The sequence below is a fragment of the Phascolarctos cinereus genome, unplaced genomic scaffold, assembly GCF_003287225.1.
Source record: "Phascolarctos cinereus isolate Bilbo 61053 unplaced genomic scaffold, phaCin_HiC Scaffold_2;HRSCAF=192, whole genome shotgun sequence".
NCBI lineage: Eukaryota > Metazoa > Chordata > Mammalia > Diprotodontia > Phascolarctidae > Phascolarctos > Phascolarctos cinereus.
This window is the reverse complement of record NW_027555625.1, coordinates 391,013,694-391,074,641: the sequence shown is the minus strand read 5'-3', so window position 1 is coordinate 391,074,641 and position 60,948 is coordinate 391,013,694. Positions and strand designations below refer to the sequence as shown.

General features: G+C 40.7%; 2 protein-coding genes and 1 long non-coding RNA gene across 6 annotated transcripts; 1 reads left to right on the top strand and 2 right to left on the bottom strand.

The window, feature by feature from the left end:
- Positions 1-2,844: 2,844 nt before the first annotated feature.
- Positions 2,845-18,741, bottom strand: LSM11 (LSM11, U7 small nuclear RNA associated). Its single transcript, XM_020992411.2, is given in 5 exon segments — positions 2,845-8,359; positions 8,879-8,962; positions 9,973-10,112; positions 18,243-18,453; positions 18,456-18,741. Coding segments are annotated over 5 exon segments (1,092 nt in total). The 5' UTR covers positions 18,720-18,741; the 3' UTR covers positions 2,845-7,966.
- Positions 18,742-23,777: 5,036 nt separating this feature from the next.
- Positions 23,778-54,205, bottom strand: THG1L (tRNA-histidine guanylyltransferase 1 like). 4 transcript variants are annotated; one of them, XM_020992400.2, is made up of 6 exons: positions 54,083-54,205; positions 28,727-28,903; positions 26,991-27,160; positions 26,425-26,513; positions 25,206-25,313; positions 23,778-24,378 (listed from the first exon to the last, which is right to left on the bottom strand). In XM_020992400.2, exons 2-6 carry the CDS (start codon positions 28,846-28,848, stop codon positions 24,217-24,219), a joined length of 651 nt encoding a protein of 216 aa, XP_020848059.1. In that variant the 5' UTR covers positions 28,849-28,903; positions 54,083-54,205; the 3' UTR covers positions 23,778-24,216. The 4 variants fall into 4 exon arrangements, with proteins under 4 accessions (XP_020848059.1, XP_020848058.1, XP_020848061.1 ...); XM_020992399.2 differs by lacking the exon at positions 54,083-54,205 and adding an exon at positions 30,220-30,542; XM_020992402.2 differs by lacking the exon at positions 54,083-54,205 and adding an exon at positions 29,837-30,029.
- On the top strand, positions 30,479-31,174 carry LOC144455981 (uncharacterized). Its single transcript, XR_013484880.1, has 2 exons — positions 30,479-30,567; positions 30,751-31,174. It is a non-coding gene; the product is annotated as an uncharacterized LOC144455981 (long non-coding RNA).
- Positions 54,206-60,948: the final 6,743 nt, after the last annotated feature.

Genomic DNA, 60,948 nt, shown 5'->3' with positions numbered 1-60,948 from the left:
CAGAGGTCTCTGTGATTGCTTTAAAATCTGTTCTTATGACTCTATAGAAGGAGTGAGGCTAGCTAGTACCCTAAGAGAGGGACCCAGTGAAGGAAGGGTAAAACAATTCCTAGAAGAATTGTTCTCTGAGAAATCAATAGTTTCTTCCAAACACTTTCCTCCAGCAGCAAGTATATGCATACTGATTATGCATCAACTGATTAAGCCTGGCCTTGCCTTTGGCACTTAGCTGGCTTCCCTCTGCTTCAAATTAAGTAAGTTCAATATTGATAAGAAATGTTTATGCTGCCACTTGGGTTGATCATATCTTGTTTTTCCTTTATTGCCTCAGTCCAAGCTGGTAAATGTTCAGCAGTAAATAGCCGCAGTGGTTAGTCTAACCCAGACTCTATCACCTCTGGGACATCCCTTTAGTCATTACCCTTTAGCCAACTGCCACCTTGTGGTGATGGAGCAGATTTTAAAATGCTTTATTTGAAACAAACCATAGCTGGGTATATAAACAAAAGATACTTTCCTTCTATGGCTGTACCAGCTCAGTGAGAGAAGAAAAAGGGGCCAGTGTATTATGTTCCAGTTTTCTATATCATCATCCTTCCCTCTTTCTTTAAAGTAACACTGATGCCTCTTGTTTTTCCCACCACGGACATTTTCTAATATCCCTCTCAAGGTAAAGAGAACGTTCCCTTGTCACAAAGAAAAAGTTAAGTAATACCAACCAACATAATCACTGTCTCAGACAAAATACGCAACATTAAACACCCATGGTTCCCCATCTCTCTACCTAGAGAAGGGAGATAATATCTGATCATCTATACTGTGGGAGAAATATTGGTCACTGCCTTTTAGGCTGAATCCAGTGCTCATTTAATGTTTATCACATGCACCTTATTAGTTTGTTCTGCCACTCCCCATTAAACGGATACCCATTTTCATTCATCCATTTTGTTTTTACTACAATGCTCTTAAATTTGTCATATGTGGGACCTTGTGTTACAATTTTGACCCCCTTAGGGTACATAGCCTTTAACGGGATAGTTGGGTTAAAGGGTGTTGTTTTTCTAGCATTGTTCCAAACTGTTTTCCAGAATTATTAGACTAATCTACAGCCTCTCCAATACTGTATCCGTTTTTGGTGAGGGCAATTGGGCTTAAGTGACTTGTCCAGGATCACACAGCTGGAGAGTGTTATGTCGGACGCCGGATTTGAACTCAGGTCCTCCTGACTACACAGCCAGTGTTCTATCCCTGCGCTACCTAGTTGCCCCAACTGTATCCATCTTTTAAGAATTTCTTTTTGGCCATCTCATGTATAAAACGTCAAGCTTTCTCTTTTCTGTCGTTAGGAAAGACAAACGTCCATTTTCTACAGGACACCATGAAGTGAAGGCTTCATTTCCCCATCACTCCTACTGGGTGGTTATAAACTTCAACACTGACTAGCTGTGTGATCTTAGGCAAGTCAACTTTCCCGGGTCTGTTTTCTCATGTATAAAATGAGGAAGTTGGGCTGCACAATCTCTGTGTTGTTGTTCAGTCGTTTTCAGCTGTGTCCAACTCTTCGTGACCCCATTTGGGGTTTTCCTTGGTGAAGATGTTGAAGCGTTTTGCCATTTCCTTCTCCAGCTCATTTTACAGATGAGGAACTGAGGCAAGCAGGGTTAAACGACTTGCCCAAGGTCACCGAGCTAGTAAGTACCTGAGGCCAAGTCTTCTTGACTCCAGGCCTGGTACTCTATCTACTGTGCCACCTAGCTGCCTAGATAATCTCTCAGGTCTATCAATTCATATTAGAGCTAGATGAGACTTAAGAGTTTACCTTGTGCAATTCCCCTACTTAGAGATGAGGAAACTGAGGTCTAGAAAGGCTGAGGGACTCGCCTTCACCAAAAGAAGACTCCAGATCACAGTTAGCCCACTCTGGTAAAGCTAGGAACTAAATCCATGTCTCCTGTCTCCTAGTTCTAGTGTTCTGTCTGCACCCTTGCATGCCCACTCTAGAATTTTGACCCTGATCCTGCAGTTATGTCCCTGAAAAGCAGAGAATTGTTTTCCTAGTTTGTTTCTTGGTGAGGAGAGAAAAAAAACACCCCCAGTTTTAGGTACATCTGTCATTTGACTAGTAGCTTGGTTGTTGTTGAGTTATGTTTGAATCTTCATAACCTCACTTTAGGGAGCTTTCTTGGCAAAGATACTGGAGTCCTTTGCCATTTCCTTCAATTCATTTTACAGATGAGAAAACGGAGACAAACAAGGTTAAGTGACTTGCCCAGGGTCACACAGCTAGTGTCTGAAGGCAGATCTGAATTCAGGTCTTCCTGATTCCAGGTCTGGTACTCTATCCACTGTGTCACCCAGCTGCCCTTACTAGTGTCTTTACACTTTCTAACAGTGCTCTGAATGTGCACAGGAGACCGGAAATCGCCATAGCAAATCCTCTGGCTATTCTGGCTCATGGGTGATCAGATGGGCAACTCAATGACAAACTTTCAGGTTTCTTAAAACGTCTGGGAGCAGGGATGCAGGGGTTTCAGCAGAACAAAAAGGAAATAGGTTGATGATGCCAGTAAGCTACTACTTGTTGAACTTAGAGGGCGGCTGCCATAGCTTAAAGCTGACAAATGCTGGTTCAAATGTATTTGGTCAAAAGTAGGGGGTGGGAAAGCTGTACCAAGAGGAAGATCAAGATAATGTGTTTGGCAAAGAACAGGTAACAAGCAGCAACAGTGACACTACCGTAAACTACATGGTTTTCCTAACCTCAGGCAGGTGTTCGTGACCAGTATGGGATTTCTCCCCATGACAAAGATTTGCCAAAAATCAGCAGAAACCAAACAGCCAGTGTGTGATTAAAATCATATTTATTGCAGTTTCCAGACTTCATGTACAGTACTTGTAACTACATCACAACATTGCAGATTCACATTAAGGTTCTTAGCAGCAATTTGTCCCTAAAGAGTAACTGTCTGGGTGAACCTGACAGTTAGAAGCAATTTACAAAATAGATTCCAACTCATGGTTTTTCCCACTTTAGCTGGTATCTGAATAGTGCAAATAGAAATGCCTATGTTCACCCCAGTTTAGCTTTTTCTAGAAAAAGAGTAATAAGTCAGGGTGTAGATAAATATCCACAGAACCCCTGGGGGATAAGATACCAATGAGAAGGGTTCTTGAGATAGGTCTAAGAGGTAAATAACCTACTTTTCCCAACATCATCTGTTTGCTTTACTGTCATGACAACTAGATAATGGGTCCTAGCCCAGGGGGTGCCTCTGGGACTAGAACACTTGAGAATCAGGCAGCCAGTCCTACCTCAAATAATGCCCTTTTAAAAAGTTAAATATTTTCCCCAGATATAACAAGATGATAACACTAGCCATAGTTGCATGTTGTTCCAAAGCTATGAAAATCAAAAGCAAGTGCAAAAGTAATGGGACTGACTTTCATATCTTTCCTGAGAGACAATTCCCATCTTTTCAGAAGGGATTAAAAAAAAAAAAGCCAACCATAAGCTGATCAAATTATTCTTCAACCTAAGTGACAGACTGCAAGTCTCTGGTATACTTATTTTTCTCCCCTAGATCTCCTGAAACATCTTAAGCTGTTTTTTGACATGAATCTTTTCTATTAGCTGAAAAAAAGAGTCCTTCCAAACATGTTCAAAAAGACTCGAGCATAAAGAGCGAAGGAGTCTTAATCCTCCTTCTCCTTCTGTGCCCCTGGAACTCTGACCAGAACCCTCCAGTCTTACTGTCCAGTAATCAAATCAATTTGCCAGAAAAAAAAAAAGTTAGCCAGCTTTTCCAACATGAGCTAGATAGGTCAGGCTTTCCTTGCTTGGAACCACTGAAGAAATCCTTCTGGAAATCACTCTACCACAGTCACTTCTTGAACAAACACTTACTGAGTGCTGACTACGTACATGGTTGTGAGACACAGAGACTTAAGGCCAAATAAATGATTAAAGCCTTACTGTTTAAAAGGATTCCATTGAACTTTGTACCTGACCTACTATGAAATGACAAATTCCAAAGATTATGTATTTAGAGGTCATTATTACTCCTGTATCAACAGCTGTATCATGATAGAATTTGCCTTAAAAAAGGGGGGAGGGGTTGGGGGTAGCACCAGTGAATGGCTGAATGTCTTTGGATGCCTTCTTTCCTAAGTGGCAAACATTTAGGTGAATCTGACTTGTGGAAAAAATTTACAAAATACAGCCCAATGTATGATTTTCCATTGACAACTAGTATTAACAGTAGCTCAAAGAAATATCAATATTCACAATACACTTCGCCTTTTCTAGAAAGATAGGAATAGGCCAAAATCAACTAGCCCATGTAGATTCTGCACAGTTCTGTCTAGATAGGGGAGAATAGAGGAGCTCACTTGGGTTTGCCTGACTTTTCATGGCAACAATTTCTGCACAAGAAGGTCTCAATTAGTGCAAACAATGAATCCCCTGATGGGGCTGAATGTATTTGAATTTGCAATATTTGAAGTTATAACTATTTAAAATAATAGTTCCAGCCCAATAGAAATAGAGAATGCAAATTTGAATGTGATGACCCTTTTAGCTGGGCTCATTTGCATTAAATGAGACCCGGTTACGCTTCTAGCTTACAGTTTTGTGAATTTATTGTTCTGATTTGATGCACACAATCCGTGCAGAAAAGTGTTCAAAGTCTTAAGTTATACACACTGCAAACCCTGGCCAGCCAGACCGCACTTTTGTCCAAAAGGCAGAAAGGGTCAAAAAGGTCCAGATAATTCAGCAGCAATCTGTCCCTACTACTGGAAAAATAATATAAAGTGCATATCTTTTTAATGGTGGGTGAGTTTGTAGTAACAACTCTGTATGCACAGGATGGCTCCTGAAATTAATTTGGTAAACACATGAAGCTACCTATTTCCTTTCCTACCGACTCTAATAATCAATAACAGACTTCAGCTAATCCAAAGAAGTTTCAGCTCTTAAAACGTTTAAATGACGTATTACACATAATGGTCATTTTGCCAACATAACATGATACTGTCTATCTCAACCAGGTAGACTCCATACAGGCTATATTGTTTTAGGGTCTTTTTATTAGTTGAACCAGGCTGGATGCTTCTAAGAATCTTATTTTTCCCTTCCTTACCTTTTCCCTCACTCTGATGGTTATGACTTTAGCTACATTTATTGCAACCAATGTGAGTTTTCAAAGATTATATCTTTGAGCAACAGATGAATGCGTAAGGAGTGATTTTTCCCTTTCGAAATATTTCTTTAGGAATAAAGAAATAGTATTGTTTTTCTTTTCCAAGCGGCATAGATGAGCTATTTTAAAAAGACTGTTCTATTAAGTTTTCAACACAATACCATCTTGTAATTTATTTTTACTGTCTAGACAGTAATCATTGCAGAATTAACACTGAAGCCGCAGCCAAAAGACAGTCCTGATGTATAAGATCAAGTATGGTGAATCATACACAACTCATAAAAAGCATTTGGATGAACAAGGTTCTGAAACCGGATGGAAAAATGGTGAGCTCCTGTACGCTTTAGATGCAACCATGAAATTATCTGCCATTTTTTAAAAATTAGGCTAGGTCTAATGGAAACCAGTCGGCATAACTAGTGAAAATTAAACATGTTTTTCCTAAGTCCCTTTGTTATTTTCCTAGGATATGTTTTTCTGGGAAAGTGAGCATTCACTATAGTTTTTAGCCTGGAGGAAGAGGCGGAAAGAGCTAAAATGGCGATACTGTTAGTTGGGGCTGATGCCCATGGTGCCACATATACCCTCCCCAATAAAATTTCTGAAGACTTTCCTCTGTAGGAAAAATGTTTTAAGTATCACAAAACTGAATCCATTAATTTTTGTAAGTTTCAAAGGGGAATTTTCTAACTCTAGCATCTAAAATAGGTTCTAGAAGTAGTTTTTTAAAAATTATTTTAAAATTAAAGTAAAAAGCTCCCCATGATTTTCCTTTTGAAGTTGAGGCACTTTTAGGGACTTGTTCTTTTGTTGGCACTATAACCCCCTAGAATAGTCCAGGGCAGATTCTTTGTAAATACCAAAGGAAAAGACAAAGAACAGGGAGGGATAAGGAGCTAGTGATTCCCAAATTGGTAACGTCTTCACATTGGTGGTATTTTTCCTAAGGAATACAATCCTTAGAAGTTGAGAATGGAACACAGACCTTCCTAGAAAATGGTTCCTAAGAACCTGATCGTCTTTTGGTTTTAAAATTATGGGAAGATCACATATATCCCTAATGACAAATAATGACTAACTTATATAGCACCTGCCTTGACCACAAGATGATGAAACCTTAAAAATCTACTAGGGAAGAGTTAGTAAAACCATGCCTGGCACTTAAATAACACACTTTGTCTTCAAAATGCTTTTCAGGTTCTTCCCGATACCCCTGTGAGGTAGTTGTCTTATCTCCCCATTTGACTGATGGGGAAAACTGAGGCAGCAAGGGGTTACACTGACTTACCTATGGTCACAAGATGAAAAAGCAGCAGGACCCAAGTCAGCTTTCTATACCTGTGCTCCCCCTCTTTCTCTAAGGGTTTCTGCCACAAGTTACGCAGCACTTTTTCTTCCATATACTTGAGCAACTAACCACACAGTGAGCTTATTCTCATTCTGCACAAAAATTAACTCTTGCTGTAGGAAAAAAGAAAAAAAAAAAAAAGAAAACAGTCAACCCCAAAATAGTCAGGCATTGCCTAACAGTCTGTTTCAGGATGTAGCCTTTTCTGCACTGGCTGAGTTAAAGAGCAAAGAATCATCACAAGAGAAGCACAACAGGTTTGCTGGAAGCCACATTTCCACGGTGTTCTTGCTGCGCGTACCGTATTTTGGGCTGCCATGTCCCTCTGACATGAACGCTGCCTGTCATCATGGCTTGCGAAAGCCTCTCTGGCGTGAATCGAGGGGGGAAAACCTCCCCATTTCACATTAGAACCAAACTAAAAAGCACCCTTTGTCCCCCACTCCAGCAGAGGGAGCCGCAGCAGGTAAGGTGTGTATGTTACTTAAGCTAAATAAGCATAGCAATTTCCATGGCACCACAAATGCCACACAGCTCACAACAACTCACACTGCACTAGACGCCGTGCCGCACCAGCTCGTGCACCAACAGCATGCCACACGAGTCAGAGACAGGAAAAGGACAAGAAGACAGGACACAATTCTCATCTGGTCTGCCATATGCAGCAACGAACTCCATCAGGACAGTAAACCAATTAATCAAGCTACTGAATTCACAATGACAACAGGGACAACTGCGGGGTGTTTCCTGCTGGCTGTTTATAACACACCACTTGTATATATCCCACCCTAATATACGTTGGTGGGTTCCGTGGATGTTAAGAATGCTCAATAAAACTCATAAATTCTAGTCCCTGATCAGGAGAAAGTCCAGAAAGGTGAACAGTGTAACGTAAAATGCAGCAGTCAGTGCAGGGATGGCAACCCAATTCATACCACTATCTCTTAAAAAGAAATGCCATGAGCATTCCCCACAGATACCACACCATTGTAAGAATGGATTCCCTTTTCATGCTGTGGTATCTGTGGGGAATTATAGACACATCATGACCCTAGTGGAGTAAAAAAAGGCCATGATTTTTCTAGTTTATCTCAAGTATTGATAGTAACACATGAAACCACATCTAATTTATATCTATATATAAATGAATAGATCTATATTTTATAATGATGCCTTCTGCCTCTGAACAGCCACCCACTCTAAAAAGGGTCTGTCTTCTTCACGTGGTAGCATGCTGTCCCCATTTTTGTGGACAAACAGATATACCACAGGGTCCTAGACTCAGTTCCTTTCCCTCTCCATCCAAGATCAGAGGGAATCATTCCAAATCAGCTTTTCACTGAGATGCTAAGAAGCACAGTGCAAATACAATTCATGCGGTTTATTTCTAAAAATAAAATACTCCAAGCTCAGATGATCACTGGGCAAGGTGGACAAGTAGAACATTCTCTCCTCGGATAAATATCTGGTTAATGTGCCGTGTGAATACCTGTTGGTAATCCACTTTGGGCTTCTGCCTTTTCTTACGAGACCGGCCCCTTGAATTAGAACCCCCTGCACTAGAGCCCTCTGTCCGTGTAGTCCTGCCTGACAGGTCAGACCTGGAAACTTCCTTTCCAGCTGCCAGAAGCGAAGAAGGTGCTGAACGGGAACGTTTCTGTGATCCCCGATCCTCATCATCTCTCCCCCACACCGTGGCCATCTTCCAAGTAGATGTCTGTGAATATCGAGACAACGTGGAGTCCTCAACCATCGACCTGGAGTCAGTTTCCTTTTTGGAGGAATCCTGAAGTTTGAGCCGATCAAACAGCTACAAGGAAACAAGTCAAACGTTATCTGCTCTCTTGACATTCTATATCCCCCTTTAAAAACATGCATTCCTATCACTTTAAGGGCTGTGGCTTTACCTTTCTGAATCAGTCAACACCAATTTCTCCTATTCTAACCAGCAGTTAAGTCAATAAAGAGACAATAAAGATAAAAGTCACCTGCCATATTATGTGACATTATGTTATAATGACAAACAGGTTTATTTTTATATTGAACTAAAAGACCTTTCATCTTCAGGTGATGCAACTTGTTACACAGGTCACATATAGATCAGACTTAAATGGGGTGTATGGTAGAGAATAATCAAGATTCTACCACCATCATATCTTGTTTCCAGCAACTAAGGCTTTCATTAATTGGAAATATGGAGAATAGTGACACCAGTCCCTACACACCTTATCTCTGTCCTCCACCTTCCTCCCCCCACCCCATCCCAATACCTTATTTCCTAATATTGAAAGCATACTGGGTTGCTGGTAAGTAGGAGAAAACTTCTTACCCTGGTAAGAGTTAAAGGAGGCTCACGTTCAAATGCTTTGCCCAGAACTGGTTTTCTGTAAGTCTCGTCCACATCAGTAAGTGCCTTTGAAGAAAACAAAAAGAGAAAAATTGAAAGTGTTGTCAAAAATCATAGCAGATTCAATGCTTTCAAAAATAGCACTGTCATCACTGGGCAGCCACAACCATTAGCTATCTTGGTTCACAAGAAGAAGAAAATTAGTAGCACTGGTAACAAAAAACTAAAAGCAATCTTCATACTATTTCCAAATCACCTATGGTCAAAACTCAAAAAAAGCCTCAAAAGCTTACCTCTACTTGTGATCCTTATTCATTTCCCCCCCTGAAAATCCTCTGGCAACACCAAAATGTGACTCCTGGATTTCTCTCATTTCCATTTTGGGGGCCATTTCAAATACTCTCTAGGTTCCTTCCTCTTCTCTGCAATCTACATTAGTAACTAATAGGAAATGACTCATGTTACACACAAGCCATTAATGACTCCCTAGTCAATCAGATTTCATGACATCACTACTATCATGTATTCGTTATCACCTACCACCTTCCCTTTGATGGTATTTAAGAATAAGACATCACTTGTCAAATGTGTTTAGGAAAACGTATGTGGGGTGTGTTAAAGTGCACTGAATAACTTGGAAAAGTTGTAGGAGGAAGATAGCCACAACTGCTGGAGAAGAAACTCCAGAACGATGACACCTATATTTTACCTTGTGTTATAATTATTTGTGTACATGTCTTCTCTCCATTACTAGATTGTAAGTCCTGGAGGGCAGGTTCTTTGTCTTATATATCTTTGTGCCCCCCCTACAGTGTCCAGCACAGGGCTTTGCATATAATAGACGCTCAAAGAATCCCTGTTGAATGAATGGATGAGAGGACTGGATTTGGGGGTAAAGGAAGCAAGTGGAGCACACATCTTATGCCTGTTCCAGCAGAGCTCAAGGACACCAGCTTGTCTCCAACACAATTATCAGTACAGTCGTTATTCTAAAAAGGTTATATTGATTCCCTAATCAAATAAAGGGGTTAATTCCTATGAGATTTTTTCCCAGTCCCATAAAAAGAACTAATTACCATATTCCAGAACTTGTCAAATGCAACCAGGAAGCCAGAGCAGACGCCTCGAAGCCCCTTGAAAGTGCGAATGTGAACATTGACCTTCACCCCCTCTCGGATGCAGCGATGAAGTTCACCCAGTGGGCTGCCCTCATGCACTGGAATAAAAAGAGAACAACAGTCAGGGTAGCACAAGAATGTCTATGCCAAAAGTCATCGAGACAGAGCTCCTCACTAGAATGATCTACTGAATAAAATCCAATATATTTTCCATTTTCAATCTACCTTTGTAGCATAAAAACTTAGTTTTATGTATATCATGGTCTAGTAAAACTGGACCACTCCCTTTTCCATGAATATGCTCCATATATCACACTCTATTCTTCACAATGCAGCTCTGCCCAACCCTTCCCAACCCTCCCCTCCTCCTTCAACCACACAGGAGGAGGAACAACAGGCTTGGGGAGACACTCATCTAGGCAAGCTGGTGGAAGTAACTAAAGCCCTACTACACTCTTGGCCCTTGCCCAGCAACAACCCCCTGTCAAGATTGTGAGCATCATTATTCATCTGCCACCCACTAGTACCACTACAGCTAATAATCTGCCACTTTTTCCTCTCCCTATCCCTAGATTACTCAACTACCCACCACACAGGAACAAACTGTTCTCAATCTCCACCTCCCATTCTTATTCCCCATCCTCCTTAACCTCACTCTGCTCATCTCCTACCTCAACCCTGTCCACCGATTCCACTGTGCCCTCTGGAATTCCTATTCCATAGTGAACAAACTTCCTTTCATTCTGGACCTCTTCCTACTATTCTCCTATCTATTGACCTCATTAAGAAAGAGCTTCTCGGACAGCTAGGTGGTGCAGTGGATAGAGCACTGGCCCTGAAGTCAGGAGGACCTGAGTTCAAATCTGGCCTCAGACCAAATACTTGACACTTACTAGCTGTGTGACCCTGGGCAAGTCACTTAATCCTAACTACCTTTAAAAAAAAAAAGAGCTTCTCCCAGATGACTGCACCTGTGATTATTCTCTCCATCAGTACTCTAAACTGTGACACCCTGAAGGGAAATCAGAATACTCAATGCTCCCCCACTGTCTAGACTCTCCTGTTACTGATGTCACTCTACAACTTCTCCGCTTTTTAAATCACTCAGTTAAAAGTTTTCCACCTCACCCAGAAAATTCATAGTAGCTGGCCTCCAGGCCATTCTATCTCTTTTTAAAAGTAGGTCAGTATTTGGGCTCACCTTCTTCCATATCACTGCAAGTCCTAACCTTAAAGTTGGAGATTTCAAATACCCACACTGATCCTCCTCCAAATTACCCGACTTTCCAATTTTTTGGTCTCTTTCAAGACATATTCCTTAATTTTACCTAAGTAACACACAGGGATGGTTAGACCCTGGCTTTCACCATTACCTACACCTGTTCCACTTCTTTATTCAAAAACTCTGACATTCTTTGTCTCTTTCTCCTAGCATCCCATCTCTTCCTATGTCTCATCTCTCTTATGTCTACTCTTCACTTTGATTGGAACTTGCAATTCCCCTACCTTTCAATACATTTTTAGGCTATTACCTCTACTCTGGCTTCATGTTCTTCTTTTTCCAATCTTAGCTCCCTAAGTTCAGCAAACCAACTCCACACTGTGCTCCACTTCTACTAAGCCTACTTTGCCAAATCTCACACTTACACTCCTCCTTTTTTCCTCCTCTATTCCTATTCACATAATGCTGAAGGGAGCAAGAGGGAGTCACACAACAAGGCCAGCTGGATGCATGATACATTCCTTGTTATCCAACTTCAACTTTCCTTCGTCCCCGCAACAAAGCACCTTTTGTTCTTTCTTCTCCCCTTCTGTTCATCTCAAAACCTTTTGATACCATCTCCCACTCTTCCTCCTTTTTCTTAGTCTCTGACAAAGAGGTGGACCTTCTCTGTGCCAGGGCCAACCCTTCTATGTTCCCTTGATCACATCTCTTCCCATTTTGTTCCAGCAGATGGCGACCTTAACTACCAACCTCTTAATTTTCAACCTGCCTTATACACTGGTTCCTTCCCTACCATCTTCAAATATGTCCAAGTCTCTCTTCTAATGAAGTTAAAAAACAAAACAAAAAAACAAAAACCTTCACTAGAAACTACCATTTTCTCAAGCTATTGTTCCATATCTCCTTTCCATTTCTCAGCTAAAGTCCTACTAAAAAGAAAATGTCCATACTCACGGCCTCCACTTTCTCCCTTCTCCTCACTCCCTAACCCTTTGTAATCTGGGTACTGACCTCATCACTCTGCTAAAACTGTTCTTTCCAAAGTTGCCAGCAATGTCTTAATCAACAAATCTGATGGTTTTTTTCTCAGGCTTCTCAACCTACCTGCTGCATTTTATATTGTTGACCACTCTCTCTTAACAGAAGTTTTCTCCTCTCTCAGCCTTTGTGACACTACTTTCTTGGTTTTCACCTGACATGTCTAACTGTTCCTTCTCAGTCTCCTCTGTAGTTTCATTATTGATGTTCGGCCTTTAAATCTGGGTGTAGCCCAAGAGTCCTGGACTCTTTTCACTCTCTCTACACTCTTTTGGTGACCTCATCAGTTCCCACAGGTTTATCAGCACCTCTATGGAGATGACTATATCTTCATATCCAACCCTAGTTCTCTCCCCTAAGCATCAGTCCTGAATTGTCAATTAATTTACTGGGCATTTCAAACTGGATGTCCCACAAAAAAATCTCAAAACTCAACATGTCTAAAACAGAATTTACCATCTTTTCCCCAAAATGCACTTTTTTTCAAACATCCCTATTTCTGTTGAAGGCATCACCATTCTTCAGTTTTCCAAGTCCATGACCTTGGTATTACCTTCAGCTTCTCACTCCCCCTCAGCTAATTTTGGCATATCAATATGTTGACAAATCTTGCATTTCTTCCTCCACAATATCTCTTGAATTTAGCACCTTTCCTCTACTCACACAGCCACCTTAATTCAAGTCTTCATCAACTCTTGCCTAAGTATGCAATAGCATCCTAAATGGTTTTCTTGCCTGAAGTCTCACCTCATTCCAGTTCATCTTAGGCACTATTGCCAAACTGATTTTCCTTAAACACAGATCTAACCAAGTCACTCCATGCTCAATAAACTCCACTGGCTCACTTCTGCCTATAGGATAAAACGTCAACTCCTTTGGTTAAGTTTTTAAAGACTTTAACAACCTGGCTACAATCTCTCCTTGGCTGCGATCCAGCTAAACAGACCTTTATGTTCTTCAAACATGACATTCCATTTCTCATCTTCACGCTTTTGCACTGAAAATGCCAGGAATGTAGTTCTTCCTCACTTCCAAATAAAAGAATCCTTCTCTTTCTTCAAGACAAAGTTCTAGCACCACTTGCATGAAGCCTTTCTTCATCCTCTCCTCAACTGCCAGTGCCTTTCCTCCCCAGTTACCTCATATTTCTCTAATATTTCCTCCCTATCTCATCAGCTGGAATCCTACCCACCCTTGAAGAATGCTCTCTGAGCAATCCCAATCTAAAAGGGTCTTTCTCTCATCAAAAGCCTAATGGCACTAGGACTGTACTTGCTTATGCACTTACCATGCTCTCTTTTGCATATGGTTGTGTAGATAGCTTATTCCCCTAATCTACAGTAAACTCCTTAAGGGTAGAGTGTTGGTCTCTTCTATCTCTCAGAGTCCAGCAGAGCGCCCCACACACAAGAGGCATTTAATAAGTGGATGACGAATGAATTTTAAGCTCTGCCCAATCCCAGAAAAGAACAGTTTATGTTGTGACGTCTCATTGTTGCATTCCCCACACAAAGCAAAATGGCAAGTCCCCAAAATAACATAGCTGAACCACGTATGTATGAATGTATGTATGTACACACATATATAGATATGTAGATGTACATACATCATAATATACGTGATCTGCATCATCCACTAGGAAGAAGATTTTATTCCTACATTGGCTCATTCTATTAGTTATCACATCAAATCTAAACAGTCCGGTCTTCAAAGCCTTCTAACAAAAGATTCAGTCCCATTCACCTGAATATTTCCCATTCCCTTTGGCAAACTTTCTACTCAAGTCAATTTAATCTGTTTCCCACATAATCTGTTATATATAACTGTTCTTCTTAACTCTGTGCTGTAAGATACTGCTTTTAAGTAGGTTCTTCTTGAACTCCATTTCTATCTTGATTTATAAAAAGAACTCAACATGCACATGTTTAGAGGAATGAAAAACTTAATAATTTGCTCTAAATACCCATAATACTAAGACATCTACAAACAATGTCTGTATACAAGAGACAGGTCTACTGTACGTCTGGACTCCCTTCAATGAAAAACATTTCACTACACATTGTCTTCGTATCAGGAGAAATATTGGTTGTAACCAAGCTATGATGGTATAAAAGGCACATGCCATGCATCTGGATTCTATAAGACTGCAAATAGGTGTCATGTAAAAGTAACATTATGATTCAGGAGGAATTTGGGGACTATGAACTTCAGCTTTTACTGTTCAACTCAATGAGGGAGCCTTTTCTAAGTGCTTAGGGACAGTGTTGAATTTTATAAAAACTGTTATTATTTAATTTTAAGTACTCACAGTCTGCTAGCTGTACCAAAGATATACAAGGCAGAATCATTTAGAATGTACATGCCAAAGGCCTTTTCTGTTGACGTCTTACTCTCTGTTGTTGTTATAAAGAAAAATATTAGTCTCTGCTCTTGTTTAAATTTCTGGGTTCCTGTTTCTCCCTACTCTACTTATGGCTTGGTGTAGTCTAGACATGGATTAGTATTGGAAATTACTTTTTGAGGAAGTGGAGGAAAGAGGCTTGGTAGATGTGACATGGGAGGTTACTCCACCTTGAAAAGTCAACAGGAGAGAAAGTTTGGCACAAGTTCACTTCCAGCTCTAAGATTCTATGATTCTAAATAGGGACACTTATGGGAAATGTCTGAACCTTGCTTTAGTCTACCATCTCTCCCATAACATTATTTCTAATGATATGTAATAGTATTTAAAAAAGAATTGGAAGAGACTTCTGACTTTAAAATTCTACTTCACCCACACATTTTCAAATACACATGAGTCAAAAAGGTGAGTTTTAATTTTTGTAAGCATTATGAACTTGTAATATTGGCATTATTATATATTATTACTACTATATATATACACACACATGTATTTATATATGCACATATGTACATACATGTTTATATGTGTACACACACATACATGTGTGTGTATATACCTGCTAGAAAAACCTCTTTCTAACAATGTTAGCATCATCTTACTCTCCTGCTTTAAAATCTAGGGTGGGTCCCTACTTTTAGCAGAGCAGATCTATGCTTCAGTCTGGCCTATGAGATCCTCTACCAAAACAACCTTCTGCCTCCTACTCCTTATCTCAGAGTTCATTTCTCTTTGTGATAAATACCAGGTATCTTCTCCACCAGAGCAAATCTGCTTGTCAACCTTTGTACACGACTTGTTCATCTGCACCTTTATATATCTGCACATACCTTTCCACTTCTCTTTTCCAACCTCTGTCCTTTCCTTCCTTCACAGCCTAGAGTTCACTTCCTTTAGGGAACTATTGCCAGCCTAATGATTCTTATTTGGTGTTCATGTGCTCATTCTGCTCTAGGCATTATCACTGAAGTTCCTGCTTTGTGAATGCTAATAATTCTTTTTAAGCACATGTGTCATACATACCTATTTCCAGTGATAATGAGAGATTCTGTTTCCAGTACAAGTTTTCCAAGCACTCCAGGCATGATTTGGGGTGTGGGAGAGTTGACCCTGCAGTTTTTATCAATTCAAAGGACCTCAGAGCACTGCTTCCTAGAACTAATTGTTCCAAGAATGTTCTATGGTCTCACCAATGTTGCATCTTGGCAATAGTGCAACACAACTATGAAGATACTGGCCTTCTAATTAGTGTTACAATCTAAGACCTAGCTAGACCAGTCTAATTCACAGAGGAGATATAAGCCCTTATTGTTCTCATTTAGGAACAACTTATAGATATGCTATAGACAGGCAACATGAGCTGTAAATTCATGGAAGGAATCCTACGGCTCCATAAATCATTTACCTTATTACAGCTCTATATCTTGTCAGCGGAGATGTTCTTTTTCAATAAACAAGTCACTAAGAGAAACCTAAACATCACTCATTTAACACACTGGCTCATTTAAGAGGCATATTATAACAATTAAGCTATCGGGATACAGATGCTTTGAATGGTTAAGTAGGTCATTGTGTTCACTGGGCAGATGTCAGAACTGCCTGCCATATGACAAAGGTATAAGCCTGGCTTTGTTTATTACATTTATACAAGCCCCAAACTGCACATTCTAGCAATCTCTGTCTCCTACAATTGTCCTATCAGAATTATTAAGAGGTTCCCAGAAATTCCCTCATGCTATCTGAATCTCTGGAATTTAAAGAAACCCATAATTACAGTAATATGAATCTACACACACAGTTCATGCACCCAGAAGACAAAGTGTCTTCTCAGTGGCAGCCACTGCATGCCAAATTTCAGATCTTTTGATTAAACAGTGTATGTTTAAAGATTCTGGAGTCTACAGAAGACTCCTTACATCATCAGAGGGAAAGCTGGAAGAAAAGAGAGAGACTAAGACACTGCTAAGAGTAGGTGTTCTTTATGCTATCCACAAACCCCACCATAAAGACACTTAGCTGCAACTGCTGGCCCAGCTGACCTTCCAATCAACTATGTATGGCTCTTCCTCAAACCAGATCAAACAAAAACATTTCCTCAAATCAGCCAGGTACTCATTTCAAATCAACCACCAGACTATCCCCCACATCGGCCATGTCTTAGACCCTCCCCACATCACCTCATATCAGCCATGCAGACTCTCCCTAAATTCTCCTATAGCAGCAAGGAATATCCTCCCCATATCAGCGGCAAAGACCTTGTACAAATCTGCGTATGAACCACACCGACCCCCCCCCCAGTACCTCTCATATTAGCCATGCAGACCTTTCTCCCTATCAGTCATGCAGACCCCTCCCATTCCCAATATCAGGCACCAGACTCTTCCTAAAATTCCCCATTTCATCGGTACAGACACTTCCCGCATTTCCCTATCTCATGGGATCACAGGATTATAGGATCATAGATCTGGAACTGGAAGGGACCTCAGAGGCCATCAGACACATCTTCCTATTATTAGTCATGCAGACCCTCTCCGCAGATCCCCCATAACAAACATGCAAACCCTCTTTAAAACTTCTCTATCAGTCAAACAGACCCTTTCCATACGTCCCCCATATCAGCTACGGAAACCCTCTGCCTCATCCTCTCCAAGAAATCAAGCAAGACCATCCCCTCATATCAATAAAACTAGACACTTCTCCCTATATTAGCTCTGCAGACCCTCCTCACCGCCTCACATCAGCTATGCAGACCCTCCCCTCAATCCCCCATATCAGACATGCAGACCCTCCTTACACCATCAGCCGTGCAGACCCTCCCCTCATCCCATCAGCCGGGCAGACCCTCCTCACCCCCCCCCCCCCGCCCGTGCAGACCCTCCCCTCATGCCACCAGCCGCGCAGACCCTCCTCACCCCCTCCCCGCCCGTGCAGACCCTCCTCACTCTCCCGGGCCGCACACACCCTCCTCACTCTCCCCCCTCCCCGCCCTGCAGACCCTCCTCACTCTCCCCTCTCCCCGCCCGTGCAGACCCTCCTCACACCATCAGCCGTGCAGACCCTCCCCTCATCCCATCAGCCGGGCAGACCCTCCTCACCCTCACTCTCCCGGGCCGTGCAGACCCTCCTCACCCTCCCTCCCCGCCCGTGCAGACCCTCCCCATATCCCACCAGCCGCAGAGACGCTCCTTCCCCTCCCCCCCCGCCCGTGCAGACCCTCCTCACTCTCCCCCCTCCCCGCCCGTGCAGACCCTCCTCACTCTCCCCCCCCCGCCCGTGCAGACCCTCCTCACACCATCAGCCGTGCAGACCCTCCCCTCATCCCATCAGCCGGGCAGACCCTCCTCACCCTCCCTCCCCGCCCGTGCAGACCCTCCTCACCTCCTCCCGCCCGTGCAGACCCTCCTCACTCTCCCGGGCCGCACAGACCCTCCTCACTCTCCCCCCTCCCCGCCCGTGCAGACCCTCCCCTCGTCCCACCAGCCGCTCAGACGCTCTTCCCCCTCGCTCCCCCACACCCGCCCCACCCCGGGCCGCGCAGACCCCGGCCCGCCCGCCCGCACTCACGGGGCATCCTGGTGAGGACGTTGCGCGGCGCCTTCCTCCTGCGGCCGGGGCGCCCGCTGCTGCCCGGGCCGCCGGCCCCCGCGTCCGGCTCCTCCTTGGTCACCATGAGCCGGCGGAGCCGCTGGATGCGCTCGGGGTCCGGGGCCGGCGCTCCGCGGCGGCGGGAGGGCCGGCGCGCCGAGCCCGAGGCGGACGAGGCGGGGCCGGGGCCGGGCCGGGGACGCCCGCGGCCCCGGGGGCAGCCTGACCCCGCGTGCGGCCCCGGCCCCGGCCCCGGCCGCCCAGCCGGAGGAAGCTCTCGTACTCGGCCAGGTTGTTGAAGCAGGGCGCGTTGGGGTAGGGGATGGGCGGCAGGCGCGGCGCGTAGAGGGCCAGCAGCGGGTCGAAGCGGTCCGAGCTGACGTCCAGCCGCGGGCTGGGCGGGCTCCCGGGGCTCCCCGCCCTGCCCGGGGCCCCGCGCCGCTCCCGCTCCTCCATGTTTGAAACACCCGCAAGCGGAGGACGATGGGAAAAAGAACGCGTTCCCGCGGGGCGGCCGCAGTGCCCCGCGCCGCCACGAGGGGGCAGCAGCGCCCCGCGGCGGAGCAGTCCGGGATTGACAAGCGGGGAGGGGGGGTGCGGGGGGCGGAGGAGGAGCGAGCAGACACAGTGGCTTTGCCTGGGTCATTCCGGCAGGGAGCAGCGAAGCTGAGACGCTGCCGCTTGTCGGGAGGCGGGTTCTCCAGCTGAAATCCGTCGTACCCCCCCCCCACAGATGAGGCCCAGAGGAGCTGTCCGGACATAGTGCTGCTTAAACGTAGGTCCCTGAACCCACATCCGCTGGTGTTCACTGGAGCTGGAAGGAGCTTCAGTCCAACCTTGTCACTTTAGAGGAGGAAACCAAGACCCAGCAGATCAATGACACAAACGGTACGTACAGAGGCGGGACATGAAACCAGGCCCCCGGACTCCAATCCCGCGTCCCACGCCCGCGCTGCCTCTTAGAGCAAACATTCGTGTCGGGGCGATGTGCACTGTTGTTACTGAATTGATGTGCGTTATGGCCGGCTCCCTCTTCGACGATGTATGATTCGTGCGTGAAGGACAGAGCTGGCAAAGAGGGTTCTGAATAATCCGGTCTGTCCTGACTTACCGGCACTCCCCTGACTCACTCTGCAACAGCCCTGTCCATCGCAGATGTTCCAGGGAAATGAATTAAGTTACAATTAAGGCTGGGAAATAAATAATACTGATGGATGGACCCCAGCCATTGCTTTCCCACACTGAAGTGCACAGGCAGGCATCCTATTAGGATGCAATAGAAGACACAGCGATAAACAGGATACTGCGTTATTTAACACCCATTTAGGAAGCATTCCTGAGCAGCTGGATCTTTTAGCGAACATGTATCTAAGGAAATATTCTCTCAAGTGCTTAGATGAAGTGATAAAAGAAGATTCAAGGGGCCTTTAGCAAAAAAAAAAAATTTTTTTTTTAGGCAGACTAAGGAATTGAGTGAATTGGTGAACGGTCACCAAGGTGGAAAAACATAAATCACATACAGGGAACTCCAGAAATACAATATGGCTGGAATGTTAAGACTGTGTCCATGTAAATGTGAAATCAGGCTGGAAAGGTAGAGTGGAAGGTAGGAAACAAGCATTTATTAAGGGCCTACTGTGTGCCAGAAACTGTACTTAGGCATTTTACAAATATTTCATTTGATCCTCACAACAACTCTGGGAGGTAGGTGCTATTATTATTCCCATTCTACAGTTGAGGAAACTGAGGCAGACAGGTTAAACTTGCCCAGGATCACACAGCTAGGAAGTGTCTATTTGACAGATTTGAACTGAGGTCATTCTGACTCCAGCAGCTCTCTATCCATTGAGCTAGCTAGCTGCCCAGCTTGTGGCAGGCCTTTGAAACAGGAGAATCTTGAGAGCCTGGGGGTTGGGAGTTGAGAGAGCTTCTACAGTTTTAGGATAATGGGCTACCTGTTCCTGTAATGCTGTGTCATGATTCATGTGATGCTCTAATTTGGGGGATGTTCAATAGTCCTAATATAATAACGAAAGCTGGAAAATGTGGTTAAAGGCTCCAAAACCCACCAGCACTCCAGAGCCTTCCTAACAGTGAGATGGGTACTGCAACCAAGGCCTGTCCCAAATCGAGAGGGAGCTTTCTTGATAGATAGCATTTCTTCTGGGGTCAGAGGGAGAAGAATGTGGAGGCCCTGGACAAAATCATCGACTAGAGAATTAACCTAGGGAAATATTGTATATCAAGTTAGTGAACTATCCGATATGATTGCTGTGAAGTTATTTCAGATTGTCTTTTAAAAAAAATAAAGGAGAACCTTATTTACACACCAGTGTTTAGAGGTCAGTATGGGTCTTCTTTCCTCTCCTACCTCACCCCCCAAATCTGAGAGCGATGACAAGTCCTCTAAGTTTTAGGAGACTTTTTCACAAGTTACCACCACCAGACTGATGTATTATCTCATCACCTCTGCTAATGAACCTCTCCTATTACAGCTCTTAACAAGTAATTGGTTTTGCCTTGTCCTTGAAGCTTTTCTACCTTGGAAGGACCTATCAAAACCTCTCTGTACTCTGCTAGCATAGCTTTCAACAACTTGGGGTAATCTGCCAATCAAGATAAAGAATTAGGAGTAATTGGACCTTACTATGGTTACTTCTTCAGGTGCTCTTCCTTCCCGAATGTATGCCAAACACTGTGATAAGATAGTCCTTGCTTCCAAAGAGCTTATGTTTGAATAGGGGGATACAACATATATGAGAGTGGAGGCCAGGGACTTGTTTTGGTTTGGAAAGTCACAAAGATGGTGAGTGGAGCCACAGAGGGATCAATCACCAAGCCCTTTTCAGAAGTAGTGGAAGTTTTGGTTTGATTACTACTCTGAGGCGTAAGTGATTGTGGGGATACACACATGGGTTAGTGACAAAGGGATAGATTAGGTGGACAGTCAGATGGGATGCTTGAGGCTGGCTAGATACAATGGGACATGTGGACTGACTTGGGACAGGACAGACCCAGGACATCTGTTCCCAAGGTGAATGGATTATGTAATTTGGCAAGATCTCAGGAGGTCAAATGCTCCAGAGGGATCAGGAAAAATACATTAGTAGTCTAGAAAATAATAATGGGCTAAGGAGAGAAAGAAGGATTAAGGCAGCCAAATAGGGTGACTGTGAATACCTTTTGAGAGAATGCAGGGCCCCCAAATACAGCAGGCCAGAATGCTAAGTTCAAATTACTAGAATCTAAGTTACTTAAGGGCAGGGTTTCATTTCTGTGTCTGTACCCCCAGCTCATGGCACATGATATGCACTGACTAAATGCCTGGCTGGTTGATCGTTGGCTTATCTGACAAAGAAAATAAATATCCCAGAGAGCACAGCAGGCAGATAATCCTGAGCCAAAGTCACAGGATTCCCTGAGGGCAATTCTGGGGCAGAGAAGCTAGGGTCTGAGGATCATGGCTTATACACATATAAATGATACAAGACAGAATGAGGGTGAAGAAGAGTTCTAGTCAAAGAGTTTTAAGAGATCACTTTCAACTATGACAGGTTAAGGCTTCACAGTTGGACCATAAAAGTAGCTGATTGGTCCAACTCTGAAGCCTGAAAGACAGAGATGTTTAGGTAAGAGGCAGTAGAGTGGAGTTAGAGAAGGCATTCTAGTCATGGGAGATGGCCTACACAAATGCCCAGAAGGGTGCAGGACGGGAAGAGCTAGTAGTCCAGCTTGATTAGAAGGTAAAATGCATGCAGGGAAAAGGCATAAAGTAAGGCCAGAACAGTAGGATGGAACCACAATGTGCAGTGTTATAAATGCCAAGATAGATCTTGCATTTTACCCTATAGGCAGCTGTGAACCATTAAACAGTTTAAGCAAGAAAGTGACAGAAGAATGTATCTGGCAGGTGTGTGGTGTGAAGGAGGAGAACTTAAAAATCAGGGACCAGTTAGAATACTATTACTAGATGAATGCCTGAACTAGGGTGGAGGAGGCAGTTAGGAATAATTGAAGAGGTAGATTAGGAGAGGCAAAATGAGAGGTTTGGTAATTTAGGAAGAGGGAAACATCCAAGATGACTTAATAGCAACAGTGTTTCCCTGTGACCTACATGTCTTACATTAGCATTTCTAGCTAGGATAATACAGGATTCCAGAAAATTCCTAGGACAACAATTGGCCCCCTCTTGGAGGGCCAAACAAATTAAAATTAAAGTTCAGTACCTAGTACAGTGCCTTAACCACGATATGCACTTAACTTTAACTGAAAGGGATAGTCAAGGAACCCAAAGTTCAGGTATAAACCAGGGGTTGAGGAGACAAATCCTCGGAATTCAAAAAGCATTCTTTCTCCCCCAGAAAGCTGAGGTATCTCCAAATGATACTGTTTTCTGGCTGTAGTAATTAATATATTGCTATCAGTATACAGGACAAGCACAATTTAAATTCTTTAAAGTTGATGCAATATTGAGTTGTATCAAGAAATGGAAAATCATACCACACAGACTCATAAGCCTTTATTTCACCTTCAACAGGTTCACACAATTAACACCATAAATCAGCTATGTCTAACTCACAAAAGTTCCTGTTAGAATAGGAAGAGAGCCTGAAGTTGAACAGATGGGACGTCAACTAAGTTGGGGATGAGCCCAGACTTACACTTTGTAGTGATATATTTACTTCTTGGCGTTAAGCTTTACAAAAAAAAAACAGGATATGGGTTTCTTGAATGAGTTCCTGATGAATACATCAGGAATTTTTACTTCTTCAATTCACCTAATTATGTTTCATTCCCTCTCACTATGGATTCTAAGTAAACTGGTACCTTAACGTTAACAGTGATCCTGCCTGTTCTTGCCCTACCTATCTCTGTTCAGGCTAGCATCACCATCCCTAATTCAGAAGGAACAGTCCAGAACGACTATATTCAAGGGATTTTCTGCATCATTTTAAAATGAAAGCCCCTGTGATCCAATCATAAATACAAAGATCCATCTGCCCTTCAAAACCAGTCTGAGTCCCACAGCAAGAATCATTTACAGAGCCCTAAAAGAAAAAAAACTACATGAAACAGAACTGAACCAATTCACCTTTGCAAGTAGAAAAAGCTGTTCAGAAATTGGAAGATGAATGACTTTAAAATGCATAATTCTGTTATAATAAACAGCTCTCTGTGTTGGTATCTTTCTCTTGTGCTAAGCCCCTTGAGGAAGAACTATTACTTATACAAACTTTATCTCCAACACAGTAGGTATTTAATGCCTGTTGAAAAATGCAAGGAATTACTCAGGCCTGTTCCACTCCTCTATGCACCTCCTCTCCATACCCCTCTCTCATCCCCACAGAATGTATATTTCTTAGAAATTTGGATCTGAAATGCTACTCTTGGGAAGAAAGCTGAAAATAATAGCAGAGCCCATAAGAACAGAATGATTGCCCAATAATTCAGCCAACTGAAGTGTGCGCAGCTGGTCAATCTAGAGTTACCATAATTGAGAGATACAAAAACATATAACGCATAAACATGTTCGTGTTTATTTCCAGGTCTGCTAAGGAGAAATGTACACAGATCGATAAGAAGGGTGAGAATTTCAAGGTCACTATGTCCTAACTCTAAGCTAGTTAGGAGTAGGTGGCAGTTTTTAAAATGATTTATACCACAGTCTAAAAAGATTAATTATACAAGATATAGCTAACTGCTTTGCAAAAACAGTAACACAATTTTATTTGTGTTTTTGCAATGCAACCATGTTTCTATGGTACAAAAAAAGGTGCCCTGCTTTCAGAAGAGTAGGATGTGCTACCTCTTTCTCCCTCCCCCCAAAACTGCTCTTTCTTGCTGCTTACATACAATGTGTATTTCACAGAGCTCTAACTAATGTCAGAGTAGTTTAGCCAGCAAGAATCCGATGCCTGCATGGATAACCACAACAAAGGAAAAGACAAATAAGTCAGCTGTCATCTTCAAGGATCTCAGGATGCTCTTTCCAGAAGGCATCACCAATGATATCACAGTGTAAAGCAACTGGTTTAGTCCTTGTCCGTGTCACTTCAACTTTTTTTTCTTCTGTTTCTCCCGGAAGCTTGATTTCCTTTGATATAACTTCTTTAATCTACAAATAACAGTTTATTAAATTATAAGAGACTATCAAGAACCAGAAGGATACCACCAATCTCTCTCCCCAACCACTCCCTGGTATTAAAAAGTAGTCAGGATGACTGTTTCCATCTTCATGCCTGTAGTTAAAAAAACATTGCATTTTACTCCAGGGGGGTTTTGTTCAACAGCTTGTATTTTTAAAGTACTTTAAAGTTAACTTGCCCAAAAACACATACTAGTAACTGCCAAAGCTAGGACCTGACTCTGAATCTGTCTTCTGATTCCCACTGCAAACATTATAGAAATGTTTGGCTGACTCACAGATTTACATGAACATTGGGCAGAAGGCCTAGTTCTGCTTAGCCTTGGGACAGATTACTTCTCGGAGGCTTAATTTTCCTCAACTGTAAAATGAAGTTATTCCTCATGTCGCTTCTAGCTCTACATTGCATGAGATGGGTATTCCAATTCAGACTGAGTTTACAGGATACAGACTAGTCAGGTGCTGCAGTGGATAGAGCGCCGGCCCTGGAGTCAGGAGGACCTGAGTTCAAATCCAGCCTCAGACACCTGATACTTACTAGCTGTGTGACATTGGGCAAGCCACTTATAACCCCATTGCCTAGGCCCCCCCAAAAAAAATACAGACTGGTCAGCATCTTTTTTCTTATGAACACCATTTTATGTATTTACAGGTAGATTATAAAGAGAGGCCAAGAATTAGTAGCCAACAAGAAAGTCTTAAGCAGTTACTAATAGTTTATTAAAAATACAAGAGCTGATTGATCTGAAGCTGTAGTCATTCCTCTGTCCCGTCCCCTTTGCAATCATATTTCTTACCTTTTTCCATATGAGTACAGTTCCTTTCCTGTACATTGGTGGTTCATTATTGTAGTTAATGTTGTATTCAGAAAACAAAATTTCATTCTTATCTGCAGCAAGTGTTCCCTAGGATTAAAAAAAATACACAAGATTTTATATCCTCCTTAACCCTACCCCCAATCTAGGCCAATGAACCAGTAAAACAATAAGAGGAAGGGAAATAAAATTTTAAAATATTTTAAGGGCTTTTATCTGTAACTGTGAAATAGATTTGCATTTTAAAGAACAGTTCAAACCATTTCAGTTTCTAAAATCATAAAACTCTCCATCTGCCATCATCAAACCAGTGGCTTTACAAGCCAAAACAGTGACCTGAGGACGAAGACAATATAAATGGTAACCTTTCTCAATGGTGCAAGGGACAAGACTATCACTTACCTTATCAACAAGCACATATTAAACACCTGCTATCTGCTAGGCCCTATGTATGCTAGCTGCTGGGGGTACATACAAAGGCCAAGAATTAACAATCCTATACTTAAGAACCTTGTAAGCTAACCACATTATAACTGACTTTACTAGAGCTAGTCCTGCATTGACTTGATCATGAGATCATAGATTGAGAGCCAAAAGGATCTTTAACAGAGGCCATCTCATCCAACTCTCTCATTTCATCGATGAGGAAACTGAGGCCCAGAGGTTAAATGGCTTGCCCAAGATCACACAGAAAGTGTCCAAGCCAAGTGGTGAATCCAGGCACTCTGACTGCAAAGCTGCGGCGCCCTTCTCCACATTAGCTTGTGATGCAACAGAATGTGGATGCCATTGACCTGTGTTATAATGGCATTCTATAACGCGTCTTTTCAAATAACATATAACCTAGCAAAAATCCTCATTTAACAAATGTTAATTGGCTTTCAAAAACATATAGCATTCTCTATTATCTTGGAAGTATCTGTGGCATGGTGAAACGAGCACTGGCCTGTATGCCAGGAGACTTAGATAGTCCCAGCTTTATCCTTATGTGGCCTTGGCCTTCACTGGGCCTCTGTTTCCTAGTGTTTCAAATGAAGGGAGTAGACTAGATGACTTCTAGGTCCTATTTACCTTGACACTCTAATTTTCTGACCTATCAAAAAAAACAACTGCATTAAAGGATACAAGGTAAACTTTTGTAGGAAACATTTATACAAAATTAAATTAATGGGCAAAGAGTAAGACTGTAACATTTTCATACCTGTAATCTTTCTTGAGCTTGTGCTGGTGTTAATTTAGATCTCTGTATCAGCATCCAGAAAACCGTGTTATAAAGATTGTTAATGTGACCTGGACAGAAAAAGTTCAAAAATGTACATGCAACATTCACAGTCCAAAGGAATCACTTTCCTATCGATTCCTCTCCCCCACCCCCAACGATATCTTTCTACTTCAGATGGAGAGCTCAGAGACAATGAACCGTATGTATGTGCATTTATATTTTAAAATGTTACATAGTTTTAAAATAGACATATAAATATATATATTTTACAAGTTCAATGCACATGTGGAGTGCCTACTGTGTATAAGACAAGTGTTAATATCAGTGGACAAACCTTTGTTTTCAGTTACATTTATTACTATCCTTTTCACTCAGATTAATGCCAGTTGAAAAACACCTTAAGGGAACATTTCCAAAATTATGTGATTTAAATTCCTAATTTTGTCTAAGCTCCCCAGGAGCTAGTTAAATGAATAAAAAGTCAAAGACAGTTTGTATTAGATAGTACATATCCTTGGAATTTCATTGTTTTTAAAAATACTTACAGTCTGCTTGTCGCCAACTGAGATAGTCCTTTAAGGTCTGGTTGCTAGGATACACTACAACTCTTCCATCAAAGGCTGGAGGATATAGAAGGTCCTGGTCCTTAAAGTAATCCTTCCAATAGAAGACATAGCTGGAGGCAAACTGAGAGGCCACGTTGGTCATAAATTTACTTGTAAGCACAGAGAAAGGACAGAGACAGAAAACATGTCATGTTAATATTTACACAGCACAGGGATTACGGGGCACAACAAGGAATTTACAGCTATCGGCAACAATAACGGGAATACTTAGTTCCCAGGATTTCTAAGGAAAGTACCTCCCTTCAACAAAGAGCAGCTTCCTGAACTTAGGGGCACTTAATAATGTCCCGTAAACTGAACTATTAGTATTATTTCTCTCCCCAGTAATTTGATTCCAGCAAATGCATTTAGTATTTATTATGTGATAGGGCAGCTACATGGTGCAGCGGATAGATCAACAGGCCTGGACTGAGGAAGACCTAAATTCAAATCTGACCTCAGACGCCTACTAGCTGAGTGACCCTGGGCAAGTCGTTTAACCCTGTCTGCCTCAGTTTCCTCATCTGTAAAATGAGCTGGAGAAGGAAATGGCGAACCGATCTAGTATCTTTGCCAAGAAAACCCCAAATGGGGTCACAAAGACTCAACAACAACAACAAACGTAACAAGCACCGTGGTAGGCACTAAAAGACCAAAAGAATTTTTTTTTACAGTTCCTATACATACAAACATAAGGACATGCAAACTACATGGCAATACTTAGAGGAAACTAGCAACTGGTAAGATGGGTCTCATTTGGGAAGTGGCACTGAGCTGTATGTTGTAGGAAGCTCCACAGGTAAGATGGGGGAGCGCTCCTGACACAGGGAGTAACCTACACAAAAGTGCTGAGGTGGATACAGAAACAAGTAGGCCAAAGTGGAGGAACAAGCTTTACGGTATTTAGATGCCAGAGGAATTTGATATCATGGCAACAGTGCGCTCTCTGAACATTTAGTGACGTTTTCAGATCTGTGCTTCAGGGACATCAATTTGGCATCTGTGGAGGGTGGATTCGAAAGGGGAGAGATCAGAAGGAGGGACAATGAGGTTAGAGATCAAACGACAGTAGTAGTTTTATTCGAAGAGAGAAAAGGTAGAATGTGTTAAATCGAAGACTACTGAACTGGTAGAGCTCCTTTAGTTCAAACCTCTCATTTTCCAGAAGGAAACTGAAACCCAAAAGAGAAGTTAACTTAGCAAGGATATAGGGCTAATAAGTAAAAAAGACAGTGCTAGAACTAATTCGTAGGCTAGTACTTCCCTACTACATCATAATGTCTCTCTTAAAGGACTAATATGTTTTGAAAAGGAAAACTACTTTAGCTTTAAAAAGTCTATGTAACTGGCAATTTATTTGCTATGATGCTTTCACAACATTTTTATACCTCAAACCTCTAGCCCTTCCAAAGAAACACTGTTGTCTATGTAAGAGCTATGCGGAGCTCTTAATCAATTTCACAGATTCATTTCTAGTCCCTGAGGAATCTAGAATCCCAGGTCAAACCAGAAACCAAGACTCTAGGAGGAGAAGAAAAGACAAGGAATAAAAATAAAGAGATACTTGTAAGACTAAAGAGGAAATGTTGAAAAATCATGATGAAAGTAAAAGGGGTGACAACTGTCTAGAGGAAAACAGCTTGACCGGAAGAGATGGGAGATTCAAGAGAAATTACCTGGCTCTTCTTCTAAACCAATTACTCTTCCGTTTGAATACAAAGCTATATTCATCACTTTGTCCATATGCCATGACAATATCTTCTAGTTGTATCATTACAGTCTGGGCACATTGGGTCATCAATTCCAGGGCTCGGCTATCATTGGGTTTTGCAAAGTTGTGTTTTTCGGCAAAGCTTCATTGTGGGAAGGAGGAGAAACAAAGGTAAGTTTTCATGAAGGAAGTTAAGCAAAGAGAACATAACGTAAAAACAGGAACAGCAACACTGCAGAGGCCAAGTAGCATGCAGGGTTTACAGTCAGGAAGACTCTGGTTCAAGCTGTGTGACCAAGGAGAAGTCACCTAACATCTATGATTTGAGCAACATTTTAAATACCATGTTAAAGACTATCAAATAACAGTACTTTATTTCTTCACTTCTGTCTCCTCAAGGGCCTTTCCTGCTCTGACCAGGAGAAGGAAATTCAGGCTTTATTCCATGACTCTATCTTTCCTTCAATTCTACGCCACACTTATCTTCTCTTGCCCCTCTCTCCTTAGGTATTCTGGCACATCTGGACAATTTGTGGAAACCAGTTAAACTAAAACTCCGCAAGCATGGGTGTTTAATAAATATTAACGGATACAATAAACATTAGAAGCCATTTATTCTAACCTCCTCAGTTCAGAGGAGGAAAGCAACTTTCTAGAAGTCACTGGACCTCAAATAAAAGTAGTACAGGGCAGAGCCATACTCAGACTCTGCTTCTCTGCCTTTCAGAAAGGCATATTTTCTACATCCTGTGTACTGCCCCCCTCAAAATCCTAAACAGATTTTTTTTTGGATGCTCTTTAGATAATGTGGATACAGAGGGCCATTTAGTTAACCAGTTGCAAACCTGAGGGAAAAGATCTCATGGGAAGGGGATGTACTTTGCTATCAGTTCTCTGGGCTGCTGATAAATCACATCAAGTTCACTTTCAATCAAGCCCCAAGAGAGAATACATCTACAACTCCTGTTCCTACTGATAAAGTACTTTTAGGACACGCAAAGGCCTTTCTTCACAACACTCCCCAGTTCCTTTCCCAAGATGGCTAGTTAAAGAACTGTTGGACAAGCCCCCCTACCATCCCAAAAGGAAAAGACGGCTCAAAGTGGTTAAAATGACTTCCCCAAAACCACGCGGCACGTAACTGGCAGAACTAGGGCTGAAACCCAAAGCTTCTTGCTCTCTTCTACTGAGAGCTGAATCTTGCCCTCTTTGAACTTCAGTAATGGCCAGGCTCCTGTCCAGGCTTTCGGCTGCCTCTCCAGGGCGTGAAAGGGAGTGACGCTTTCTACCGCAAGCTCATTGGCTGCGGGGTTCCCCTGGTAACGGAGAAGGGGAAGTGGACGGCTAGGAGGGAAGGGCAAGAGAAGAGAGGGAGGGGGAAGTGCGGGGGGGGGGTTGAAAGGGGACCCGCCCCGGAAGCGCATGCGAGCCACGCGAGCTCCCGGGCAGCGCTCTCACCGATGGAAGTTCCTTCCGTCTAGCCGCACGACCACCCAACAGTGGGCCAGGCATGTGTCATCCATCTCGAAATCTCGTACATACTCGAATTTGCTCTTCGCCATAGCAACCCTGCTGCTAACGGCGACTCTACGGCAAGAGGGAGCAACAGCCAAACTCACACGAGAGGCGACTATGGCAGTGTTTATAACCCACATTTCCGGCCTGGAGAAAAGAAAACGCCCCGCCCCGGAAGCGTCTGTTCCCGACCTGGCTCCTCTAGCCCGCCTGGAGGACCTTCTTCTCGCTCTACCTTTCTGTTTCACTCCCGTCTCTGCTTCTCCAGTCTGGTCCCTGATCTCTCGCTAGGTATAATGGGGGGATTTCCATTTGCTCTGTCCGGGCTTTCTCACTAGCCACTTCAGTTTTCCGCAGAAACCACACTCACGAAAGTCTCTAATAGCTTCCTCTTGGCCAAGTTTCTCATCCTTTTTAGTCCAGTTTGTTAAGGGGTCCCCTGAACTTGTCTTTTTGAGTTGCCCTATTTTTCAGAAACACTGGACCCAGAGCATGCGGGAGGCCCTGAATGTGTCAAGGACGAAGCTCCCCTCGAGCTGACACAATTTGTTGTTGAGCCCCAAACTGGACTTCCTGTGCGTCCTTGAGAGGCAAGTCAGACTTTCCAGCCTGAGATAATGCTTGTGCAACTGGAGACTTTTGCAGATAAGCAGACCCTCCTATCTTCATAGCCTAACAGTTCCCAAGGGAAAATAATGAGGCATTTGCCATCACCTTGCTCCTCCCCACGGGGAGTGGTCTTGTTTTTTTCCCACCTTTGCTGCACTGTTCCCCCTTACCGGTATCCTCTCCTCCCTTTGTTCTGCTGTTATAAAAATGTAAGCTGTAAAGACTGGGAACTCTTTGGGTTCCACGTGCATGTTCATTTCTCTTGTAATAAACCTGGTTTTCACAATAAGTTCAACCTTTAAGTGTCTGTCTTGCACAGAATAGGGGATTGGAGTATTGGGCAACACAGAGAGGACACAGCCTCAGCCCATGGGAAATTTGTAGTTTAATGTCAGGGAAGGAAGCCAAGAGGCCTGGATCTGAATGTGCCTCAGACTCCAGCTATGGGATCCTGGACAAATCATAAACTTTCAGAAACCCAGTTTCCTTATCTGCCAAATGAGAGTAATAATACATACACTACATCCTTCATAGCATTGTGAAGAATAAGAGCTTAGAAAACATGAGTTATTATGTAGGTGAATGATACAAGGAGTATAGCAAGAGTCCGGCAAAGGGTTAATGAGTTATTTGAGTATATGCAAACTATATGACAATAATTAGGGGAAACTAGCAACTGGTAGGATGGGTCTCATTTGTGAAGTTAGAGTTGTTAAGGGAAGACTCCTTGGAGGAGGTGGCACCTGAGTTGGGTCTTGAAGAAAGGGAGGGGCTTTAACTAGCAGTGATAGGATGGGGGTAGGGAGGAAGTCATTAGTCCAGTTTACCTATGTGAGACAGCCTTGGAGATAGCAGGATAAGAAAGGGGATGGAGTATAGCTTGGTTTAACTGGAATGTAGAGAACATAGTAGGATCATAAATTTAGAGGTGGAAGGGACTTTTCTAGCCTTTTTCTAAAATAATTCTCTTATTTTACAGAGGGAGAAAATGAGACTTAGAAAACTTAAATGACTTGCCCTGCCGTACATCTGGTAATTGTGAGACAGGATTCAAACTCAAAGCTTTATGACTCCAACACTCTCTGTTGGACTCTATTTGCCACGTCTTCAGTTTAGAACTAAAATGGACCTTGGGGTTAGTGGCTTAGAGGCAGCATGGTTTTGGGAAAAGAGTACTGGATTCAAAATTAGGAGAAACCTGTGTTTGAATCCTACTCCTGACGGTGGGGTCATAGACAAGTCACAACCTTTATGAGCCTCATATTTCTATTTATAACATGGGGTTAACGCCTGTAGCACCTATCTTATATGGCTATTGTGAGGCTCAAAAGGGAGGATATGTATTAAAGTACATTGCCAACCTGAAAGTACTATATAAATGTCAGCTATTATCACCTAATCCAATCCTCTGGTTATAAAGAGGAAGAAGTAGAAGGAAAATGACAGGTGTCTTCTTCAACTCCCCACTCTCTCTCACTGCCCATAGCCAATCCGTTGCTATGGCCTGACTCTCCAATACAATCTTTTTTCTGCTCTGACATAGCCACTACTCTGGTACGAGCCCTCCTCACGTCACAGGGTGGACTATTGCAGTAGCCTACTGGTGTATCTGCCGGCTTCAAGTCTCTTCCCACTCCACTCTAGCCTCCATTCAGTCACTAAAGTGATTTTCCTAAAGTACAGGTTCAACCATGTCACCCCATACTCAATAAACTCCAGTGGTTTCCTATTGCCTCTAGGATCAAATACAAAATTCTCTGTTTGTCCTTCATAACTCAGTCCCCTTTTACCTTTCCAGTCTATTTATACCTTACTTCCCACTTCATACTTTTCAAGTCAGTGACACTGGCCTCCTTGCTGTTCCATGAACAAGACACTCTTCCCAACTCAGGAGTTTCCCATACCTGAAATGTTCTCCCTTTACATCTCTGCCTAGCTTCCCTAGCTTCCTTAAAGTTCCAACTAAAATCTCATCTTCTACAGGAAGCCTTTCCCAACCCTTCTTAAATCAAGTGCCTTCCCTTCTCTTAATTATTTCCTATTTATCCTGTACATAGCTTGTTTGTCCGTATTTGTTTACTTGTCCCCCTCATTAGATTGTGAGCTCTTTGAAGGCAGAGCCTGTCTTTTGCCTCTTTTTGTATTCTTAAAGCTTAGCACAACACCTGGCATATGTTGTTGATCAGTTGTGTCCAATTCCTTGTGACCCTGTATGGAGTTTTAGCAAAGATGTTGGAGTGGTTTGCCATTTCTTTCGTCAGTAGATGAAGGCAAACAGAGGTTAAATGACTTGCCCAGTCATACAGCTAGTGAGTGTCTGAGGCTGGATGTGAATTCAGGTCTTTCTGACCCAGCACTCTATCCACTGAGCCACCTAGCTGCCTCCAATATATAGTAGGTGCTTAATAAATATTTATTGACTGATTAACAAGTAGAAGAGCCAGGATTTTTGTCTAGGTCCTCTTGACTTTAAATACATTGCTCTTTCCACTGTACCAGTGCTCTCCAGGTTGTTAAAGGCCTAATTACCAGGATAGGGATCTTATTTATTACTTTGTTACCATCTATTTTGCCACTGCACCCTATGGACCATTTGGCCCTTCCATCTGACTTGTGGCTGAAAAATTCTGTATGAGCTGCCTCTCCCAATGAGCTTCTTGAGAACAGGGGCGGTCTTACATAGAATAAGCACTTAAGCCTTATTCATTCATTCATTCATTCACTATTTGATAGGCAATGGGGAATCGCCAATAATTTCTTTTTTAACCAAGGGTCTAATATGATCAGAACAGTACACTGCTTGGGCAACTTGGGAAGAATGAGCCAGATTGGAAATAAACTGGAAATTCATAACCTTTTTCCTTCTGTTCTTTTTCTTAGTGGAATGAAGTTGCTGTTACCAAAGGTTGTCACAAAATTGTGGATCTGAAATAGACCTAAGAGCTCATTGGGCCAATGCCCTTATTTTCTAGATAAGGAAACTCAAGTCTGGAAAGAAGTAACTTGTCCAAATGCACAGCTAAGTAGCTGAGATTAGAAGCCAGATTCCTTGGTTTCTATCCCAAGGCTCTTTTTCATCCCTACCTCTCCCTCCATGGACATTGAGTTACTCAGAAATCCTTTAATAATTCCATGAATTTTAAAAAATAATTCCTTCTTCTACTATCTTGGCTCACTAGTTCCCCTAGAGCTACAGTGTCTTGTGGATCCTGAATTTTCTGATATAATCCTGATTTCAAAAGAAGATATATTTTTTAAAATAAATTTTGATAGCTTTTGTTTTTACATTGTCAACATTTCTCCCAGTATTTCCTCCCCCCTTCCTCCTCCCAGAGAGTTCTCCCATATATGCCATATATACCATATAATGATTGGGGTTTTTTTTAAAGAAAAGAGGAAGAAAAATGCTTATTGACTGACTGATGGCAACTTTTTTCTCTTGATGACTTCCTTGGGGTAAAAAGATGTACAGGATGTCCCAAAGACACTTCCCAAACTCCCATGTCTTTGGTCTCAGTGCTTAGACTTCTGGGACACCCTGTAGTTTTAATTAGGCTTTGAACAACTAGCATCCTTTGTCAGACAATCTATCCCATTTTTCTGAAAATACAGTCACTGTAGCTATAGAGCTTATACCACTCATTTGACACTTGCACTGCCTTATATTTGTAGTATAATTTTAGCACTTTCTGTGGTTCTATGACCTTATGAATGTGGGGCCTTTTTCTAATAGTGCAGATTGCCACTTATTTACACCTTTTCAACCTGTGAGATTCTTATCTATATCCTCTAGCAAATCCTCCAAGTTTGAGGCCTTCCTCCAAGTCTTTTAATTTTCTGTGAGTACTGATGCAAACTATCCTTCTGTTATTCCTTCTTACACCTCATAACTGTCTAGTTCACCTCATCTCCTTTCTTCATCATACATTCAACATTCATTAATGAAGACCATACCATGTGCCAGGCTCCATGCTTGACCTTGGGCATACAAAACCAAAAATGAAACAGTCTCTGTTCTCAAGAAGCTTATAGTCTATTGAGGTAAAACAAAGAGTATACAAAAAATTAAATATGAAACATACAAAGCAAATACCAAGGAACTTCTGGGAAGGACTCTAACATTAGGGGGAATCAGACAAGCTTCTTGTAGGATATGAGCTGATCCATAGGAGGCATGGATTCTGTGAGGTGAGGTGAGAAGGGAACTCATTCCAGGAATGGAGGCAGTCTATGCAAAGGAATGAAGATGGGAAATAGAACATCTGAGGTGATGGACACCAATTTGGCTGGACTACAGAGATGATGGAGAACAATGTGACATAAGCCTAGAAAGACAGGCTGAAGCCAGATTATGAAGTGCCCATGAAGACATGCCCACCAAAGGAGTTTGTGTTTTATCCTAGACTTAGCAAGAGGGAGTCAGCAGAACCTCTTTGCTAATCTCTTCAGTGGTATCTCTTGTGCTGCCTCTCATGGGTAACATGATGGGACTTATGTTACATCCTACTTATACCCACCTTGTATCTTTTTCCATTGTCCCATAACTTGGGTTATTTTCAGAGCTTATAGCACTGCTATTTTATGATTGACAGCATCAGAAGGATATGGATGAAGGACAGTTAGGTGATGCAGTGGATAGAGCATTAGCCCTAGAGTCAGGACCACTTGAGTTCAAATACGGTTTCAGACACTTACTAGCTGTGTGAGCCTGGGCAAGTTACTTAACCCTGATTGCCTCAAAAAAAGAAGAAAAGAAGGATACGAATGTTAAATAAGGCGAGTTTTGTGCCAGGGAACCCCCTGAGGTCTTTGAAAGTGCTACATAATCTCCTAAATGCAATCCACATTGTTCTCTTCCTTGTATTCAATTGCCTATCTGCAGTTCTAGTCCCAGGTGTACAGACTGATGAATTAACTTAGTGGCTACCCGTTCAGCTACGTAATAATATGGAAAATAGGTGCACTTAATCTGTTTAGTTTAACTAGAGATCACGTTGAGAGATACAATGGTAGAGGTTTCTCTACTCAACAAACCTGGTATTATCAATGTTAGACTACTATGAAGTGATTATATATGCTTGACAGAAATGTCATTATGAAGAAGTTTCCCAAAAATCACAAAACAAGAAGAATTAAAAGCCTGATGATAACATTAACAATGTCGTAGATTAAAAAAAAAATAACACAAACCTTCTTGCCAGTCAAATAAAATCAATTCAGTTGAATACGTTTTTGAATCTTACATTGCAAATCACTCAATCCATCTATCAATGTTGTATTCTATACTAAATGCATTTAAAAATCAGAATAGAATTCATCTTCATGTATTTTCTAAGGATATTGTCTTAATGTCAAATATCAAGTGTATTTCATATTAAGGTCTGATCTACCTGTAGACAGTCAAACATCAGAATTATATAACTTTAAATGAGACTGCATTAGAATTTAGTTTCAGGATAAACTCAATCAAGTCAAATCTGAATTATACTCACTAATAGTATCATTCAAAACCTCATTGTTCCTAAGGGCCATTAGCTGCCAGCACCTCAAATTATAGAACCCCCCTGTTTTCCGTCAGCTTAGTTACAAAGATTTATGGGAGTAGTCTCACATTCTTATCTCCTTCTTAAAATATTTCAGCATTTAAAAAACAAACTTCAAACCATAATTTGGAAATTTACAGCAAACAGATTACATTTCAGTTGCAGATTTAGTCTCTAGATTTAGTTAATAAGGCCATAAATTTCTACCAATTAGGAAAAAGATTTCCTGGAAAGAAAGGCAATCTTTGCTTGTCTGTTTTTATCTCTGTAACCTCAAGCTGGCCAGAGTTAAAATGACAGAACGTTTTTAAAATTTTTTTTCCTTTTTTTTCCTTCTAAAACTTTATCTCCTGATGGAAGTCTGAAATGGGTGTAAATTCCTGCTTACTGGCAAAGAGAATTTAGCAACAGATTACAGAAATCTGGGAGAACTGTTTCAAATGTGAAACTTCATTAATCTCTCCTACGATTCTAAACTTCCTTTTTGCAATTTTTAAAATCACAATCTTTATGGCTATGGTTAGTTATGTAGAAATTATCAAAGGCAGCAGAATTTACAAACACTAAACAAACAGTGGTTTTCCTTAGAAGTTTGTAGGGATGGTAAAGAGGGAGAAAAAGGCATTCCTCATTGTTGGGATAGGAGTGTTTAGCCCATGCCCAACCCTAGAAAAGTTTCTATAAATAATACACATTCGAGCTCCCCTCATTAACCTGGGTAGTCCCAAGTGAACAGATGTAGGGCTGATGTTAGGTGATCAGTTTGTCAGACAACTGTATCAGAACAAGGCAAAGCATAGCACAAATATCTGATAAAGGAATCCCTCCCTGCAGGTCCTGTAGTTGAACTGTCTACCTTTGCATTTGAGTCACAGATCAGGTGCCATACTCACCAAGATATCAGAGCAGCTGTTCCCAATATATAGTCACAGATACAGGTGTCTGTTTTTTTCTAATCAACAGAGGAGAGTTGAGGAGGTACAAGAAGAGGAGAGAGGCAAGCAGAGACAAAGACAAAGATATCTGCCAAACGACTCATAGCCAAATTTAACAGATGACAGCACTGTCTCCTAGAATTCTTGGGTGATCATCCTCAAGAATTCTACTATTCTAACAACAAAGCTGGCAAGGCTAGTTCTAACTCTACCAAGAGTAATTCCCTGGGTCAAGGTGTCACACATTCCCCTATGTTATACAGAGTTCAAACAAAAGAGTAAGACCGTGTTTCACCTGAATCCTTAGGTACTCACCCTTCAGATTGATCTCCTGTAGGTGAGCCCCACCTGCCCCTTCGGTCAATCATCAGAGACCCTGCTGGTAATTAAAAAATTCATACCAAGGGGCAGCTAGGTGGCACAGTAGATAGATCTCTGGCCTTGGAGTCAGGAGGACCTGAGTTCAAATCCATCCTCAGACACTTGACACTTACTGTGTGACCCTGGGCAAGTCACTTAATCCTGATTACCTCACCAAAAAGCAAAAAAAAAAAAATTCAACCCAGAGGACGATGCAATTGTATCATTAGAAAACAAACTTTTCTTCGTTAGACCGTTGTCCTTATGGTTAAAACAAACTATCAAGTATTTAATTGGGTAAATTTTGTTTGAAATAATAATTATTATTTACTATTTGGGAAAGTACCATAGATCTTGGAAAGCTCTTGGAACTCTCTGAAATTCTTTGGGGACTTGCCAGATTATCAGTCCCCTATCTCCACTCCTGGTGAGGTCATAAAATTTTATTAACTCTGTGAGATATGTTGTTGAAAGAATGTTGTGAAGTTCTAAAATAATGAAGTGGTTTAATGAAAAACTAGGATTTTTTACAGCTAAAATAAAAGGGCTTACAAATACATTTTATAAAGAATGATTTTTATTTGATAGATTGTTTGACCATTACTCATGAAAATTATGAAAGTGCACCTGAAATAACATATATTGAAGTCAAATCCTCAAGCCAACTTAGAATCAATAGATCCTAGATTTAAAGATTTTATTTTCCGCCGGCTTCAAGGCTTACAGCAGCCAGTGTTTTTCTGGGTTTTGAGTAAACTATCATGTATTCACTATATGTGTGTGTAATCATAGAATGTGATTGTTTTCTTAATTTCTAATGATTAATCTCTACTCCAGCATGGATTTGAACAAGAAAGGACAAATAAGATAAGGCTTGTATGTGTTTATTGTTAACTGTTATTGCAATATTAGTAGGAAAAAACTCTTGGGACTGTGATTTGATAGTGTTCTGAGTTTTGATTTCAGGTATGTTGTCTGAATTGTTATTAAGCAAATAATCTGCCATTCAAGAGAAATGGCAAGGGCTTGTCAAAGGGAGTGTAATCTGAGAACTGCTACAGGTAGATGTGTGTCTAGAAAAGTTGAGAGAATAACCCTACAAATGTGATGGTAGGATCCTCTTGACTCAGTTTCCACACTGTGCTGTTTTCTTTCTTTTTCTTTTTTTCTTTTTCTTTTTTTGTAAGGCAGCTGGGGTTAAGTGACTTGCCCAGGGTCACACAGCTAGTAAGTGTCAAGTGTTTGGTCTGAGACCGGATTTGAACTCAGGCACTCCTGACTTCAGGGCCGGTGCTCTATCCGCTGCGCCACCTAGCTGCCCTTCGCTATTTTCTTTCTGAACAGGAAAATTTCCCACCTGGTTTATTCTGAGCTTGGCTATTATACCTTGTGAATAATGTAGAACTTTGCTACGTGATTGACTGTTCCAAAATAAAAGTTAATTTTGACTCTTACCTGAAATCAAACAGAGCTAACGAAGCTTTGTCCTGTTATGATTATATCAGATCAGTCTGTGCCCTTAAAGGGACATTCTTGATATTGTTATAACTATATCCCTGCTTTTTCATTTCATAGCAAATTTCTATAATAAGGGTAGGTGAATTGTAAAAGTTTATATCTTTAATGAATCCAATTGTTACAATACTCAACATATCTGAGTTATTATAATGGGATGCAAGTGTGAGAGATCTTACTGTCTTTAATTTTCTATTCTGAATTTGTGGCCACTAATAGTTATATATTCTTGTATAAAATTAAGTTCTTAAAATATTTCTTTCTTCCTAGATGACTTAAGATAACATATATCCTTAAATGGTGTGTGCGTGTGGGGGGCGGGTAGGATAAAGGAATAGGACAAAGATCTCATAAGGTAAAGTTTTAAATTTTAATGGAGTAGTAAACCACCTCGAGAAAAGATTGTTTTCTCTAAGAATGAGAGAGAGAGAGAGAGAGAGAGAGAGAGAGAGAGAGAGAGAGAGAAATGGCTTTCAAATGCTTCTATTAAGAACAATGACAAACCGACAAGTATAAGTTAGCTCTATAAGGTCTGAACTGGTTTTTACCTCATGAGCTAGTTACTAGAAAAACAAATGTAAGATGAACAGCCCTCCAGAACTGCCTTGGGAAGAGTTATTCCAGAATCTTCAAGGAAAATGTTTCTATGGATCATATCGCTACATGGATCAGCTAAGACCTAAGATGAAATAAATTGAGTGTAGTTTAATCTGTAACCTGACTTAGTTTACTTGTAGAGACTGTTTAACCAGGTTTGTTTCCTTAAGGGATGTATTAAATTAATGACTCTAAGTTTAACTTTCATGGCACTGAAAGAAGTATGGGATTGTGCTTTTGCCATTTTTTCCTTAACATCGATGACATATGTGGCCACGTGTGTTCCTTTAATGACTGGAAAATTTCCCTTTATTGGGCAATGCACTTGTTTCCTAGTGCAAATCTAAGTCCCCTAACTTATAGCCCCTGATGCTAACTCAGTATGATACCTATGACTATGAGGTATTGGGAAAAGTTTGCCACCAATCTGGTCCCTAACATTCCTTAAGGAATTCTATCAACCTCATGATAAGATGAGCAGTAAAGGAGATGCCTCTGCTGACTAAGGTTATTTCTTTTTAAAAAAAAATTATTTATTTATTTTTAGTTTTCAACACTCACTTCCATAAGATTTTGAGTTTTAAAATTTTCTCCCCCTCCATCTCCTCTCCCCTCCCCAAAACGGCATGCAATCTGATATAGGATCTACCTATACATTCATATTAAGCATATTTTCCCATTAGTCATGATGTACAGGAGAATTAGAATTAATGGGAGGAACCACAAGAATGAAGCAACAAAACAAAACAACAAAAGAAAAGGAGAGCAAATAGTATGCTTCCATGGGAATTCAGACTCCATAGTTCTTTCTTTGGGTGTAGATATCATTTTCCATTGTGAGTCTTTTGGAATTGTCTTAGATCCTTGCATTGCTGAGAAAAGCCAAGCTGATCGAAGTTAGTCATTGCACAATGTGGCTGTATATAACATTCTCCTGGTTCTGTTCATTTCACTCAGCATCAGACCATATAAGTCTTTCCAGGTTTTTCTGAAGTCTGCCTGCTCATCATTTCTTATAGCACAGTAATATTCCATTACGTTCATATGCCACAACTTGTTCAGCCATTCCCCAATTGTTGGGCATCTCCTCAATTTCCAATTCTTTTTCACTATAGAAAGAACTGCTATAAATATTTTTGTACTTGTAGGTCCTTTTCCCATTTTTATGATCTCTTTGGGATACAGCCATAGAAGTGGTATTCCTGGATCAAAGGGTATGCACAATTTTATACCCCTTTGGGCACTTACTAGGATTATTTCAAAGACCTTCCTTTTGAAACCTTAACCTAGTTCATTGCTTCTGTGATTGTGCTTATGCTAGTATAGGTATGTTGGACTTTAAAGCCCCTACAAGGGAAACTATAGGAAAACTTTATTGCATTGTTTGAATGTAGTCCTGCCTGGCTGAGAAACCAGTCCTGTTGCTCAGAGTCCAGCTTTGTTTAATGCTTAATTCATAACTCCAGCTTATGCTGACTGCCACCAAAACCTTCCACAGGAGTCAAAGATGGAAACTGCCTCCATGCTGGCCAGTAAGATGACTGTTTCCTTGTTCCTTTGTTTGAATCCAATATAATACATAATTTACACAGGCTGAGGGGAGTGGGCCACCCCTTTTCTCAGCTTTCCCCTTCTAATGATTTAATAAACATCTTTCTAAATTATTTCAGTTCTGGATTTGTTCACACTGTCTATTCTCAAAAGTGTTTTGCTTCTGGATTTTGCCTCTGCCAATCTTCCTTCCCTTCTATCAGTAAACCCCCGACTCTTTTCTTATCATCTTCCTCTCCTACTTTCCCATATGGTAAGAAAGATTTCTACATTCAACTGCGCGTGTATGTTTTTTCCATCTTTGAGCCAATTTTTATAAGAACAAGGTTCATGCACTTCCCCCACCTCTCCCATCTTCCCCTCCCCTGTAATATCTCTTTCAGGCCTCTTTCATGTCAGATATTTTACCTCATTCTACCTCTCCCTTTCATCTTCTCCCAGTCCATTCTTCTTTCTCACCTATTAATTTTATTTTTAAAAATAATCATCCTGAGGGGCAGCTAGGTGGTGAAGTAGATAGAGCACCAGCCCTGGATTCAGGAGGATCTGAGTTCAAATCCGGCCTCAGACACATAACACTTACTAGCTGTGTGACCCTGGGCAAGTTACTTAACCCCATTGCCTAGCCAAAAAAAAAAAATAATCATCCTGTCACATTCAACTCACACCTGTGCTTTCTGTCTATGTCTATTCCTTCTAATTGCCCTAATAATGAGAAAGTTTTTAGGAATTACAGGTTATCATTTTCCCATGTAGAAATGTAAACAGTTTAACCTTCTTGAATTCCTTTTGATTTCTCTTTCCTATTTACCTTTTTATGCTTCTTTTGAGTCTTATATTTGAAAGTCAAATTTTCTCTTCAGCTCTGGTCTTTTCATCAGGAATTCTTGAAAGTCCTCTATTTCATTAAATATCCATTTTTTTCTCCTGAAGCATTATACTTAGTTTTTCTGGGTAGGTGATTCTTTGTTATAATTGTAGCTCTGGAATATCATATTCCAAGCCCTATCTTGTGTTATCCTGATTGTGGTTCCTCTATATTTGAATTGTTTCTTTTTGTCTGCTTGCAATATTTTCTCCTTGTCCTGGAAGCTCTGAAATTTGGCTATAGTATTCCTATGAGTTTTCATTTTGGGATCTCTTTCAGGAGGTGATCATGGATTCTTTCAATTTCTATTTTATCTCTGGTTCTAGAATATCAGAGCAGTTTTCCTTGATAATTTCCTGAAAGATGATGTCTAGTCTTTTGATTGTGGCTTTCAGGTAGTCCAATAATTCTTAAATTATCTTTCCTGGATCTATTTTCCAGGTCATTTGTTTTCCAATAAGGCATTTCACATTTTTTCTATTTTTTTCATTTTTTAAAATTTTGTTTTATTGTTTGTTGATGTCTCATAAAGTCATTAACTTCTACTTGCCCAATTCCAATTTTGAAAAGAATTATTTTCTTCAATGAGTTTTTGTACCTTCTTTTCCATTTGGCGAATTCTGCTTTCTAAGGAGTTCTTCTCTTCAGTGAATTTTTGTGCCTCTTTTTCCATTTGGCCAGTTCTGCTTTCTAATGCATTCTTCTCTTGGATTTTTGTGACTCTTTTGCCATTTGGCCCATTCTGTTTTTAAGGTGTTGTTTTCCTTCAGTATTTTTTTGTGCCTCCCTTACCAAACTGTTGACTTTTTTCATGATTTTCTTAAATCACTCTCATTTCTCTTCCCAATTTTCTTCTATCTCTCTTACTTGATTTTTTAATAATCCTTTTTGAGCTTTTCCATTGCCTGGGGAAATTCATATTTTTCTTTGAGCTTTGGATACAGGAGTTTTGAATTTGTTGTCTTCTGAGTTTGTGTTTTCATCTTCCGTATCACTATAGTAACTTTCTATAGTCAGGTTCTTTTTCTGCTGTTTGCTCATTTCCCAGTCTATTTCTTGACTTTTAACTTTATGCTAAGTTCCAGGTTTTTTGTGCAGCTGTTTTCAGAGGGAATTCTGGGGATCTACAAGTTTTTGGTTCTTCCAAGGTGGTATGATCTAGGGAAAGGTGTGTTTACTACTCTCCTGGCCTGTGCACTGGTCTGTGAATGACCAAAAACACTCTTTTCTGCCCTGAATTGTAACCAAGGTCCCCACTCCCCTGGGGCTGCAAGCTCTGATATGCTAGTGTTCTTCCTTGCCTGGGATTGAGACCCAGGATTGAGACCCAGGACTGTGACCCAGTTCCAAGTAAGGGCAATGCAACAGAGTCCTGCCCCTGCTTCCTGCAAAGGGACCCTTGTAATGTCTTTCTGACCAGTTGTCCTACCCCCTTTACAGTCTGTGGGCTGAGAGGTCCAGAAACCACCACTGCCACCAGTGATTCAGGATACAAGAGTTTTGAATTTGTTGTCTTCTCCTGAGTTTGTGTGAATTGGATTTCCCACAGACATCACAAACTCAACAGTCCAAAACAGATTTTTTTATCTACCCCACCCTACCCCACAACCCTATTCTGAACTTCTCTACTTCTACTAAGGACATCACCATCATTTAAAGTTGCCCAGATTCACATCAATGTCATCCTTGGGCCTTACCACACATAGCAAATCAATGACCAAGTCTTGTTTATTCTACTTCCACAACATCTCATATTTATCCACTTCTCTCCATTTACACATCGCTGCCCTAGTCCAAGTCCTTATCACCTCTCTCCTAGGTGCTATTACAATAGTCTCTTAATGGGTCTCCCTGCATCTCAGTCTTTCTCCTTTCCATCCATTTTCCACACAGCTGCCAAAGTGATATTCCTAAAGTACAGATCTCACTGTGGCATTGCCCTGTTCAACAAACTATTGATTCCTTTCTACCTCTAAGATCAAATACAGACTCCTCTGTTTGATATTTAAAGCTCTTCACAACTTGGCTTTAAAATTCCTTCCCAGGTACATTATATGTCATTTCCCTTTTCCTCAGCTAAACTGGCTTTCTTTCTTTTTTTTTTTTAGATAAGGTTTATTAGAACATTCATCATATTGTCTAGACTCTTCAGGAGTTTGAACATTAGTGAGCTATTGTCTAGATTGTAAGAATCTGAGCCTAAACTGGCTTTCTTGCTTGCCCACTTTTACATTGTGAGAATTAGCACCAGGAATCTGGAGGGAGGGACCAAGCCATAGTGTTCATAGCATAAGCTATAATTTGGGGGACCTTTGCTTTAGCTTTTGTAGTAGGCAAACTGATGGACTAAAAGCAGCAGTAGAGGAGAATGGTATTGAGCACACCTAAGATCTACCAGGGTGACCCCATTTTCATCCACAGAGGAGCATACAGTAGAGCATTAAACAAGGTATAAGACATCCCCCTTATTACTGGTGAATTTTTTTCTAAGAATCCAAGCACCTAAGTAGGTGCCCCCTTCTCCTTTTCCATATGTACAACTTCTTTTCCATTGGAAAAGATAGCTATCTACCTGCAGACTTTTCTGTTCCTTTTAAGCTGCTTATCTGTGGGGTTTAAGTAGTACTTCAAAGCTGCCTTTCTCTAAATAAAGATAACATATATCTTAAATGCTTTTGATGTGCATCTATCTTATTTAAAGACATAAAGTACAAATTGGGGAATACTAATGGCCAACCTGCACAAAAAGAATTTAAACAGACAGCTATATCTCTGACCAACAGTTAGGGGTTTCCATAACTTAAGTCTTGGTCAGCTATGTCTACACAATAAGATTTTACGGTACTAATTCCTATTAATAACCTGTATCAATAAGGTATTGAAAATATCAGAGAAAAGAATCTACCTGGATTTGAGTCAACTTGCCCCTAGGTTAAAACCATGAGCTCTTTTTTTTTAAGTTTTCATTATTCAACATTCACTTTTAAAAAATTTTGAGTTCTAAATTTTTCTCCCTCACTCCCTTCCCCACTTCCCAAGACAACATGCAATATGATGTAGGTTATACATATACAATCGTGTTACACATATTTCCACATTAGTCATGTTGTGAAAACCTTTCTTTGTATATAGTCAAACTGGGTCACTTTAAATGCAAGTGCCATGGACAAAATCCAGCTTTCATGGAAAGGTAAGGGTTGAGGAGAAGAGGGCAGTAACCAAAGGAAAGATAACACTCTGAGCTGACCCACTGGAAGGAGAAAAATGTGGTCTGGGAGAGCTATATCATCTTCTGTTGAGTTGGGAAAAGAGAAAGCCTTGATCAGACAATGTTTCACAGCAACACTTACATTTGTATATCTCATTTCCTCCAATAGAATATAAGCTATCTGAGGTTAGAGATGTTTTCATTTTGTCTCTGTATCCCTGGTGCCTGGCAAGTAATGAATTTTTGTTGATTGGTTGAATTTTTTTTCAGTCTTTTAAAAAAAAACTTTTTTTTTGCAAGTGGGGTTAAGTGACTTGCCCAGGGTGACACAGCTAGGAAGTGTTTGGTCTGAGGCCAGATTTGAACTCAGGTCCTCCTGACTTCAGGGCTGGTGCTCTATCCACTGCGCCACCTAGCTGCCTGATTGGTTGAATTTTAGATGTGAAATCATAGAATCATATAATTTTGGAGTTGGGAAGGATACATATAAGAACATTTAGCTGAACCCTCATATTTTGTATATACAAGTAAATAAAGACCCAAAGAGGATAACTTTCACAAAATCACACATAGAGCCAGTGGCAGGATGAGGATTAGGATTCTTGTCTCCTGACTTCCAGACCAGTAGTTTCTCCACTTGATCACACTGACCTTTTTACTCAGTGTGCTTTAACAGATATTATCTCATTTGAGTCTTGCTCTGAAAAAAAAAATACAGTAGAAATCATCTCCATTTGACACATGAGAAAATACAAAGAAGTTAAATTCATTGTCCAAGTGCATACAAAAATTAGTGTTAATCCTTGGATTAGAATCCAAATCTCCCAATTCCTGTTTTGGGGATTTAAGAGAAGGAACTACCTAAACTGGAGGAGCCTGAAAAAAATGAGGACTGCTGGCATGACAGAGATGCCACAGTTTTCTATCATTTGACATAACAAAGAGGAGAGTAGCCCCCCCCCAAAAAAAATCCACCACTACCAACAAAACAAAACAAAAACCCAGATATTTCTCTTTCTCCCTCACTTGGAGAAGTGGCCACCCTGTTTGCCATTAATATCTTGGTATTCTATAACCTGTAGAAAGTGTGGAATATAATTTTTAAAAATTGCTGAATTTCCATTGGGCATTGAATCCATTTGTTATCTAATCAATGGTTGCCTTTGAGAAAAAACAACACAAAACAAAACAAGCTCCTAAACTCAGAACAACTTTCTACTGAAAGCTGTCAAGTAGAAAACAAATTATATTTTGATTGGAGGTCATTTTTCCAACTGTTCTCTGTTGCTGACTCATCTCATTTCCACTAATAAGACTCCATCATGTAAATTAAATTGGGTTGGGGATGTTGTTCCAGTCAGAAGAGGAAATTATTTGTCTCTAAAACCCCAGTCATTCCACTCAACTACCACATGGTCATTTCTTACTTACAAATAATTTATGTGCTTCTAGTAAGACTATCTTATTCCTTTTCAGTTATTGGAACCTTGAGCTATTCAAGGTTTTGAAACTAAGACAATCTTGGTTAACTAAATTATCACAGAAACTTAATTTACGAAAATTTATATGTTTTCCATATTTCAGATTTTACTAGTAAACTATGATGAAGGAACTGGCTTATAGATTATTGCTCTATTTTCTGGCATTGCCAGAATTAGCAACTGAGTGCTCTAAATTGGCATATACATTCAGCCACTCATTGTCCTGACAGCATGAGTTCTAGGAATCAATGAGGACTCTTTTTGTTGAAGTTCTTATTAGAAATGATGATAAAGCTAACAAAAAGGGAAATCAAAGATTTAGTGTTCCCTATTCTGTATTCTCTATCCCTATTTCCTATTCCCTGTTGATGAAGCTCTAAACAGAGATGATGATAAAGCATACAAAAAAGGAAATCAAAGACTTTCTGTTTCCTACTGTATTTGACTCATGAAATTATAATTATATATGAGAAACATAAGAATATTTTGGGTCCTGGAATTCTAAAAATGCTAAACACTTGAACAAAACTTTTTTGTATACAATTTTGGAAAGTAAAAGTATAAAGAATAACTCAGAGCTACTGTTTAATAGACTAACCAATCAATCACCACCTATTAAATACCCACAATATGCAAAGAATTGTATGTATATATGTATCCTGAGTTAAATAAAACAAGGAACATAAAGTCTTTGATTTTTTAAAATAAGATTCTAGTATCTTTTTTCAACTAAGAATTAGAACAATTATATATTTGGGTATATGTATGTATTATAAACACATAAGTAATGGGGACATTGGTACATGTGTATATATGCATGTCTACCTCTCAAATTTTTTAACTACAGTATTATTATACCGCAGATATGTATAGTGATATAGCATTTAGAATTTTTATTCACACATATCTCACAACAATCTTGTAAACCCAACTGAGTAGGGCTTATTATCAATATTTTAACAATAAGGAAGCTGAGTCTCAAAGAAGTTAAGTGACTTGTCCAAAGTCATATGCCTGACTGAAGGAAACCTAAAACTTAGGTCTTTTGAGTTTTATACTGGAGATATGTTCACTATAAAATAGACAATAGGTCACGTAACCTTCAAGTAGGAGTTACCCTATCTACCAAGACATGGCCCTTAAATTTTAGGGAGTTATATAGTTACACAGAAATTTTATATCTATTACAGATATATATATATATATATATATATATATATATATATATATATAGAGAGAGAGAGAGAGAGAGAGAGAGAGAGATATCTATAGAAATTATATATATGCATACATATATAGAAATTATGTGTATATACATATACACATAGCAAGATAACTAGCAATACAAAGCAATATATGATAAATACCAAGTGAATAATACAGACCATGAAGCTATTATAATTAAAAAGAGACGTTTGAACCGTGGGCCAGAGTGATCAGGGTCTCCCCTGAGAGATGAGAAGGCCTTGACAGATGACTAGGACTTACGTGTAAGTAAAGAAGAGGAGAGAGTTCATTTCATGTGGTAGAAATGGAATAAATAAAAGCAAAGAGACAGGAGTTCACTGGGCATATTCTGTAGGAGAGTGAATAGACCAGTTTTATTGGAATAGAATATTTAGGTAGGGTGTTAGTAGAAGAGAAAGTTGAAAAGGTAGAGGCAAACCAAATTGTGAAGGTGTTTTAATGTGAAGTTAAAGTATTTGAATTTGACCCTATCGGCAATAGTGAGCCATAAGAGGCTTTCTGATAAGGAGTGTAACGTGATGATGGAGGTAATTTCTGAAGTCTGATTGTGGCCTACATGATAGATCAGAGTATAGCATATCCAGGAAGGAGATATTACAATCCTTGTGGTATAAGGTGACAAGAGTTTAGAGTAATATTATAGTAGTGGGATTAGAAAAAACTATAGTACATGAAGAACACTATAATTTGTCTTATAATATGTTTTGAAAGCTTCACTATATCCGGTTTAATCTAGTGAACATCATCGTAGTCGTGAATAGTAATGTTAGCTAAATAAAATGTCCCATCACCACAGAAGGGGTTTGTTGTTGTTGTCAGTCCTCATTTTCAAAGAGGACCGGATGACATCACAGGGTGATGTCTTGACTTTCAAGAACTGGATTTAAATGAGGCAGAGTTATGCAAAGTCATCAGCCTCACTCTGTCTTCCTGAGTCATTACAGTCGAGTGGCAGTACAAAAGTTGAGAAGACTGGGGATGGCCCAGGATGCACCGGATGACCTTAGCATCTTTGATGCCTAACCAAACTCTAAGGGCTCCACAGTGCCTTCACATGCTGTTTAAGGGCCTGGAGTGAAACGATAAATGATTCTTCAACCAATTTTTCACAAGGCCATCAGCTAGTAAAAAGATTCAATATCACAGTTTAATTTGGTCAAGTGGGGAAAATGTTTTACTGAATAAATTAATTAAAAATCCTTCTCCTGAATGTACCCCTCTTCCTAACTTCCTTAATCCTATTGAGAGTACCACCATTCAACCAGTCAATATGTTTGAAACCTAGGAGTCATCCTTTACTCACATACCTACGATTCATTCTAACAGCCATTCTCTAATTCATTGCCAAGTCTTGTTGATTCAATCTCTTCAGCATCTCTCACATCCATCCTCTTCTATTCAGGTACCACCCAGTTATATCCTGTTTATTCAAGGTTGTCTCCTCTCAGCTGGATCGGTGCAGTAGCCTTCTAATTGGTCTCCCTGCATCCAGTTTCTTCCCTTTCCAACCCATCGTCCATAGTTCCCAAACTGATATTTCTAAAGCATAAGTCTGACATGTTATTCTTCCACATCCAAAAATTCAGTGGCTTCCCATTGTTTTTAGGTTAAAACACAATCATCTCTGTTTGGCCTTTGAAGCCCTACACAATCATACATTGACTAGAGCAGGATAACAGCATTAAGACTTGGATATTTCAGCGCTCTGAGGTCCCTCACACTCTATCCTGAAGCACTATAGAGGGCCATGAAGAACCAATGTTCTGAATTTCAAAGATGCAGGTGGGCTTAAACTTTGGAGAGTAAGGTCAGCTCAGGGAGATGGGTGACCCAGGTGGTGATTAAGCAAGGCCACTAACCCCATCCAAAAGCACAGCAGAACGTAAACCCTGGCCCTTGAACTAAATGCTAGTTTGGAAACTAAAACTGGAGAGATGAGTAAACCAAAGAAGACATCAACCACTCTAAAGAATTCTTGTAGATTCAGTGATTCCCAAGAATCTAACCTAAAAGGAGAACAAATTACAATATCAAGTATAAGCAGATGGAGTAGCTAGGAGGCCCAGTAGATATAGCATTGTCATCTTTATGAGTTCAAATTTGGCCTCAGAAACTTACTAGCTGTGTGGCCCTGGGGGAGTCACTTAACCTTGTTTGCTTCAGTTTCCTTATCTGTCAAATAAGAAGGAGATGGTAAACCATTCCAGTATCTTTGCCAAGAAAACTCCAAATGGAGTCATGAAGACAGCTAAACAACAACAAAATTAAACAGATACTCAAAGAGAAAAACAGATTTTCCACAAAGACTAAATAAATGCCTAGAGGAAATAAAGCACGAGATTGAAAAATGAAATAAAGGTGCTAGAGGAAAAATGAGAAGAATAGCTTGTGACAGAAAGTGGTTAAAAAGCTTACCCAGGCAATAGACTCCTTGAAAATGAGACTATAGCAAACAAAAATCAATGATTCCATGAGACAGAAAGAAATACTAGAATAAAGTCAAAAGACTGAAAAAAAATAGAAGATTTAAGGTAGAACAACTAACCTAGAAAATACATCAAGGAGAGTTGATTTAATAAACGTTGGATTTCCTGAACAGGTGCATTAATGCACAAATTATTGGAACTTCAAACTGGTTCAACCATTCTAGAAAAGTTTGCAATTATGCCCCCAAAGCTATTAAAATGCACACTCTTTGAATCAGTGATATTACTATTAAGTCTATACCCCAAAGAGATCAAAGAAAGAGGGAAAAGACCTATATATTTTGAAATTTTTTGTGGAGGTGAAGACCTGGAAACAGGGAATACACATCTATTGGGGAATGAACAAGTTATGACATATGAATGTAATAGAATACTCTTGTGCTGTAAGAAATGATGAAATGGATGGTTTCAGAGAAACCCAGAAAGTCTTGTAGGAACTGATACAAAGCAAAATGAGAAGAAACAGGGGAACAATTCATATAATAACATTGTAATGACAAACAACTTTGAAAGACGTTCTGATTAGCACAATGACCAGTTACAATTCTAAAGGACTCGTCAGAGTAAAGACTGAGACTCTTTTGGGGGCACATAGCCAAAGTGGGAATTTGTTTTGACTATACATGCTTATAACAGATTTTTTGTTTTTTCTAGCTTTCCTGTGGTAGGTGGGGGGAGGGAGTGAGGAAGAAAGGAAGGACATGGGAGGGAAAGAATGGGGACCTGAAAATAAAATAAAATTAATTTAAAAAAATCTTTGGACTCTCTGAAAAACAGGATCCCCCATTGGTAGATGCAAGTTATTTCAGTTCATTTAATAAGCAAGTATTGCTTAAAAGCTGCAATGTGCAAAGTCTCACCTGGCACGTAATAAATGTTTGTTGATTGATTGAGATGAATTGGTATCTGTTGAGCCTTATTTTTTTTTCCTCTGGGAAAACTCCTAAATGAAATTTCATCATCTGATTCATAAATTTATTAAATAATCAGCAGCCATTCTCATTTGTTTATCTGAAACAACCTAATCCAAACAATTCTTGCTACAACCCTATGAGCTAATCAGATCAGTAGGGTAACTCCCTTATTCAACACAAGTTCCTGAAGGTCAAGAAGTTCTCCCTTTTGTTTTTGTATCTCCTAATAGTACAGTATTACATATATTGCGGCTCTTAAATGCTTACATATTGTATGAATACCACAGGACTGAAACAGTTTGTATCTGTGGCCTTTAGAGAGATTCCTCCTATGTGACTTTAAATACAATTTTATGTTCTTAAGTGCTAGGCACTTGATAAATAAATATTTGTTGCTTGATTAACTGAAATGAATTGGTTAGCCATTGAGCCTTACTTTTTCTATAAAGTCTTACATATTCACCACCTGATAAGTTCTTTAAGCTATAAAGGCACCCAGTTGATTAACCACCTAAAATGGGTGCAATAATTTTATGCATTCATGTTCAAGGGAACATTTCAATTCCCCCAATTAATAAGAAAAATGAATATTATTAAAGAGTAATTTTTGTCAGTGTATCCTCCCCCATTATGAAAAAGGTTCTTGTTGGACAAAGTAACACTTTTAGTGCAAGAATAGCAATATTAAAAGTTAGTATTCACATAGTGCTTTAAGGTTTAGCAACACTCTTTGCAAATACTGTCTCATTTTATCCTCATAATAACTCTGTAAAGTAGATGCTATTACTATCCTCATTTTCCAGATGAGGAAACTGAGGCAAATAGAGGGTAAGTGACTTGCTGGAGTCACACAGCTAGTAAGAATCTATTGTATTTTAACTCAGGTCTTCCTAACTCCAAGGCTAATGCTCTATCAACTGCACCACATAGTTGCCTGTTACAACCTTTCCTTGCATAGTCTCAAACTGATACCCAGAAAGGTTGGACCACTTCAGTTTCACCAATAGTATATTATGGTGCCTGTCTTTACACAGCTTGCAGCCCCCTCCCTCCATTAACTGTTCCCAGTTTTTGGTCACCTCTTCCAATTTAAAGGACATAGAACTTGAGAGTTACATTTCTTTTACTTTTAGTAATTTGGGAAGAGGAGGAGGAGAAAGAGAGGAAGAACAAGACAGAAGAGGAGTAGACCAGGGGTAGGGAACCGGCAGCCTCTAGGCCACAAGTGTCCCTCCAGGTCCTCAAGTTTGGCCTTTTGACTGAATCCAAACTTCACAGAACAAAGCCCCTAATAAAGAATTTGTTTCGTAAAACTTGGACTCAGTCAAAAAACCGAGCCCAAGGACCTAGAAGGCTACATGTGGACTCGAGGTCACAGGTTCCCCACTCTTATGACCAGTCAAGGTCATAGCATTTATTAATTGCTTACTACATGCTAGCACTGTGCTAAGTAGTGGGAATACAAAGAAAGGGAGAGGTGGAAACAGTCTCTGCCCTCAAGGAGCTCATTCTAAGTAGGAGACACTTGTAAACAACCACTCCATACATGATATTTACAGTGTAAATGGGAAGTTAAAAAGGATTCACTCTGTCATTTCAATTACAAAAAATAAAAACAAACCAGTTTCTGCTCTGAAAGATCTTATTTTTTGAGGGGAATATAATTTGGGATTTCCAAGCTGGAAATAATAACAGCAAACACGTATATCTCCATCAGGTTTACGAAGCATTTATTACACATTATCACACTTAATTTTCACAACAGTTTTGTGAGGTAGACAACACAGATATTATTATCCCCATTTTAATGAAGAGAAAACTGAGGCTCAGGGAGACTAAGGGGTCCTTGCTTGTACAGCTAGTTTTGGAGGCAGCATTTGAACTCAGCTCTCTTCTGATTCCAACTATGATACACTTTCCATTATGCCTTGCTGTTACTTACAAAACAATAACGAAACTTACTCCCATCCCCTAGTTAGAATTGTTAATGTATTTGTACATTATAAAAAGTAGTCACAGAACTTATAAAGATTCAATAAGTATAGCATAAGCCAGAGGGTCTAATTGTAATGGAGGAGGAATACAAAAATGGAATTAGATACCATCTCTGCCTTTGAGGAGTTTACAATCTACTCAGGTGGGCAACAAGCTACATTTTTACAATGTCTTAAATGCTGGCAAAGTGCTTCCCTGACAACAGTCTTATGAGATCGTGCCAAATACAATAGTGGCTGAAGAGGAAAACAATCTATTCCCCCTCTCTGGCATTTCCCTTTACAGTGATGGAGCCACCTTTCCCAGCTCCCCCCTTCAGGGATCTGAACCCCTAACTCAGCCTTTCACTTCTTTACTGACCTCCTCAGTGGACACCCCTCAGAGTCTCAGTGAAGGTTGATGTTCTTTTTACCTGGCTGAGGCAGTGCAATAGAAAGCAATTTTGGCCTGAGGCTAGCAGCCTCAAATGGAGCTTAGAAAGGAAGCTTTCTCTTACCAAGGTTCCTTGCAGCCAGAACACTCCCGCTTAGTTCATTTATTGACTACATCTGGATTCACTCAGGCATCTCTGTTTTGGGGGGACTTAGTAATATGCTTTGTCCATTGGTTTGTGTCAGGTACTCATCCAGACATCTCTGGGAAGTGAAAAGAGAATTTTTCTTTCTTTATCCTTTCCCAGAAGGATCATAGCCCCTTGCTGCACCCAATCCTTTTAATTCCTACAAAGACTAATCTCTCCTCTGCCCCCACCCCACCTGACCCCGACTCTCCGCATGCCACCTACCTCCCAATCCTTTGCTCCATGGTATTTCACATTTAACATGTTGGACTTTGAACCCACTCTTTGAGAGTTTTTTATATTTAACTATCTCCTCAGTGTTCTCACCTATCTTAAGGGAGTTAAAATTGTCTCTTTTCTGCCACTGGCTCAGGTCCTCTTTTGTGAACCTTTGTATTTTATTTAATGCATTAAAAAAAAAAAAATCTCCCGGGGTGGGGGAGGGGCAAGATGGTGCAGAGAGAAGTATGCCTCCAATGTGTTTTGTGTGTTTGTTCTTGCAATATTTTTTGAATTAAAAATGAAAGCTAATCCAACATTAAGCTGTTAAATGGAACTGAGATACTAGTCAAATTGACTCTTTTAAAAGAGAGTAGGATAAACTCAAGAGGGGATAGAAATCCTTTGTTGTGAGGGGCTACACTCATATATTGTCATTTTAGCTGCTTTTGACTTCATGTCCTTCTTCCCTCTTGGGGAAGAAGTCTGGTTTAACCAGCTTACATCACCATCCTACCCACTGATATGAGGTTAACTGTCTGAAAGCATATTTATGATCATATAATTGTTGCACAAAGTAAAATGTTCTTCCCACATAGTGAAAACTGGATGTTCACTGTTCCCCTATACACCCCAAACTTTCTTGCCTCTTAAAAGGCTCAACTTTCTACCTTTGTTGCTTCCCCTCTTCCCCTAAGATGTTGCCTCCTCCATGAAACCTTCCTTGATCCCCCACCAGATGTGATCTCTCCCTCCAGTGAACAATTCCTTTTGTATTTCTATTACAGCATTTCCCACATCAAACTTTGTAGTAGAGTTACTTTTAGGGATAGCTAGGTGGTGTAGTGGATAGACTGCCTGGCCTGAAGTCAGGAAGATTCATCTTTATGAGTTCAAATCTGGCATCAGACACTTACTAACTGTGTGACCCTGGGCAAGTCCTGCTTTGCTTCAGTTCCCTCATCTGTAAAATAAGCTGGAGGAGGGAATGGCAAACTTCTCCAGTATCTTTGCCAAGAAAACCCCAAATGGGGTCACGAAGAGTCAGGCAAGCCTATAAAATGACCCAACAATAGTTGTTTTTATATAGGTCAAGAGGCACCTTGTTGCAGAGCGGGGGTTTTGACCCTTTTCAGCATACTGGTGAAGCTTTTAGAACCCTTTTTGCCGTTAACAACAATGCCCCCTTTTCTTGCCTCACCTACCTCTGCTTAGGTTGGCACATTTATAGTCCTTAATTCAGAGTGAACAGTTCAGACTGACAATATCAGAGGACTTTCTACTTCAACCTAAAGGGAAAGCCTTTCAGATCCAAATCATAAATACAAAGATCATCTTCTAGTTGAGAAGGATCTGGGCCATTTCCCCAGAGTATGTGAGCCTTCTGATGGGGCAAAGGCCTTGAAATCCAGACAACTTTGTACTTCAGAAAAAAATAAGGTAGCACTAGAGATAGTCAAATGCAACAATGTACAAAAGTAGTCTATTTTTAAATGTCTTCCCAGGGGCTGGACATGAGAATCTTCTGGAATGGAGAGCGGTTAATTGTTTTGGACATGGCTACTGGGAGATGGGACAACCTACCCTGGGAGTCTAGGACATTATGACAAAGTTGTTATTTAACAGGGGCAAAACGTGCAGTGCCATGGGGAAAGAGGGTTGATTTGAAGGCATGAATGGAAAAGCATTTATTAAGCACTTGCTATGTGCAAAGTAGATTGAGGACTCCTTGAGGTAGATAGGCAAGAGGAGTCCCACTGGCAGAAGCAGCTGCCTTATCAACAGTTAGAGGGGTTATATGGACCTGTGCTCCCCACAACACGGTATCATAACTTCTATGCACAAAGTGGCAATAGTTCTACTTCCCAACCTCTGCTGCTCTTGGGTTTTTTTGTTTGTTTGTTGGGGATATTTTTGGGGCAGGAAGTTTTCCTTTCTCTTCCAACTTGGAAGTGCAACAGTCACTCATAGGTCCCATTTTTGTCTGTTGCAGAAGCTTGGGGCCAGTTTGCCCATCTTTTGCAAGCCTGGTATGCCCCTCCCACCCCTCTCCCAGGGGCTTAACACATTGGTACCGATTTAGTATGGACACCTGATGGATTTTAGCCCTTCTACAATTCAGAACTCCTGAACTCAAGAGGTCCATCAGCTTCAGCTTCTCAGTAGCATGGATTATAGGTATACATCATCACGCTTAGCCTCATCTGTTCTTGGAAGGGCACCTACACGATTGTTTGGTTCAGTAGGAGGTACTGGTAGAACCTCTACATTGGTCTTCACCAATGCATGGGAAGTACCTTTGATTGGCCAGTCCTATTCTCCCCAGATGCCAGATTAGTCGGCTAGATCCGTGGCCACTACTCTGGAATCGGGGTACTTGAAGATCTTCTCTACACTTCTATTTTCTCCTACAGCAGCCAAGCAGATCACAATTCAGCCCACTTGGAGGACCTAAAGGGATCCTCCTCCCTCATAACATTCCTATTTAATGGATTAATGGCTTTAGAAGTTACATGTGCCTCTCTCACTGCAGGCGGTACCTTCAGCCAACAAGGCAAAACAGTCCTCCTTAGTTACCAGTCTTTGTAGATGAGGGCCCATTGGACTGGAGCTGTGACCAGAAACCTTAGCTTCTGGCAGAGTTAAAACCTGCGCTATAGAGTGCTAATCCAGAGGGACCTAGTGAAATCTTGACTATACCACTTTTATTTAACTATATCATACCTACTCAGCATACCACTCAAGGAAGCCTCTGGGCTTCCTTTTCAGTCTGTGGAGAAGTGAGTGTTCATAGCTTTTGGAGAACTATGTCTATAATTATCTGGGTTTTCTCCATCAACTGTATTCCCCTAAACTTGACAGTGAGCTAGACCCAGGAATTTTTTAGGATTGTTATCTTACACCTTGTACTAAAAAAAGAGAGGCATTGTCAATCCTAGTTTATGGGTTATTGCCCTGGTTAAAAAGAACCCTGTAGCACTCTAGCTGAATAGAACACAGTAACACCCAACCAAGCCATCGGCTGAAAGTAGTGAAAGACTTTAGCTGCCAATTACAGAGCAAGTCCAGGGAGTGCAGTCGATCCACCTGTCTGATGGAGATGTCATACCCTGTAAAAATGGCTCAGCAGTCCAGCAGTGTGCCTGACCCAGGCTGGCAGCAGCTAGCCACTTGGCAATAGAGAGTCATCTACTTAGTCCAATCTAACAGCAGTCCAATGGCTACATGATTTGCCTGGTTCAGCCCAGAAGGAGAAGTCTCTAGCGGCCAACCAACCTCTAGTTCCAGCCCATCAACAGTCAAGCATGGTGAGGATCAGGTTGAGTGACTTGTTGGACCAGCCCAGTAATGAATTATTTCATCTGACTGACTCTCCAAAACATCCAGCGAAGAGACTCATTTCACTGAGGCGCCTCGCCTTTGGAGAAAACAGCTCATATGAGCTCTGGCTCCATCACCAAACATCCCATCCTAAAGTGAACTTTGTGATGACTTTCTGGAGAGAGAACGTTGAGGCCCTGTAGTTCTGGAATTGTGAATTCCCTTAGCCCTGTTTATTCCCTAGGTGTGGGTCTTATTACCACCGCACTTTAAGTCTGTGTCAGCTGTTTCATCCCCACAGGCTCTGTGTATATTTGTGGGAGAATGTACCTCTGGTTTTGAGGGAAATGCTTTGTAACTTCTCTTCATTTTATGACGTTTGACTGGATTCCTTTGCTAAAGAACTACCGAGTCTGCTGGGGGGTTTGCTGCACACCAATGGGGGCTCATAGGCTGGAAGATAAGGAAGAGAGCTACCAAAAAAGGGTTATCTTAAGAATCTTGAAAATAGTAATAGCTACCCTTCTGGGGCTATCTCAGTAGAAAAAGGGAGCTAGAGTCTATAGACCTTTTCCCTTTTGGGCCAGTCTGGATTTCCTAGGTATAGTTGAATTTCCCAGAGAGGACAGAGTGGGACCCAAAGGTGGGTGTGAGAGGAAAACAAATGACTTCTTATATGTGAATGAGTGTTCTGTCTGTAGTATGTATGCTATTAATAAGCTCTGTAGCTAAATTAGAGGTGATCATGACTGCGTCTCTGTTCCTTGAAATCCACAACCACCATCAGCACTGATTGATTAGGTGGGAGTGGAGATATAAAGAGGATGCTGGTGTTGAAGAAACCATTTAGAACATTAATGCACTGAATTAATTAGTTAATTAGTTTATACAAAAGATGTTGATAGCTTGCCATAGGCTTGTAGTACTGAGAACAGGAAGAAAGGGATGGATTTACAAGACATTGTAGAGATAGAATTAGAGGCAAAACAAACAGGATCTGAGTACCTGCTATTAATAAATGAATAGCTTTAGGTTGCTAAGGTTGAACTTGAGTTCAATTACTGTGTATCTGAAAGTGATTGCATTTTACTCTATTAAGGAATATTTCATTGAAGCCCTCTTTTTGTATCTCTGTATGGGGTATAAGTAAACTCGAACTCTCAAACATCGTCAGTGTAGTAGATAGTAGGTAGGTCCTACCAAGTTGGAAAAGCTTTGAATACAGACATGAAGATGGACCGCGTGTGTTTGGTTTTTTGAGGACTGGTCTAACTAACTTCAGAAAGGCTCATTTGTAAGGCCAGTCAGCAGCTTATGATTTTGGTCACTGCAAGTCACAAAGACCATCTACTGAGACACAGAGGGATTGTCATCTACTTGGCAGAAGAATGAAATCACAAATCTTTGGAGTAATGAAGTATGTGTCTTGAATATTTTAAAAAACTAAATGGTTTTAATTATCAAATAATAAAGCATTCATACTGATGAGATCTGGATGGGAACACGTAATGTTAGAACTGAAAGGACTTGAGAGATCATCTACTACAACTCTTATTTTTGCAGATGAGAAAACTGAAAAATGGTGAAGTGAAGTGAGCTTTCTAAGGTCATATTTAGTAAACGGTAGAGGCAGGAGTTAAACCAACTTCAAATATAGTGGTCTTTTCACTATACCATATTTTGTCATGGAGACACTGAAATACTGCAATTTCATCAGTTTTAGAATGGCTCATGTCTTTCATAAATTTCAACTAAACAATATCTTGGAATGAAGGTTGTCCCCTAGGCCTGAGCAAGGTCTCATATATTAACGACCAAAAAACCCACTCATAGCAATACTTTCTTTGGTAGGAGAAAACTGGAAACAAAATGGGTATCCATTACTTGGAAAAATTCTGAATGAGTAGTATGTGAATTCAACGAACTATTTATTTTTGCACCATAAAAAATGACAAATATGAGGAACTGAGACAAATGGGGGATGTGTAAATTGACTGACCAGAATGAAGAAAGCAGAACCAATTAACAATGACTACAATACTGTAAATGAAACTGAAAATATTCAGATTAATTGCATTGACCAATCCTGGTTAAGAGAACAGATGATGAAGTATACATCCTTCCTCTAATTTGAGAGTAGCTGATTATAGATGAATGAATGAATAAAGCATGTAGCAAGCCCTTGCTATGTGCAAAGAACTTTGCTAAGTGCTGGGAATACAAATGAAAAGTAAGAGTGCTCTCAGAGAACTCATTCTAAGGTGGGAGAGGGGAGGAGAGAGACAAATGCATACAGAAAGTTTCAGCTGCAACCCAGATGGAAAAGTCCCATCTTACTGAATTCCTCTTACTGAACGTTATTTCCACTGACAAAATCACGTAAGATTCTGATATCAAACTATTTGACAGTATCAAGGCCTTTGATGGTGACTTCCAGGCTGTATCTCCACTTAGGTTGTTTCCAGGATAATGTTTGAGGGCACTGAGCTAGAAGCATTACAATTCCCAAGGCTCTTGGGTTCAAGGTCTTGGGCTGTCCCCAACAAGGTCTAAGGGGAGAAAGTAGTTAAAGTGATGGTGTTGTTTTTAACTTGCCTAGCACATGCTGTTTATTGTTAACTCCCTCAGGTTGCTGAATGTTCAATGTACTGTCAGATGAGGTCATCTTGTTGGTCATTTTTTTTTTTGTTGAATTTTGGTTGTTTGTTATAAAGGTGAGGTTTTCTTAGGGTGGCATATTGGAAAATGACTGAAATAAAAACAATAGGAATAGGGTAGGAACTGGATCTGTGGTTTTAATGGAATTGGTAACTCACATATGAGGAAACTCTCTCTACCAACACAAGTGGGCACCTTCTTTGCGACTTATAGTCTCTTAGGGACATCAGCAGAACACACGCCACCTATCCTTTACAGGAGGTGGGCAAAGAAAATTTAATTGCAAGAACCATGTTTGAATTAACTAGTCCTAAATATCCTGCTGCACAATATAAACTATGAAAGAACAGATTATTTAAATTCACACCTCATTTTCCTTGTATTTTTTGATGCTTTTTTAATGAGGGCTGGGAGGAAAAAGAGCAGAAGTTTTATTACACCATTTAGCAAATTGAGATAGTGTTTTCAAGTAAGTCATATCCCTAGCACCCTCCCCTCATTTTCTTTACAGAGACTCCTTTGGACGTGATCTAAGTACCTTCCTAAGCTCAGTGTTAGTCTCCTGGGCCTGGCTCTAGCATTTGTATAAGATTCTCTCCCTCTGG

Coding starts and splice junctions, on each gene's coding strand:
- THG1L (XM_020992399.2), bottom strand. CDS start 30,416: ATGTGGGTTATAAACACTGCCATAGTCGCCTCTCGTGTGAGTTTGGCT. Junction 27,161..28,726: donor TGGTTTAGAAGAAGAGCCAG/GTAATTTCTCTT, acceptor TGTGCTTACAAG/TAAATTTATGACCAACGTGG. Junction 26,514..26,990: donor CAGTTGGCGACAAGCAGACT/GTAAGTATTTTT, acceptor TTTTCTGTCCAG/GTCACATTAACAATCTTTAT.